The sequence below is a fragment of the Dryas octopetala genome, chromosome 4 (assembly GCF_963921425.1).
Source record: "Dryas octopetala chromosome 4, drDryOcto1.1, whole genome shotgun sequence".
NCBI lineage: Eukaryota > Viridiplantae > Streptophyta > Magnoliopsida > Rosales > Rosaceae > Dryas > Dryas octopetala.
This window is the reverse complement of record NC_141369.1, coordinates 8692275-8746861: the sequence shown is the minus strand read 5'-3', so window position 1 is coordinate 8746861 and position 54587 is coordinate 8692275. Positions and strand designations below refer to the sequence as shown.

The window sequence follows — 54587 nt, the reverse complement described above, 5'->3', positions numbered from 1 at the left end:
TCCTAAACCCCAAAACAAAGAGAGATTCAGAATAAAAAACCAAACATGACCCATCAAATTCCAGACTCATATATCCCATCCCCAACAACCAAAACACCAGACAAACAATAAAGCAAAGAAAAAAAAAAAGTAATATCAGTGAAGAAACATGTAGTTAATAGAGGTTATAGATGTACGTTGGGGGATATAAAGGTTGCGTTTCAAGTAATAAATGTAGAAGCACCAGAGGAAGCCGGAGACCAAGTAGATTAAGGTTCCACCAAGGAAGTTGCGCAGCCACGCCTGGAAGAAGTGGGGGAGTGGGTCCCACACTCTACTTGGCAAGAGGCTGCCCAGCACAATGCGGTTGTAGAAATTGGTCTCGTCCAAGAACAGCTTCAGGTACGAGGAGTCCTCCATCATCTGCAATGATGATTGTCCCGGCGATGATGGGTCGCCGGCGATTTCAAAGACAGACAAAGAGGGAGAGAGAGAGAGAGAGAGAGAGAGAGAGAGAGAGAGAGAGAGAGAGAGAGAGAGAGAGAGAGGGTGAGCTGGAGCTTGAGATTCCTATGTTATGTTTCAACCAGGGAAAAGATGCGTGGACAAGTAGAATTTATATTAAAGGCCAGCCACTTGATATGCTGAAGGGCCGGACCATCAAGGTTCATGTGTGTTCCTAACACCCTTTGGATTTTCACAACATGACTTCTAGGAGAACCGGTAAAATCCTACACCAATAGGAGGACTTGCTTTATTATTGTATAGACTATAGCGACTATATATACAGGGGCTTCCACCCTTCCATTAAGGGATTCTTCGCTTATTGTGGGATTCATGATGGGTCTACTTTAAATGGTAGTTTGCTAATTCAAATTGTTTATTTTTTAAGTCTCTGTCTAATTATCATTCTTAAGAAAAATAGGCAAATTATAAACTATTTAACAAGTGATTAAAAGATGACATTCAATTGTGACAAAATAAATAGATAAACATAGAATTTTTGACAGACTTTGAAACTATCATCATTTAATTATTTGTTAGCAGTTATCCGATTTATCTTTTTTTTTTTTTTTTTTTGCAATGAAAATTCCTAAAGGAAAATTAGAAAATTTGATGGTTTTGACCATTAAATTATGAGGTGGATGAGCATTATAAGAAATCAACTTTGCAAAAAATCAGCCAAATCAAAAACTGTTTAGCCAGTTTATTACAGTCAATATTATTTCAATTTTATCTAATGGACTGTATTTGTTTGATTAGTTTAATAACCAAACAAGTACTTATTTGGTTGATTTTTTACAGGAATGATCCTTGAGGAAGGACCTAAATAATGAACGGTTCTGATCACCTAACTGCATTGTCAGGTGATACACAGAGATGATGTTCTTACTTTCTTAAAATAATGACATCCTTACTTGAAGCTCCCTCTATATATATATATATATGTATATAGCTTTTCTCTCTGCAAGATGTCCATTCTTTAATTAAAGAACTGACACATATTTTATGGGTTTTTTTCACTTTTTGATCTTATTCTTGATGGGGTTTAATCCTTTTAAGGTATAAATCATGAATCAATACATACTCCTTGGTTTTAACTATCATGGTCATGAGTTCTCATTTATTGGTTAGATTTTAGGTTTTAACCTCGAACAATAATTATATACCCTAAAATATATAACTATATACCCTAAAATGTTGAACCTTGTAAAACAATTGCCAAAAAATGACAAAATATCATAAAAATACCCTTTTATGTTTTTAGTTAAAGAGCAGACGTCCTGCAGAGAGACTTTGTGTATGTGTGTGTGTATATATATACAGACTCCTTCTATTGAGGAATCTTCAAATAATTTTATTTATGGAGTTCCTCATGGGACCCACTCCATATAGTATTTCAATGTTCTTAACTATATGTTTTTTAGGTTTCTATTCAAAGATCATCATTGCAAAAAAATAGACAATTGGAAATCATTAAGCTATCTAATTTTAATAAAATAAATAGACGAATAAAATATTTTTAATAAACACTTAAAATGATAATCATTTAATCAAATGGGTAAATGGTTTCTGATTTAACTCCTTTAATGGAGAGATAAAATGTAGACGATTCCGATCATTAAAATATAATGTGGAGTGTGTCCCACAAGAAATTATTTATTTACCCTTAAACTAGGAGTCTTCAATAGAAGGGGCTTATATACAGGCCCCTTCAATTTGGGGATCTCTCAAATTTATTTAAGGAGTTTGTATACATAAATTCTCTATGCACAATGTTCGTTCTTGACCCGGATTTGTTTCCCCTACCTCATGTAAAGCTATAGGCATAATGATCCACCTCACTTGACCTAAGTGTACAACTCACGCTTCAAGAAAATATTTCTCTCTCTTTCTCTCTCTCTCTCTCTCTCTCTCTCATCTCTACTCGATCAGCTTCCATGCTATTTCAAACAAACCAAGTAACGCTTTATATAGAAATAGAAGAACAAGAAAAATCTAAAAAGTCACCACTGGCCTGCTTCACACAGTGCTCACAATTAAGCAATACTTTTTGTGCCAAACTACGCATTGCGCTGGAGATTGAAATTTGATTTTATTTATTCATGAGATTTATTGTTAGAACAACCATTGTTATTCAAGTTCAAGATAATCAGATTCTTATGCTTTTTTTCATCAAAGTTCATTGTTTGAGTTTTAACTCAATTACTTTTGAGCCTATTATCCGCACTTTTGATTTCACAAACACAGTAACAGAAACCTCCTTACGATCAGTGAAAGTCCTTGGGATATAAGGCAAGAAGAACCTAGATTGGGATTGTTCCTTCCCTGGTCATCCAGTTGTTTGATTTGGAAGTTGGTTTTACGACGCAAGACATTAATTGTAACAAACTCTACACTTGGCCTCTCGGCCATGTAGTGGCACACCCATTTATTTAATTAAGGAAGGACACAAATGTTGCTTAGGTCAACGGCTAAAGTTGGCCGTGATTTTTTAGGGTAACAAGCACCTTAAATTTTCCTTCTACTCATTTCAAGAGATAGAAGAACAATTTATAGCTAAAACGTCTCCACGTCCTTATTTATAGACTTCCCACCTCCAGATAACAGCTATCTACTCTAACTATGCCACAACTTGTCTCCAACTAATTGGTATCCACCTCATGATATAATAAAAAATATCATTCATGTTAATTATCAACAGCTCCTTTTACAATGATAACTCACATTCTCTATTTAACACTTCCTACTAAGAAATTCATGATTTACTCATGCAAAATATATCAAGCTAGGTGACAGATACTTGGTTGTCTCTATTCTTCTACTGCATCATTATTTTTCCAAAAGATATATGTTGATACATGGAACGACTGAGCAGAACTACCTGCCGTAGAAATGGAAATGACAAGACTTGGATGACGTTCGGGTCGTTGTTTGCTTGGACATGGGCTAAGGAAAAAGGCCCAAGAGATTAAAAACGTATCCATAGGTCTGAAGGGTCTAGTGTGAGACCCAAACACGAGCTCAAGACCCACATGACCAAGGCCCAATTGTGGGCTTGGCGACCAACAGGCCAATGTCGTGGAGGCTTGGTGACCAAAAGAGGCGAGGTTAGGTTAGCATTGGTTTCAACTCGAGTGGTAGCTAGGCACTCATGGGTACGAGCACTGGAAACCATAGAGACACAAGGCCTAAGTAGGCCTCGAGGCATAGAAAGTGTAAGGCTAAATATAGCTTAGCCTCGACACTGGTAAAATGCCTAGGCCCAAGGATCCAAGCCTAGGGCTTTGTAATAAGGGAGTCTCAGAGGCATACACCCGAGAGGGGAGACACTCTGGATGTGACCTGGTACCAGCCCAGGATCGTACTTGGGAACCCAGGTAAAAGGGTCCTAAAAGGTGAGGTCTGTGGGCGACTAGGTTGGAATAGATGGGCTTTTTAGTTAAAAGGCCCGAGCTCTGCGATAGTTGGCCTATAGTAGAAGATGTGTTCTACTTAGATAAGGAGTTATGACTTACCCTAGGCTAAGACTTACGCGGTAAGCTATCCAGAACCCTAGTTCGATAAGGACAAGGAGACCCTCGACCATAATCATTATAAATAAGGGACGTTAGCCCTCATGTAAAATATACAACTAATAGCTCTTTAGACTATTCTGAAATAAGGTATGATTACTGACTTGAGCATTGGAGGGTCTTTGGCCAGTTCCACATCGATGCCCCCTTATGCTTAGTGTTCGTCGCTTTGGCGTGCATGGTATAAGGAGAGTGACGTGTTGGCTTACGTGGACCTTGACGTGGAGGTCAGAGATTAAGGTTGACTACGTGATAAATTTTAGACTTTTTAGCAAGATACCCACCTAAAATTTGACTCAATTTGCATGTTATCACCTAAATTAAAAATTGAAGCAAGTTGCCTCCTGAATTAAATTTTGTTTGCAAGTTACCACCTCCATCCAAATTCTCATGGGTTTTTTGGTCTTTTCATAGAGAAGAACTTGGGTGGGGAAGCTTTTGCCACCTCACCGTGCTGAGTGGCAAAGCCCAACCAATTACAAGTGGCTGCATGTACAACCATTTTTTTATTTCTCTTTTCCTATTTTTACAAACTTTGAAAATTAATTAAAAATGGTTCCGGACTCAGAAAAATACACGGAAAATTCTTACGAACTCGTCTTGACTAATAGTAATTTACTATGGAGTCAAATTATCAATTTGCCCTCTGAGAGTTTCCAAAAAATTTAGAAAGTCCAAATTTATTTTTAAAAAATTAAAATACTCTGAATTCTTTAAAAATTCATAGGATAATCTCCCTAACTCCAAAAAATACAAGGTCTGCACCATTGGTCTTCTAAAAACTAACACTACCTTTCTCCAAAAAGTTGGTTTATAATTTATTTAGAGTAAATAGTAATTTATTGATAATTATCTTGTTAATTTGGAGATATTAGAATTTTTTTGAAGAATTTTGGAAGGCAATAAATGAATTTGAAGTTGTAGAAAAATAAAATTTATCGAAACGAGCTCAAAGTTAATTTTGGTGAGTTATTCGGATTTTTAGTGATTTTGGCGGGCCATCGAGGAACAATAAAAATTAGGAAAGGCCTAGTCTTGATTTTAGTTTTGTTGGAAAGGTCTCGGGTCAATGAGCTCATAGACGCAAAAAAAACGTATTTTGGAGTTATGGTTTGAGAGTTATAGACAAACGAAGGTTAATGGGTATTTTAGTCTTTTCACTAACTAAGATTTAGTATAAAAGAAACCCAACCAAATAATAATTGAGAAAGATAAGAAACGAATGGTTCATATTAAAGAATTGTTTTGCACGGTCAATAATTGTTTCCTTTTCTTAACAAAACAAAAAAAAAATTGTTTCCTTTTGCATTAGTCCATAAACGGGTCCATCTGTCATCAATAGCAAAGAACAGATGCTCTCAAGTTCAGACATCAAAAACCAAAGTCATCCTTCTTCTTCCCCTGGTCAATAGTAACTTCCCTTTCAACTGCACTCAATTTCATTTGCAAAGTAACAAGAAATCATGGCTTTGGAGTTTGTGGGTGGAGCTTCTCTCTCTCTCTCTTCTCTTCCAACTTTTAGCTGCCTCACCTCGCCCCCTGCTAGTGAGTGAGGGATGCGCCGGTGGTCTTGGGCCTTGGAAGGTGAAGTCTAGAGAGAGAATGTGAAGAGTGAAGATGTGAAGTGAAGTACAGTGAAGTCGTGGGGGGGGGGGGGTGGGAATTGTTGTGAAAATGCAGCAAGCATCGAAATTTCGCGAAAAGAAGACAGACATACACGTAAGAAGGCAGCGAAATTTCGCCCAAAATTTTGGCGAAATAATCGAATGATTACTGAGAAAATTATGGAATTGAGATAAAATTTCCCCCTCTTCTAAAAACGAAATTTTCTTCCTTTAGTAGTAATTGACAGCCATTGAAACTACAAGAGCAAAGTTTAACTTAGACTAAATTACAGGGAGTAAAATCATAATTTGGCCTTCTTTAATTATGTATATCCAGCTTTTTTCTCTGCATGTTTTTTAACTAAAGAATGGATGCATATATTTTATGGTTTTTTTTTTTTTTTTTTTTCATATTTTGATCTTATTTTTGGTAGAGTTTAATATTTTAGGGTATAAATTTTCAATCAAGACCTATTACTTGGTTGTAACTCTCATGATTTAAATTTCTATTTCTCAATATATTATATTTTAGGTTTTACTGCCTAAAACTCGAGAGTTAAATATAACCTTAAACAATAATTATCCTAAAATATAGAACACCCTAAAATGTTGAACCTTGTAAAAAAAGCCTAAAAATATTATAAAAATACCCATATCGGACGTCTTGCAAAGAGAATTTGTGTATACATATCTATATATATGTTCAAGACTAAAATGAAAAGAATTTACAAATAGATTTTAATTGATTGGAAGTACATGAAAATAAAAATTGAGGTCTTTTAAAATAGTTTTGAAAACTGATTTTTATTTTCATCTTTCATATTTATTCATGAAATAAAGAAATTTTTTTTTGAAAACTGTTTTTAAAGAAAATGCCAAATGCCACTTATTAATGTCATAGTTAGATTTTTCACTAGTTCTTTTACCAGTTATATATGATGGCACTAGGTTGCCCACCTGGTTATTAATTAATTCCAAGTTAACAAGCACACACACTAAGGCACACAAATTTTATTGGAACTAATTCCCAACCTTATAGACAATTATCATCAATCATATATAAAGAAAACTATGCTAACCTGGGGTACATGCAGGACTACAAAAAAGGTACCTCATGTCATCATGCGCGTCTTTAGTATGCTCTGCGCCCCAACAGTCTATTTACACAGGATTGGCAGATGACACCTAACTGCCAAGGGTCATGTTGGCACCAACCTAACGAATGCATGACACAATCAGAGACTTGGTAAATTTTTTTTATTTTATTATATTTTACTAACCTAAACTTTCGACCTATTCTCTAATTCTTCTTTGGAATGAGATTACATTCCGACCTGCCACCACGCGCTAAGATAAACCTGCGTGGAAATAAAATATGATGATGATGAGGACGTATTGCGCCCAAAGTCTAACTTCTAGATGCAGATGATTGCTACCCCAAAATATGGAACATGTCTTTTGGCCTACTGTTCTTCTTTATCTTTGTAGATCAAAGGACTTTCCCAATCAAGATCTGGGGGTGACTGAGTTGGCCTAAGACCTTCATATTATCATATTGTTCTTTTACACTTTATTGACCTGAAGTTTACACTTAATTTCATTTTACTATTTAAAAAACAAAATTATTGTGTAAGTTTACCACTGAATTAAAATTTGTTGTGCGTCGCACATGATCTTTTTTTTAAGGAATATTTTGATCTTTTTGGGTCTAAATTTTGCTCTTCATACCTACAAATGAGATTTTTTTTTTTTAACCAAAAAAAAAAAGCCAAAAAGAAAAAACACAGTAACAGCTTCCTCCTCCTTCCCTCCATGTTTGTACCAGATCTGCACTTCAGAGGTTCCATTTTCATGCTTAATTTTCTCTAATGGCCGGTTTTTGTTTTTGCTTTATGGGTCTTTGGTAGTTTGACTTGAATACTTGCAGATCTGGTGGTTAATTTATGGGGTTTTAATTGAGATTTTATGAGTTTGCTTCTGAAATATTAAAGATCTGAGATGCTAGTTGTAATAATGTGATTTTAATTAACAATTTTCTTTTTGCTTTTTCGGTGACTAACAAGTTAAAATGAAATGTTTGAATCTCATCCTAGCCTATTCGCTTGTAATCTATTGATTTGTGTCTGCTCTGCATGTTGGGTGGGTTGTTTAATCAATTACGACAATCAACAAGGAATATTGAGCCTGTGTACTGCTTTCGTCTATACAAGTAGATATTCTGAAGATATGTTTTAGATTGGGTATCAATTTTTGTGGAGTACATTTCTCATTAGTGACATATAATAAGATGACAATTCGGCAATAGGACCTAAACATGACAGCCCATTGTGCATGACATTTGCAGTATGCTGAGTTTCAAGTCTCGGCCATCGCTTCCCGCAATTGATTGCATTTCAATTCATGAGAGAAGTTTTGGTGGTCCCCACCATTGCTAAATTTGCACGTTTGGGACCCAAATTTGTTTTTGATTCGTCCTTTTCACTTGCAAACTTATATGAAACCTTTCCTTTATGTCGTTGAAATGGGTGTGTCTTTCTATACTTAATTAAAGCCAACCAAAGGTTAACCACATATTCTCTTTAAATCAAGTATATATATATATATATATTTTGATAAATGAAAGATGTTAATAAAAAAAAAGCAAAAAAGGCTCAAAATTAAGTACAACTTGCAAAACAGGACAACAAAGAAACTACCAAGAAGCCAGCAAAAACGAACAACAAAAAAAGGGAAATAGATAAGCCAGCTCTAAAGATAAACAACAAGAGCCAGACGGCAGAAAAGAAGTCAAGGGAGCCAGCCTGCTACTTCAGTGAAAATATCTACTTCGTTCATAGAGTTGTCACATTAGGATCTTTTGGTAGGGACTTAACAATAGTACTGAATACCTGCAATAATTATTATTCCAACTTTTTATAACCAACTCGATCAGGGTCATTTTATGAGATTTCAGAGGCTTGAGTGAAAATAAAAAATGAAACTCGATCTCTTTAACATAATCTCATAACCTTTTTAAAAATTTATGAAACTTGTGCAAAAATTAAGATAAAAGTCATTTAATTTTAATTATGTAAAGAATTTTTCAATTCTTAAGCTTAATAATAGACTTATGCTATGGTTTAACATCAAAAAATTTTCTACTTATTTCTAAATATAATGTATATTTTATAGGGAAAAAAAAATGTTTCAAGAGGATTCATCCAAGACTCTAGATCTCGAAACCAGAGAAAAATATGATATAACATTGGAATCATGAAAAGCTCATTAATTTCATAGAAAATTGATTTTATGGCATAGACGCTTACGACCTCCCCCTCAATGCATAAAGAATGGACATGTCATCTCTCTCTGGGGGTTGCCACCTCATGTGCCAAAGTAAAACGACGACACCTTATGAACTTCTTACTAGGGCAGCACACGGCAGGCTTGGGCAAGCAAGGGGTTAGAGTATGGGTCCCTATCCGCTTTTGCTCGCCGCTACTGACGGGGTCATAGTTGATTTCCTTTCCTTTAGCTACGATTGCTCGCCTTTATATGGCATGGCTTTGCTATCGCTCCTATGTAGTGCCCGGCCTGAAATTAGAATTAATTCAAGGTTATCTACTTCTATCCATGTGGGGTGCAAGAAGGGGGGGGGGGGGAGAAACGTTTGTATTCAACTGCAAAATTTATTTTCTACATTGTAGACTCTCGCAAGTGGTAGAATGCAAACTCTTGCCGACAATTAGACACATCTCATCTTTTGTGCATCGTATCGGAGGTTATGTTTCCTTTTTTTTTTTTTTTTTTTTTTTCAGACTTCTTCTCATTCTTCTTTGGCACCTACTGTTGTGTGATCAACCAACTCAGAAGGTTGCAAAGCCTTTAGAGTGTCAGAAAATAGGAAAAGGGCGTTACTCAAAGAACATCAAGAGCTCCTTGTGCGAGTTGTCACCCTCAGTGAAAAATTGTAATGCTTGTTTATTATTCTTTTTAAGGGAAAATTTTACATTTATGACATAAAATTTGGGGTAAATCACATTAGAGTACTTATATCTTGGACCGTGTCATTGGAGGACATAAATTTTTATTTTGTGTCTTTGCGGGATATTCTATAACCTCCGTTAGATAATTCGTCTAAAAGAAGAAATGAGACACGCACATGATCTCTTTTCAGGGGTAAAAATATCATTTTACTTTTTAGTCGGTTATATCTTTTTGGTCGGATTTTATTACAAAATATTAAAAATTTAAAACTAAAACAGAAAAAGAAGGAGAAGAAGAGGGAGATGCGCAGAAGCATCTCCATCTATGCCTCTGTGTGTGTCTCTCTCTCAAACTCCTTTTCTCTTTCTCTTTATCTGTATGTTTCTTTCGATCTCTCTTTAATTATCTCTCTCTCTCTTCCACTAACCTTGCTGGACCCCTAAGGGCAGCCAACGACCTAAACGACCTCCATATCAAAGGTTGTCAACCACCGATCTAGAGTCCGGCTAGGTCGTTGGGCTCCCTTCACGGCTTCGAGGGGTTAGTAAAGAGAGAGAGAAAGAGGGAGGAGGGTGGGGCTGGGCGGGGTAGAAGCACCTTTTGCGCATCCATCCTCCCTTTTCTTCTTCTTTTTTTCCCCTATTTTTTCTTTTAATTTTTTAATCTATTCTTATTCTTCTATCAAAATTAAAAAAATATATTCTTATTCTTCTAAAAAAAAATCGATTCTTATTCTTTTGATGGTAAAATGGGGTACAGAGGGAAAATTTTAGGGTGTGAATAGAATTTTCCTAAAATTTAATATGAATATACCAATTTGTCCTCATTAAATGGTCATTTGATTTTGACACGTGATATATTTTTAATGGATTATCTAACAGAGATAATAGACTATCCCACAATAACACAAAATGAAAATTTATGTCCTCCAGTGGCACGATTTAAAATATATGTCTTTCAATGCGATTTACCTTAAATTTTATGTCAGAAATGTAAAATTTTCCCCTTTTTTAATTAGAGAAGCCCATTTGGAATTCACATTTAATCTATATGAAGATCCAAAATTTAGCCCAAATAACACCGATATGAGTCATCCATTAGCATAAAGAAAAAAGAATTGAAAAGAAAAAGATGCAGAAGCATCCAAAATGAGCGATATCAAGAAAAACAAACTCTTCTGTGAAATTTAAAGATGATAAAGAATCGAACCAATCAAAACCACTATGGAAGAATAGACTAAGCTTAACACCGAGAGACGTAGAGTAATAAGGCCTCGTTTGGAATGCAGGATAGGACTACACGAGATAGGACTAGCTGTGTCCTATATATGGACAGGATAGGACAAGTCAGGACAGGCTAGTTCCATGGTGGACCACCTTTGAGCAGAAGACATAAATCCTTAGTTATTTGGACTATAGTCCCAAGTGCGAGTCCTGTCCAAAATTCTTAATAAGCCCACCAAACATAGGACAAGGGGTTACTGTCCAGGCCATTTAATTGCTTAATCATGTCCAGTCACGTCCTCCAAACGAGGCATGAGTCCATGAGATTTCAAGATAGGATGAGAGTCCAGAAAATCTGAGGCTCTGTTTGGTATTTTACTCAATTTTTTTTTTTAATTCGAGTTTTCAAAATCAATTTTTTATTTTTGAAAACTTGTTTGGTATGAAAATTGAAAAATAATTTTTAATTTTAAAAATAATGGTAGCTAAAGAAGAAGAAAGCGTAAAAAAAGAAAAGAAGAGAAAAACAATTTTTTATCGTTTAAAAAAAAAAAAAATTTCTTTAAATTGTTTTGAAAATGGTATGCCAAATATGTTTGTTGACTAGAAAACATTTTCTTATTTTTTGTTTTAAAGGTTTCTGAATAGATTACCAAACATGCCCTTAAAGTCTAGAGGTGGCTGATCTACATTGAATAGTAGAAACTATAGAGGCTAGAACAGAGGTCATACAAAGATTAGAATATTGATGATGAAAACTATATTGTTATCTAAATGTATTGGTAGAAAGGAAATGCTAAGGTTAACTACGGTCACCTTAAGAGGGGCCCTTTGAGGAATCTGTGTGGTTGCACCAGTTGCACGGTTGCATCCCACAAATCGGCCGTGTACTAATTGATGTGGCATATATCTGACATCACGGTTTCTATCTCTAAACAAAGAGTAAATTTCACTTCTATTTTATTTTATTTATTTTTCTATAGTTTAGGTTAAGTTTCACTTAGGTCCCTGTACTTTCAATTTTACAATTTTGTCACTCTAATCGTAAAAATCCCGAGACATAGGAAAATTCTTGCATCCACACACGAGTTATCTATATGTGGTATGCATGAAATTCTATACGAGCACTCCTATATGCCAATTTTATTTAAACGAGCGAGCAATATCTTATATGCTAATCCCAAGGTCAACAATATTCCTATATGTCAATTGTATATGCATACATATATGGAATTGGCATATAGGACTGCTAGTTTATACAAGATTGGCATATAGAATTTGCTCGTGTAAAATTCTTTGCAGATCACATGCAAATGTGAGAATTACTGCCGAGACGCGTCACTAAATAGAAAAAACTACTAAGGCTACAATTTAGTTTACGAAAGAAGACTCTTTTTGGCGTACATCAGAAAACCATTTTAAGGACAAATTGAAAAAAAAATAATGTCCAAAATAATTATAAACAACAATTATTAAAAAATTGTCCTAGTCTTGAAGTAATGGTGAAGCAAGGAAAAATGGCAACCAATATGTACCTAACTTAATTATAGGTGTCAAACGGGCTAGGCCACATCAACACCACACAAATAAATAGGCCGGGCAGGACCAAATTAATCTTTTGGCTCATCAAGCACTTGACGACACAAGCATGAACACAAAATGAGATCGAACAAGGCACGACTCATTTTAGCAATTCTTTTACTTTTTTAAAAAACTTTTCAAAAAGAAAATTCAATATTTCCACCCAATAAATGTCAATATTTAATTATAAGAAAGAAATAATAACAAAATATAATTTCTTAGCAAAAAAAAAAAAAGATAAAAAAAGGCCCGTGGGTCCTGCTGGCTTAAGGCACCATATGAGCATGAATGTGTCGCCAGTCACTACTCGCCAATCATGCTAGGTCTAGGCCTTAGCTATGTGGGCCGGCATGAGTACAACATGGTTATTAAATGGGCACGACACGAAGTACAAATGAGCCCAACTTTAATGGGTTAGACTGACATGACACCTCTAAAATTATCAAAACACAGGAAGATCGATTGAAGCATCAAAGAATCATTGTACAATTAAACTTTGGAACATTGTATTGTCACATTGTACCCTTACGGCCATGGTAAGTTACAAACCCTGCAGCATTCATCCCCTTCATTCCTACCTTCAAAACCACTATAAGAAAAGTCATTCTTGCCACAAAATGTACAAATATAGTTATTGGTACACTTTAGAATATGGTATCATCACATTGTACCCATATATACAACCATTGGTACAACACAATATTTCACATTGTACATCACATTCACATCATAGGTACCAACCTAGCTACAACATCTAAAAACTTCCACCAACTAACACACAATAATGAACCAAGTCATGCACCCCACAAAAACAAAAATAAAAAATAGATTAACAATGTCACCAATGTACGTAGTTTGTTCATAGACCTATTTTTATTCCAATAAGTAAGAAACTGACATATCATGTATCACGTGAGTTGGTATCTCAAACTTGGAATACAAGTTGGTGGGTTTCTTACTTTGTGTAAAGAAATGAGGTATAATGATGCAGAACAATTGATGGAGAAGTTTATGCAACAACTTGATTGTTGCAAACCCAAGAAATTTGGGAAATGATTTCTACTAGTCGAAGGGTTTGGCTCTAAAACTGGCACTAATGCATATCGTTTCAAAGGGAATCGCGAGACGAGTCAAACTCATCGCTATGTTATGATGTATGGGCTTTTTCGGCCTTCTGAGGTAGTTTAGGGCCTCAAAACTGCATTTTAGACTTTTAAGACTTTTTATTTAATTTTGTTTATATTTTATTTGGGTTTGTAATACCCGTGGGCCTTAATTATAAGGTTGTTTGTGCCCTAGGGTTTCTTTAAGCGTACTTAAGCAATTTTACAATTGCTAGACGAATTATGATGTTATTTTATTAAATTAACTATTGAGGTTTTCTCTTAACTTCTTGGTGGATTCCAGGGTTCTTGTTCCTTTAGGTTTATGCTTGTAAGCCTCAGTCGATTGTTCTGCATCATATAAAATTTTAAAATGAACAAAGACATGAATAATGACATATTGTCACATCAATTGGGATTTAAAAAGTTGAAATGCCTTAGTATGACTGATAATGAAATTAGGATAAATTACTCACTCATTAAGGACAAAAAATGCAAGTTTCTTGATAAGTAAAGAATTATTCAAAACCATTCTTATTGCACTAAACAATGAATTGATGGATCATTTATTATTTCCAATATTTTCATGAATCAAATTAATAAATGGAAAAATTGACAAGGAGGCAGCATAATTTCAATGTTTAACAAATTCTAGGGATCAAAACCTAGCAGCAAAGGAGCAACCCGTAACAATGACTCCAATGTGTTGGGCAAAAAATTTCTGGCAAACAGGAAACATATTGAAGTTGTGTTTCCATTGTATTTGCATTGTGCTCCGAACCGAATTCGATTCAAAAACTCATCTGTAATAACTCCAACCATATTTGCGAGGATGGGAACCACCCCTTGACCAATCGACCCGAGTAATGCTCCTATTTGAATTCAACTCAGAGTACAACATGCTCACAAGTGTTGGAATATAGTGCTCATCCACATAACAAGGAGGGTGGTAGTATTTTTTGAAAGATCGGATAGTATTTTTGATCAAAAACGATTTGGATGGCAAGCTCACGGTGAACTTTAAACCATTGAGACCCTTTTCGCCAATCTGTGATGCTTACTATTGGCCACATTTGATGGCTGTATCGCCCGCGGCCTGGCTTTCTTGGGTCATCAAATGAGCTTAGGAAGCTTAGATTTGTGCTCATGAGGTAGTCATAAGTTGTTGTAAAGTTAAATAAAGAAAAATGCATGATTCAGAGAGCAACACAAATCTTTGATTGGAGATTTCAAGGAGTGCATTCGCTAAGAGCCGTCTCTCGGCTTCTAACATTGTTGAAGTTCCCCAATAAACTGGCTGCAATTGCAAGAGTATCTAGTGAGGTACGAATCTAAAAAATCAATTATATGATGTCTAAGTCCTACTACAAAACCCTAAAATCTCTCTGTACAATTCAGTACAGTCCCATCCAATATAATTTAGTACAACTTATTATTCTCCAGTCCAATCTAATAAGAAACTAACCTGACTGTGAATTCTTCTACCATAGAAGACAGAAGTTTCAGGTAGTGACTTGTTGAAAGAAGGGTGTGCGTGCACGTAAATGGAGTATAGGCCTTCATGTCCTTTGAAAAATTTCTCCCACAAGGGAGCCAAAGGTAGAGGCCCCTTTGTTAAGAACATGAAAGCCACTTTTGGAGGATGCTTGTAATAAGGGAATTCTCCAATTTGATGAACCATTGATGCTCTCGAAAACAACTCCTCGTCACTCATATTGTGTACTGGAAATGGAAGCGGTGATATTAATGGTGGCGGTGGCAGTGGGGGCATCCATTTTGGTGATGGCGCCGGTGGCAGTGGTTGCGTTTGAGGTGGTGATGGTTTTAGTGGAATCTTAATGGAATTTAGGGATGCTTGAAAAGTGAAAGAGTAGCTCTGGAAATATAACGTAGTGATGATACCGAGTGAGAAACCTATAACAAAGAAGAGGAAATGAAGGACACGATTTAATTGTACATTATGGGTACGGAAAGGTTGCATGTTCATACTTCTACTAAGAATTTAAGTGATCAATCTAGCTACAATTTTGAAGCAATTAAGCTGTCTGCCCCATTTATTTATTTTTGCCGTGGAATTGTTTTTTGTTTTTTGGGAAAAGTGCCGTGGAAAATTAGAAGCTTAGAAGTTAGAAGCCATATATTCTTCAATTTAATACCACCCAGAAAACAAACAAAAACTAAAATAAAAGAAAAGACAATATCCGGATGCTTGTTTAATTATTAAGAGCTGGGGTAGGATCAAGTATTTGGATGCTTGTTTGTTCCCAAAGGTGGCATATATAGCCCCATAGGAAATAAAGTTTGCATATATAGTGATAGTGCGAATCATTAATTACTCTGTTGCCAATATGCCTCCAGACCTCCTGCCACACAGATACAAAATCTGGGATCCTTAGCGAAAACACAATAAAATAAATCTATGTGAAAGAGAAAGCTGGGGAAAAGATGGTAAATATAAAAGATATAAAGAACCAGACCCCAATATTGTCAAGAGAAGGGTGGGTTCAAACAGAACTAATGACTATATATATATATATATTTTTTTTTTTTTTCCTTACCCAAAATATGGTGGCCTGTAACAAACTATAATTAAGTAAAATGACTAGTTACAGGTACTGCTAAACTTTTGACACATATATTGGAAAAAGAAAATGCTAAAAGTCCAACTTTTGTATTTCACTTTATGTGTCATTACCTTACTAGATAGGGTACTTATTTTTATTTTTTAAGTTTTATTTTTTATTTTTTAATGTCTAATATATGAATATTATGTAAGTTGAAAAAAAAAAAAAATTGAAATCCCTAACACTACTGATTAGAAAAAGAATGAAATATTTTGATGAACCATTATGTTATTATCTTGCCCCACCCCCCCTCCTCCCCGGCCCCCCAACCTGCCGCTGGGAATTAAATTACTCACACAACTTGTTTGAACCAAAATAAAACTAGGCCCAAAGTCTAATTAATCGACCCAAATGGGGCTTATGATGGTCCAAGGCCCAAAATGGTTTTGCTTATGTAAAGATTGATTGTTGGGCCAAAATACTTATAATTTCTTAAATTCCAAGACCAATTGATGCCCCGTAGGATCACTTGATGAATGAAATTTACCAAAATGCCCACACTAGCTTTCCCAAAATATAGAAGTTAGTTAAACTTTCACGTAATTAGGTTAAATAATGCTAGGGATTTCAAATTTATATTATAAATTTGGATCCTAAATAATTTGTCATAGCATGTTTTAGTATTTTACTTAGAGTGAATCATGAATGAATCAATGAAATATTGACACATCATTTGAGATATATACAAATTTAGAATCCCTAGCACTACTTAATTGAATCTTTCTTTTTTATACCTCACCTAAACTCATTTTTTTTAATCCTAGGATTGTGGAGCCCAAAATCCCATATTCAAAACCTAATATATAGCTAAAAAACAAGGTGTCATTTGATTAATTTAAGGGTTCTTATAAAACAATACGTCTCTCATAATCCCTCATAATTAGTCTCTCATAATCGAAATCTATTTATCAAATATATTTTGTATGGATTCTTTATGAGACTTTTTTAACAACCTTATTAATAATTACATAGGTCATTCATAACAAGGTTATTCCTAACTCAACATGACAGGCTAGCAATTTTCTTTTAATCTATATATAGAAAGCAAATAGGGCAGCTAAGTGAAATTTTCAAAATACCAAAGATGCTCATGCTTAATGTAAATGTCAACATAAAGAAATATTATTAGTAGAGAGTAAAATGGTAAAATAAACAACATATTAAAAAAAGAAAAATTAGGACATGCATGTTTCTAAAATGAAGGAACCACAAACAACATATTAAAAAAAATATATTAAAAAGCCAATTGGAGTGTGCGTTAGCACGTGCCAATAGACTAGTTTTTAATTAATTATAGTAAAATTGGAAGCATTAATTCAATATAAAAATTCCAGCCCATTGTTTTCAAAACCGCTTTTGTAGAACATAGATGTGCTCCATTGTTTTCCTAAACATTACCGCTATTTAAGAACCTTCCTCTCCACCTATAAAATTGACTTGAGTTACTCATTTGGTGTGCACAAACCAGTGGTCATATCTCCTTGTTAGATTTTAGTTTTCTATAAAGAAAATGATGAAGGTTTCTACGGCCTTCGAAGGTCAAGATGAAGAGGGAGATGGTGCTAGTGGAGAGCTTGCCGTATTGTTCTTAATCAATCAGCGACTCAATGATTTACCAGATCGAGGTATATACCTCTTGTTCGATCCTATTTTTGATCTTCTCCAATTTAAAATTTTCACACACACAAGCATGTGTGTATATATATTGCCTTTTTTTACCCAAATACCACTTGGACTATAGGGGGTGTACTTCCGTACTACCCAAACTTTTTTTCTTGCTAATTTTCCACCTTAAGTATCAATATATGCTAATGTGGCACCTACAGTCAATTTTTCTATTAAATCATCAATTTTTTTCTCAAACTTCCTAGTTTTCCCTTAAGTATAATTAAGAAGAGAAAGGGAAGGAGAGGAATCAAGGCCGGCATCGTCAGGGATAGGTCGGCGTTGGGGGTGAAGGTGGGTTGGTTGAGTTTTTTTATTTTTTTAATTCTTTTTAAGTGTATTTTGATTTTAGTTTTGTTTTTTAGATATTTTATAATATGAATTGATAATATTACCCTTCAAGTTAATAGAAAAATTGATAGAAATGGATGGCAGGTGCCACATTGGCACATATTAATACTTCAGGTGTAATTGGCAAGAAAAAAAGTTTTTGTGGTATGAGAGCACACCCCCCATAGTCCAGGTGGTATTTGGGTAAAAAAGCCATATATATATGTATGGGAAACTTGTATATACTTAGGTTTTTTTTTTCTTATTATATGGCCGGGGAAAGGACTCGTATATGCATAAATAGATTATTATTTTATGTGTGCATGCATATTCTACTCTATACAAGTGTTTATTAAGGCTTAATGCATACACAAGAAACATCATTCATCATGTGCATATCCTAAATTTATATGTATGCTTTCCACGAAGCTCCTAAGTAAGTAGCAATCTCTGATATATACTTGGATAGGAAACAAGTCCAAAGACAGATCGACCAGGACCAACCTTGTGCTTCCCTTGGATGCTCAGAAGGTTTTTATGGATATTCAATCAAGAACGCAGTATGTCACTTGTTACAGTAGCCTTCTTTCTGTCTCTCTTAGGCTAATCAAACTCTGTGAGCTTATAAAGAATAATGACAATATGTACTTATGAAGCTATAATTATTATATAATATGGGTATGGATGTAACTATTATTTGAGATTGGAATTGTAAATATTTGAATTTCAATTGTACGATATGTGAAAAGTCGGGAATTGAGATAAAGGTGTCGTTCATATTTGGAAGGCTCTTGATCTTCTATAAATACTGATGTACTCCTCTAGAATTAATCAATCAAATGCTTGAAAGTTCTAAATGGTATCAGAGCAATTCAATCAATCTTTCAGGTAATCCCAAATTCCAAACCTTTTTGTTCAATTTTTTTTTCTTTTTATAGGTAAATACCACTGTTGTGCAATTTATTATTTGTGTCAACTTATTTTTTTGTGATTTATTGTTTTATGTGGGTTATTTATTGGATGATTTTGTATATGTCATATTAGGAATAAATTGAGTTATATTCAATATTTCTTGAGTGATTGTTTTGGAATGATAACATGAGATATTAAAATTTTAATATTGATGCTAAATAAGTTAATATTTATGATTCTTTCTTAAGTAAATTTTTATATATGAGTTAAATTTATTTTATAACAGTTTGGAAGACGAAGATGCACAAGACTTTCCTAGTGTGGAAAGGAGTTCTAAAGGGTTTTCCTTGTGTACAAGGGAATAAAATTAGTTAATAGGTGAATTACCTAATTCTATTAGGATTAGGAATCCATATTGTAAGTGGTAAGCCTATGCTCTATAAATAGGCTACTGCAAGTCTCATAAAAGAAGAATAGCTAGAGACTTCAAGGGAAGAAACTTAAAAGGAGACTCGGGTTAGAGACTTAAGGGTGAGTGACTTCAAGGGAGGGGTTTTTCAACAGGGAAAAACACAAGAGAGCTATTTGTGCAAGAGAGAAGAGAGCAACTACGAGTTGGGTAGTCTAGGGTTTCAATACGTTCTTGTAATCTTATTCTATACATAGTGCAGTTGTGATTCTCTAAGGGTCACACGGGGACGTAGGCAAAGTTCGCCGAACCTCGAGAACAAATCTTGGTGTTGTTTACTACTTTATTGTTGTTGTTATTGTGTGTGTTTGCTAATTGTCTAATCCTATAATACATCAAAGAAAAAGGTCGTGGGAAGGGTGTTAATCCACTACAATTGGTTTCAGAGCTAGGTTAGGCTTAAAAGGTTTCTGCGATGTCTAGAGGAAATCGAAGCATGAACTTAGGGGATGTAAGGCTTGCTTTGAAGCCATATGATGGCAAAGATGATTTTACAGATTGGCAGTGGATGATGAGGAACGTGCTTATATAGCAGGATCTAGATGATGCGCTACTTGGAGAGAGGCCGACAACCATGCAAGAAGCCGCGTGGAACAAAGCTCTCAAGAAGGCCAAGAGCTCAATAGAGATCCACATCACAAGATCTGTGAGGTCTCACATCACAGAGGCGATGACAGCAAAAGAAGCATGGAACAAGTTGGAGAGTGTTTATATGGGCAAGACGGTGTCCAATAAACTTTTCTTGAAGGATGAACTTTTCAAACTTCAACTAGAAGAAGGTGGAGATGTAACGGATCATGTATGCAAATTTTAGAATTGCATAGCTAATCCCGACAAGGTCGAAGAAGTTTACATAAATGATGATAAGGCTATCATCTTGCTGAGATCCCTGTCATCTTCTTTCAAGCACTTCCGAACAACTTTGATGTTTGGAAATGAGACTCTAAAGCTTGATGACGTGGTACAAATGCTTCAGTCATATGCAAAGTTAGATAATTTGACTGAAGGCAATCAGTCATCATAAGGCCTTTATGCTAAGGGCAAGGAGAAGAGTCGAGGGAATTAAGGAAATGAGGGGCAAATCTAGCAAAAAGGGAAAGTCCAATGATTCCGATGAAGAAGGTGGTCGCTTCGAGTGTGGTTTACTAGACAACTAGAAAAGGGATTCCTAGATATGGCTGGAGAAGAAGAAGAAAAGGGCTGAAAACTCAAGTAACGTCGTGGTCAACGATGAGGAGCTTTTGGTGGTATCTTTGGGTCCACATGCTTGGTGTTTGGACTCTGGATGCAGTTTTCATATGTGTGCAAATAAGGAGTGGTTTCATACATATGAGGAATCTACTGAGGGCAAAGTTTTGTTGGGGGATAACTCAGTGTGCAAGGTTCATGGCGTTGACACAGTTAAGGTGAAGATGCAAGATGGAAGTGTTAGGTTGCTTGGGAATGTGCGATATGTTCCTACATTAAAGAGAAATCTTATCTCTCTTAAAAGTCTAGAGAGGAATGGGTATGCATTCAAGTCTAGAGCAGGGAAGCTCCAAGTCTCAAAAGGATCAAGTGTGATTATGAGAGGAGTTTTGCAATCTAATAATCTCTACAAGCTTTCAAGGGTTACAATGATAAGTGGAGCAACTGCGTCTACCAAAGAGAGCTTGGATGTTGAGCTCAATAAGCATTGTGACAAGGGAAAGCAAGGGCATCATCTCACAAAGAAAGAGTCTCATCAAATAGGTTCTATGACAAAGGAAGAAGAAGCAACAAGCCATGATTGTTGCTTGGTTAGTTATTCATCAAAGACTGACTTCAAGGATGCAGTAAGGGAAGTCAAGAAAGATGAGAAAAGTTTGATTGTTAATAAGGAAGATGCAACCATAAAGACAACCAAGGTGGTTATGAAGATAAATCCAGTTTAAGAGAAGGCCAACTCTGAGCTGGTGGAGCATGACACAAGGGTTGAAGAGTTTGGGAAGCAACAACAATCAACCAAGGTATAAGAACATGTCAAGTAAAGGAGCACAAGGCTGTCCGGGCCCAAAAGTACCATCAAGCTAACTCACAAGTATTGGTGGGAAAAGGACAGAGGTTACTATGGTGTTAGTAAGGGAAATCCGGCTACATTCAAGGGGGCTTGTAAGAGCAAGGAATGGGAACGTCGGAGTTGTGCTAGGTTGTCTCTACAAAGGAACTTCGATTGGAAGTTAGTTCCTAAATCCAAGGAGAAAATTGGCTATGAATGGGTTTATGGAACAAAAGGCGGACAGAATCTTGATGCTGCAGTAAAGATTCAAAGGAACAAGCTCAGGTTGAGCTTGCTCAATCTTCAAAGTTAGTTGATTGAGGTGGAGCACCTTCTCACTTAAGGCATTGAGGCAATAAGTTTTTTGCCAATGTGAAGGGGTTCTTGGAGGTTTTTCGAGGTTACTTCAAGACTATAGGATATCTCGAACGTACAGCTTTCATGGCTTTGGTTCCGACTCGTCATGGTGGAGTTTGCTGTGTTTTTTGTCTCGATGGAAATTTTTGGAGGAAGCTACAGTTCTGGTTGAGAGCAATAGGGAGACTGGACAATGGGATAGTTTAGTGTTTTCCTAGTGGGGTATGGTTTTGGAAGACAAAGAGGACTTACACAAGACTTTCCTAGTATGGGAAGGAGTTCTAAAGGGTTTTCCTTGTGAACAAGGGAATAAAATTAGTTAATAGGTGAATTACCTAATTCTAATAGGATTAGGAATCCATATTGTAAGTGGTAAGTCTATGCTCTATAAATAGGCTACTGCAAGTCTCATAAAAGAAGAATAGCTAGAGACTTTAAGGGAAGAAACTCAAAGGGAGACTCGGGTTAAAGACTTAAGAGTGAGTGACTTCAAGGGAGAGGTTTTTCAAGAGGGAAAAACACAGGAAAGCTATTTGTGCAAGAGAGAAGAGAGCGGCTGTGAGTTGGGTAGTCTAGGATTTCAATAAGTTCTTGTAATCTTATTCTATACATAGTGTAGCTGTGATTCCTTAAGGGTCACATAAGGACGTAGGCAAAGTTCACTGAACCTCGAGAACAAATCTTGGTGTTCTTTACTGCTTTATTGTTGCTGTTATCATGTGTGTTTGCTAATTGTCTAATCCTAGAATACATCAAAGAAAAAGGTCATGGGAAGGGTGTTAATTCACTACAGCAACGTCCCAACTCCAGCCTGCCACCTCTCTTTCCGCTCTCTTTTCCCTTTCTTCTCTTCTGTCTTTCTCATTCTATGTCTTTCTCTCTCGTTTCTTTTTCCCTTCCTCGATCTCTCTTTCTTTGTCTTTTATTTTGAAGTGAATGGTTTGCTTCAAATATGTTGATGCTAAAAATCTCTGGGAAAGATGATTAATCAACCAGTAAATAAAATGAGCAATCTGACCTTTAGAATTGTGACGAATGTTACAGTTCTTGGAATGGTTGTGATTTTGAACGTCAAAAAGCTAACAAATGACCTTCACTAAATTTGGTATTTTGGGGAGGGAGGGTACCTGCAATGACACTTCAAAGCCTAAATGAGAATATGCTCAAGTAGTTGTCTTGTCAGTAGGTAATAGTTGCGTACCTTAGATCTTTTCCAATGTAGGTATTTATAGGATCAGATTACCCGATCCTCCGGGTACCATGATCACCACCTCTCCACTACTCATGCTGGCCATGCCTGGTGTGCGTGGGTCTAGTGTTAAAGATCATGGGTTTTTGGCCATTAACTCACATTCTGTCATTCAATTAAATGGCATACGTTTAATTAAATATGTCTGTTCATTCTAGGCCTTCAATTTATTCCCATCTCTTGGGCTCGGACTGGGTAGCAACTCCTTGTGTGGCCTGTTTCCTGGCCCAATACAATTCAAAATGTCTCCATTGGACTTGGGCCCAACAAAATCTGAAGTGGGCTTTTCAAATTAGTGCAGTTAGTAATTTCTTTTTTCCCTAATTAACAATCAAACCCATCATGCTTGTTTATCCAATCATCATTTTTGGGTTTGAACGACGACAGGTGGTCGGTGTTTGAGAAAAAGAGCAGTTTAGGAGTGCTCGTCGGCAGCGCATATAGCTCCTTCTCGACATTGAATGATGATGAAACCTTGGAGATTGGTTTCATCTAATCTTAATGGGACCGGTGGTGACGTCCAAGGGTGTTGGAAGGTGCATCATTGGGGTTTGAGGGTGGTGGTTGGATACATGGCAAGAAAAGGAATGGAGTTGCTGCAGTTGGATTCTTGTGTTTGATGAGTTTTTTATTTTTGTTTGTTCTGGAATTATTTGTAAGTCTTATCATAATAATATTTTGATGTATTATTAGCTGTCTAAGTTAACTATGATATCCTTGAATTATTTGTAAGTCTTATCATAATAATATTTTGATGTATTATTAGCTGTCTAAGTTAACTATGATAGCCTTGAATTATTTGTAAGTCTTATTATAACATTATGTTAATAAATTATTAATACTTGGGTATCCTTTGATTTTATTTAAAGACAAACAAGGTTAAAAATATATATTTTTAATTAATTTGAGTTAACTATGGTTAATGCATATGACACATGTCAAACATATAATGAGGTGGTGCTTTTTTTAATAATAAAAAATTAACCTGAAAAGACTAAAATACCCCTATTTTAACAGAAATATTGACGGACTTGGACGGAGGCTGTAAATTGCAAATTTTTTTAAATTAGGGTGACAACTTGATTCAATTTTTATTTCGGGTAGTGAAGTGCAAATGGGGTTATAATCCATGTGGATGACTTGTTAAAAAGCCTATTTTCATGTATAATTGAATTGCTTAAAATAATCAAAGAGGATGGATCCAATACTGATCAAAAACATGAAGCAAACAAACTATTAGACTCATGGCAGTCATTTGATTTTGCATTCAGTCTACATTTGATGAGAACTTTGTTGGGAACTTTCATTTTGCAACAATAGCAAAAGATGAGAGAGAATGGATGAGATTCTTTACTAAATCAAGCTGCTTTTTGTTGTGAAAAACATGATATTGATGTTCCTAATATGGATGATTATTTTTTTTTTTACCTCCAAGGAGATCACGACACAGAGCTCCCAAAATCACAAATTTGCATAACTATCGGGTGGAGTCATTTTATGCAGTCTAGATATGCAACTTCGAGAGCTTAATATATAGTCATTTCACGGAGACTAATTATTAATACTAAGTTTCTTATTTGTATGGCATGTCTGAGTCCACTTGATTCATTCTCTGCTTTCAACAAGCAAACATTGTGTAGAAGTTTAAGAATTGATCGACTTTATTCAATAATCAATTGGGTATTTATACAAGTATGTAACCATCTATCACACAAGGAATTAATCCTTGGTGTACAAGTGAAGGAAATACAATCCTAAAGTAACTTGGAAGTAAACGTGTAACTTACCTCGCAAGGCTAGGAGATTCCATGTCTAACACATTGATTTGCCTTGCTCAATTTTATCCAAAAGACTTTTTTGCAAATGGTTTATTGGCACTTGAGGATGAACTTGAGACTTACATATATGATATGCGATATAGTATTGAGTTTTCGGGAATGAAAGGAATCAGTGATCTTGAAAAAAAAAAATGTTTCGAACAAAACAAGACAAGGTATACTCATTAGTTTACTTGTTCGTGACACTAGCACTAATCTTACTGGTTGTGACTGCCACTGTAGAAAAAGCATTTTCTGCTATGAATATTTTGAAAAGTGATTTGCATGCGTAAATGAATGGGAGATATGTGGATGAATGATAGCTTGATTATATATATTGAGAAAGATATATGTGATGGTGTCGATGATGAAGTGATTATGAAAAGATTTCAAAACTATGAGAACTCGTCAAGGACAACTTTAGATGTATTTGAATTGTTTTTGAATAAATACTATAGAATTTTGTTCTGTTAGATTTTTTTTCTTAATTTATTGTCATATATAGTTACTCTAGGTTGACCCCCATAACAAAATTCCTGACTCTGCCACTGTGTCGTGCATGTGCCCTGCTCGTGTCGGCCTTAATCATTTGATATCTATTTAATGTATGAGGTGGGGATGTGGCTCAAGAAAATTTCCATGTACATTACTACCACAGAGACTATGTATTTGCTGGAGGGGAAAGTGAATGTACAAGTTGATGGGCATGAAAGATGTTTCAGAATTGGGGCTAGTGATTTGGTTGTGCTCCCTAAAGAAATGAAGCTCACTTGAGATTTCAATGACATTGTGGAAGCACTATAAAGTGGAAAAGTAATACTTCTTAATTTTCAAATGATGTTGGTTAAGCATGTAATGTATCAACGAACTAGTACTTTGATCAGTTTTACCTTGATGCACAATCTAATATCTTGGATATCCTTATATGTATGCTCAAAGGTTCGAATACATAGCTTGGACAAAAATAAACAATTTCTACAAAATCTAACACTAAATTGAAAAGATTTTATATATAATACATATTTTAAAACCACAAATCTAACTTTAAACATGAATTTCCATATTTAAATATTGAAAAAAACAATTCAACCAAAACTAAGCCAATTCACTAAAATCTTATGAAACTTATAAAACCTACAACTAAATAAAACCTAATTAGATTAACCCAATCAGATACACACTATTTCGTCCAAAATTACCAAAAACTCTAGGTCAAAACTCAAATTAATTAACAATAAAATTAAAATTATCAAATCAAATAAGCATAGTTGAATTAAGCAAGCTACCAACCTCACATTGAAGAAATGCAATATCAAATTGAGATAGAAAAGAAAACGATCATCAATCGAAAAAGACAAAGCAAATCGCAAGTTGTGAACTCCAACACAGATAATCAAACATGTAAATTCGCGTAGGAGAAGATCGATCAAGCTCTAACGCGAGTGGAGAGAGAGAGAGAGAGAGAGAGAGAGAGAGAGAGAGAGAGAGAGAGAGAGAATCCAAGAAGACATAATCGGAGAGAGAGGATCAAACAACCTAATCTATCTTAAATGGGTACAATGGGAAAGAAACATTAAAACATTGCGTATCAGTTATAACATGGGCCGACTTATCACTGTTTCAAATTAAGACGGACTATTTTAACATGGAAATAATTAGATATACTATTTTATCAGTGTAAACTCAAAAGTGGATGTATCAATCATGTACTCTTATTTCATGTTCACATATTTTCACTAGCTAGTTAATTAGCTTAACAAATTGTGTTCGGGTTGAGCCATTTTTCACACAACACGAACCCGACACAAAATGAACCAGCAAAAACACAACCCCTTGTAGATCTACTTACCCATCCATGCTGCTTGGACATAAGACCTTCAAAATATATATTAGATATATTTTGTATGGATCCTCTATAAGATTTCTTTAAACAACCTTAGTAATAATTACATAGATTATTGAGTAAGAAGGTTATTCTTTACTCTACATGACAGGCAGTTAGCTATTTTCTTTTAATTTTTTTAAATTAATTAATTTATACTAAAATTGGAAGCTTAAATTAATTCATTATATAAATTTCAGCCCATTGTTTTCAAAACTGTCTTGCAGAACCCAGATTTACGTCTATTGTTTTCCTAAACTACTATTCTAGAACATTTCCCTCTCCCTATAACATTGACTCAAGAAACTCAGTTGGCGTGCACAAACCAATGATCATCTCTCCTTGTTGGGTTTGGTTTTCGATATAGAAAATGATCAAGGTTTCGAAGGCCTCTGAATGCCAAGATGAAGAGGAAGATGGTGTTCGTGGAAAGACTTATGTACTATTCTGAATTAATTAGCGACTCAATATATGATTTACCAGAGGTATATATATACCTCTTGTTTGATCCTTTTTATGAACTTGTCTGAGTTAATTTTCACACACACACACACACACACACACATATTTATATATCTTAGTGTCATTTGTTAATTAATTTTCCCATATGTGTGTGCTATATTTGTATTTATTGGATAAATCTTCTTTTTCTTACTTCTTGTGTCGTAATTCAAGTTAATCGATCAAGTTGTCCAATGATTTGATTATGCCACATCCGTAAGAATTTAGATTCTATGATTTTTTTTTTTTTATTGTGATGTATGGTTAAAACCGCTTAGTTCATGGCCCGTATTTTGAAAAATTCTAGTGAACACATTATTTATATCAAAAGTTTCATAATTTTTTGTGTTGATCTAGGAGATGAAAGAATTAGAGCTCGAAAACTCACCAACAATACCGCAAGACAAATAACTAATTAAGTTGGTATCAAAATTCATTCTACTTATTAGATAGGTAAATTATGCTAATATATATTTGATGTACCTAGCTATTTTACTGTTAATTATTATACATACTATTTTATCATCGTAAAAAAGTGGATACATCAATCATTTATTAATTGTTAATTATTTCGTGTCGTGTTTATGTTCTCATTTTTTCACCATTCAGCTTAACGAGTTGTGTTCGAGTTGAGCCATTTTTCACACAACACAAACACGAAAACAACATGACAAGCTAACTATTTTTTTGTAATTTATTTATACTAAAATCGGAAGCTTAAATTCATTATTAATTTCAGCCCATTGTTTTTTAAATTACATTGTAGAACACAGATTCACGCTCATTGTTTTCCTAAACCGCAACTCTAGAACATTGTACTCTACCTATAAATTTGACTTAAGACACTCAGTTGGTGTGCACAAACCAGTTGTTATCTTTCCTTGAAGAGGAATATGGTGCTAGTGAAGAGCCTTATATATTGTTTTGAATTAATTATTGACTCAAAATTTACGAGAGGTATATACCTCCTGTTTGATCCTAGTCCTGAACTTCTTCAAGTTAATTTTCGTACACACACACACACACACACACACACACACACACACACACATATATATATTTATATATCTTAGTGTCATGTATTAATTTTCCCTTATGTGTGTGCTTTATTTGTATTTATTGGATAAATCTTCTTTTTCTTACTTCTTGTGTCCTAATTCGGTCTCTGTTTGTGAAACTAGAGCCTCTAAGCACGTCAACTATGAGATCAACCTAATTTGATTAGAAGTTAATTAACTGAGTTGGCCAATGATTTGATTATGCCACATCCGTAAGACTTTAGGTTTTATGAATTTTTAATTGTTTTGTGTCTATGGTTAAAACCACATTGTTTCAGTCTTTCATGGCATATTTTGAAAAATTCTAAAGAACGTACAAGATTCATATCAAAGGTTATTTAACATTTTTTGTTGATCTCGGAGAGCGAAGAATTCAAGCTCAAAAATTCACTAACACTGCATGTAGAGATAAATACCACAAGATCAATAATTATAGTTAGTATCAAAATTCATTCTACTTATTAGACATGTTATGCAATTAAATATCTGATCTACCTATTTCACTAATAATTCATCACACACACACATATATATATAACTTCTTTTTTCAAATTTTCAGGATGTAGCTAAGAGTACGTATATCACACGTCCATTGAATGCGAACACGACGAAAGTCATATAACATCTGCAAGGCCCAATTTCTCAAGCAGTGATTCCTCGTCAAAATGAAAACAGCCAGTCACTTCACTTTTAAATTGTTCTTAATGTCTACAAGTATATGTACATTCAAACATTAATGGATAAATCCTAAACATTAATTCCAAGCATCTTCATAACATCCCTTTTCGACCAACATCGACATTCTTCTTGGCTTATGTATTAAGTTAGGAAATAGGTTTGCGTTGTGATGAAGATTTATAAGCATTCAATATTTTTCCTAGTGTAGAAGGATAATTTAATTAGGGTTTTTTTTTTTTAAAGTCCATTTTTAAAAATTTACTATTCATCCGGCCCAACCGCTACAGTGAACTACTGTAGCAGCCCACTTTTAAAAAAAACCGTTACTACAGTAACGGCGTTACTGTAGCGCGCTACAGTATTTTTAAAATGCAATTTTTTTTCTTCATTTTAGTGCCATTTAGTACATAAATTATCCAAAAAAAAATCATAATTTAGGTATTTTTTATTTTATAAACATATTAAATAATAACCAACATAAAACACAAAAAATCAAGATGTCCATAATCTTTTGCATTTTATTAGTAAATATAATTGTTACTATCGAAAATAACAATCACCTATTGTTACTATCCGGTAGTAACAATTACCTATTGCTATTGCCCAACAGTAACAATCATCTATTGCTACTGCCAGACAATGGCAATCAAGTAACAATAACAATAAAAATAAATTAGAGAATATAATTTAAACCTAATACAATCTTTGCTATCGAAAAGTAACAATCACCTATTGCTACTGCCCAGCATAACAATCACATATTGCTATTGTCCGACAGTAACAATCACCTAACAATAGCAATAAAAATACATTAGAGGATATAATTTAAACCTAATACAATCCTTGATAAAGCATAAACAACCAAATGAATTATAAACCTATAACACAATGACAACAAAATAAAACAAAATCACAATAACTTGAAACTTCCAGATCTAACTAGAAACTTGTTATACGAAATAATTGATTGAATATGGTGGTGAAGTGAAACAGCCCAAAAGTGTAGGCTAAAAGGTAATTTATTTTGCCTGTTGAAACTTAGTTATTATACTCTTGCAACCAGCTTTGGATCTTGACTCTGTCATGCAAGCAAGTGATTCTGCAACAAACAATCTTCTCAGACTGCAAGAGACAATTGAAAGGAAAACATTTCATTATGAGAAAGTAAAGAAACTACTAAGAATATCAAGAGCGATCAAGTTATACCTCTTTGTAACCTATTGAAAGTCGTTTTGCATAATCATTGGCCACATGCTGCTTCTTTGTGCCACTAACTACATCAATTATCCCAAAAAATTCAAAGCATGTGTGCACAGTGCATGCAAAAATTATATACATGATACATCAAATAAGTTGCCACTGTCAAACAATAACAATAACATATTGTTACTGACTTGAGGCTTTTGCTTCCTCAACTCCACAATCTGAAAGTTTCTTTCTTAATATTTTTTTATTCATCATTTTCTCCTAAACCAAACTAAATAGGTAAACCAACCTAACACATTTCCATTCAGATTTCTCAAACTTAATGAGATTTCATACCATATTGCAGGAACATAAAAATCATAGTAAAAGTTTGTTACTGTTAAACAGTAACAATAACAATAACAAGTTCTTATTGACAAACAGTAACAACTAGAGCCTCACTTACATTTTCAATTTTAAGTAAATAATTGACAGAAAATCTTACATATTCAACTACTTAGTATGAAAAAATCAAAATAAGTGAGATTTCATACCCTAAGAACATAAAAATCATAGTAAAAGGTTAATACTGTCAAGCAATAGCAATAACAGGTTATTACTGATAAATAGTAACAACTAGAGCCTTACTTACATTTTCAATTCTAAGTCAAAAATTGACAACAAGCCTTACACCTTCAACTATTCAACATAAAAAAAATCAAAATAATTGAGATTAATTTCATAATCTACAAGAACATATATAAAAATCACAATAAAATGTTGTTACTATCAAACAGTAACAATAACAAGTTGTTACTGCCAAATAGTAACAACCAAAGCTTCACTTACCTTTTCAATTATAAGTCAAGCATTGACAACAATAGTTTCATAGCCAATTTTGCAGAATAATTTGGTACCTTTTCATCTTTAGAGAAGAAACATCTATAATAAGAAGTGTGGTAACTAGCACATATTAGATATATGCTCAGTTCAGAAATGATTGTGTTATTAACATATTTAAGAAAAAAGAAAAAGGAGCTCATAATACATTCTTTACCATAGTCACTGCAAACATATCAATTGGTCTCTCTACGTAAATGTATGAAAAATCCTAAAAGTATGAAAATATATATAATATTTTGAAAGTTAGTCAACTATATATCAGGAAAACACACTTCATAGAGTACATAGATACACAACAATGACAAAGTACATGGAACAAAGATGATGTTCTAAAGGGTGAATGCAAAGCCGATCTTCAATTAGCCAACTACAATATGGAAATGAAAGCTACTCCTGCACCAAAAACTTCATTTCCCAAAGTCACACAACCTAGAGGGTCTTCACCGAAAATGCTCATGTTCTTCCTGTAATGGGTGTGATAGGCATTTTATGTAGAACCAACGATCACAGTACAATCAAAATTTCAAACCCTAAAAATTTCAAAATCATAATTCTTCAAAATTGACAAGCAAGACCATGGGGAAAAGAAAGCTCTTGATTAGAAGAGTAGGAAAATACCATAATCGAGTAGAGTCATCGTCGAGTTCACCTGAAAATTGGTCGGAAAGCTTCTACTTCTTGACGTCGATCTGCTGCCGTCGCTGGGTGGTTGGACGATTGAAGGCCATGGGAAGGAAGAGGAGAGAGAGGCGAGCATGGAGACGTGGGTCTCGCCGCCATCCATGGCCGGACGACGATGCATCGAGGAGAGAGAGAGTGACGGTGAAGAGAGACAAGAGAGAGAACGGTGCTGAGTTTGAAATAAGAGAAATGAGAGAAGGAGTGGGGGAGTGACGGAGAAAGAAACGGAGGAAGGAAAAAAGGACCGGGTTGGTATAAATTGGGCTTCCTTCAAATACCAAAAAAAGACCTGGGTCTTAAAAGTAGTGAAAGCCTAAAATTGGGCTTTATAATCATTTACTTATTTAATTATACGCTTGTCAATTTTGAAGGAAATACATGAAAAATTTATTGGCATTGACCTAAAATGGACTCGCATCCTACAATCCTAGCCATGGAAGAGGTTCTGGCTTGTGACTTGGTTTCCGATTAACAAGGCCCACTGGGCCATTGGCCACTAAATTCTCATCCAAGCCCAATACATTTCAAAGAGTCAAATGGCCCAGCATCTGGAGGTTGTATGTTGGGCAGCCATTTAATTAATTAAAGAGCTCTTATAAAACTGTCTCTCACAATCTCTCATAATATCAGCCAGACTCTTATTATGTGTACTTGAACAATACATGATCTAAGCTCGTGCCTACAGCTTAAAGGTATGTGTTGTCAAAATGTAGGCAATCGTACGTGGTGTCTAAAGTCAAAGGATCAATTACGTACATTATTGAGACATGAATTCTTGTTTGACAAATAGGTGTGTAATTTTACAGTAAATATAAGAATTACACCTATTTTCCACAAATAGATAAATAATGAACTTGCTATTATCTAGGAACATGGTTCATGAATCAAAGAAATGTAACAACTGACAAGGGGACACCCGGCCATAATTTGAATGTTGAACAAATTCTAGCTAGGGATCATAACCTAGCAGCAAAGGAGCAACTCGGAGCAAAGGCTCGACTGTGTTGGGCAAAAATTTTCTGGCAAACAGGAAACATATTGAAGTTGTATTGCCATTGTAGTTGCATTCTGATCCAAACCGAACATTATTCAAAAACTCATCTGTAATGTCACCCCATCCAAATTTTCCAGGATGAGGACCACCCCTTGACCAATCCACCCAAGTAATGCTCCTATTTGAGTTCAACTCACCATACAACATGTGCACAAGTGTTGGAATATAATGCTCATCTGTATAACAAGGAGGGTGACAGAATTGTTGAAAGATTGGGTAGTATTTGCAATCAGAAACAATGTGGAGGGCAAGCTCCCTGTGCACTTCAAACCATTGAGACCCTTTTCGCCAATCTGTGATGTTTATTATTGGCCACATTTCTGGGTTATATCGTCCACGCCCTACCTTTCTTGGGTCATCATATAAGCTTAGGAAGCTTAGATTTGAGCCCATGAGGTGCTCATAAGTGGTTGTAAAGTTAAACAAAGGAATGCATGATTCAGAGAGCAACACAAATCTTTGATTTGAGAAGTCAAGAAGTGCATTCGCTAAGAGGCGTCTCTCGGCATCTAACATTGATGAAGTTCCCCAATAAACTGGCTGCAATCAAATGGAGCATTGGTTAACCAAGGTAGAAAAGACACTAATGGTCTATGTAGTTTAGTTGCCCCTAAACTAGCACTTTCGTCCACATATTTTTTTTTTTTGTCATTTTCGTCCCTGTAGTTTGATTTCGTTGGGTTCAAATTGTCAACTAAGTTCATCTTAGTCCATTTTTGTGGTAAAACAATGAATATAAAAGGACAAAAATGATAATAAATTAAATGAAGCTGTAAAAGAAAAAAATTATAACAATTAATATAACAATTTTAGTCCAACAAATTAAATGCGATATAATGTTAAAAGACTTCAATTTTAGCAAGTTTGGAAGGAACTAACCTGGCTATGAATTCTTCTACCATAGAAGACAGAAGTTTCAGGCACTGATTCATAGAAATCAGGGTGTGCATGCACGTAAATGGAGTATAGGCCATAATGTCCCTCAAAAAATTTCTCCCACAAGGGAGCCAAAGGTAGAGGCCCCTTTGTCAAGAACATGAAAGCCACTTTTGGAACATGCTTATAAGGGTATTCTTCAATTTGAGGAACCATTGATGCTCTCCAAAACAACTCCTCGTCACTCATATTGTGTGCTTGGAGTTTTTGTTCTTTAAGTGAAACACTAGTATAATTAGACGTTCCATTTGTTGAGAAAGATAATACTAGAAATGGAAGCGGTGATAGTGGTGGCGGCGGTGGTGGGGCAAGCCGATTTGGCTGCAGCAGTGGCAGTGATTGGTTTTGAGGTGGTGACGGTTTTAGTGGATTATTAATGAAATTTAGGGAGCCTTGAAAAGTAGTGAATGAGTAGCTCTGGAAATATAAAGTAGCTATGACACCGAGTGACATACCTATAACAAAGAAGAGGAAATGAAGGACATGATTGAATTGTAGATTATGGGTACGGTCCATTGTCATTGAGAGAGGGAGAGAGAGAGAGAGAGAGAGAGAGAGAGAGGCTAGAGAAGTTTTCTAGGTTATATTGCTAATGCCAGTGTTGAAAGCTCTTCCAATTGGACTTTAATTTGTAGGGAAGGTTGCATGTTCATTTCGGAGTGGACTTTCTCCTTATTCGTCAGTCTTTCATAGTTTATTGCATACAACTTGAAAGTGAAGCGTTTGAACATTGGAGGAACAGCAGGTGGCCGGCTGTAAGATAATGGCCCATTAGGAGTTTGCCTCAATAGGAATTTAAGTGGTCGTAAAAAACAAAAAAAAAAACTTTTTGAAACAAAGTGTTTAATTTTAAAGGTAGGCCAAAATGTCCTTCTAGTAATTTATCTCAATTGTGGCTGTGATAATTACAAATTTTTAATTAAATCATAAATTATAATTTATTTCATTTGTTATTTGTTAGTTTTTGAATTTAGTTTAAGCCTTAAGCTAGTTTAGTAATTAGTTTCTAATTAAGCTTTTGAGCTTCAATCTTCGAGCTTGACTCTAAAACCTTAAAATCTTTATAAGCTCTCACTCTCTAATGTGATTCAGTGATTGCATGACAGTAAGACTACTGTGTTTGTAGGAGACGGGCAATCACAAGAATATACTAAACGAAAGAAAAACACAGAGGATCAATTCTTAGACTATCCGATCGATCGGTAGACCAGCAAATTGATCGACCTACTTGCATTGTTAGCTATCACGTCCTCTTACCCATAAGATATCAAAGCAGTGTGCCGTAGATTAATTCAATATTAATCTTGTATTTGAATGGTCAAAGTAGGGCTGGATGGGAGTGGCCAACTAGTGGGTTTGGTCTTGGTCCAAGTCCAACGTACAATTTGATAGAATTAGAGCATCCAACCCAAAACCAATTGGCAATGGGTGGAGAGGCCCAAGACTTATAAGCACATATATTAAGCCTTAGTTTTCCGATGTGGGACATTGCTCCACATTACTCTCAACACAATTCACCATAAAATAATGGAGAATTGCCAGACTCACTAAACAATGAGAAACACAGCACCCAGAAGCACTGCTAAATTTAGGCAGTAAAGTAGCCTCTTTTCTACTCCTTTTGAATGGCCTCCGGTTTTTATGTTCTCCTAGACTCTTCTCCGTTCTATAACTTAAACATACACTAAACCTTGTTTAATATTCAGTTAATTATAGCTATATATCTCTTTGTTTTGACTTTCATGCATGCATGGTTCCATGAATTATTATTAAAGAAAAGAAGAATAATATTTACTAGATAGCTCATTTAGTGATATTCTTCCCTATACATTAATTTTTGGAAGAAGTCTCAAGTTCAACTCTTATGAATATCTGTTTGTGATATTTCTCATCTTCTAGTTTTATCAAGGGTACGTGGATCCTCTCGTAAATATTGTAACCTTACATATATCCAATGGTTTGTGGAGAAAAAAAAAAAAAATTATTCTCGAGAGTTTGATTTTTCTCCATCTAAGTTAAATTTTATAGCTTTTTAGTAAGTATTGTTACACTCGTCAAAAATTTTCTTCGTCAAATTACGTTTACTAAATGATGTAACATTGTTTTAGTGTTTCATGTAGTCAAATTTGGGCTTACTCTGAATCTCAGTTATTTTTAATAAGTAAAATAGTAATATGTGTATTGACACATCATTTATAATTAAGAAATTAATAAGTTTAGTGACTCTAGCATTATTGAACTTTAATTCATGCAATACCAAGCAATGAAAGTTAATCAATGGGAAACTGTTGCAACTTAAACTTTAATTATCTAATTAATTAGGTATTTAATTGTGCTTGCTTGCATAATCTAAAATTTCAACGGATACTTAAAAGAAACAACAACAACAAGGGAAGAAGTTGCTTTGTTACCAATCTGTTACAGTTGGACAAACTAAGAATAAACTCAAGGTCAGAACTATATTTAAACCGTCCAAAATTCAATATTTATCATTTGTTTAATTTTATTTGAACATTCATAGACTTCCTAAAGGATCAGACCAAAAAAAAAAAAAAAGAAGAAAGACTTCCTAAAGGCTGGTTTTAATCACTTCATCAGCATTAACCTTTTTCTCTTTTTTTATAAAGACAAGTCAACAGAAGGTCGACGTTACAAGTTATTCTGGCATTAAAATATCTCTTCCAAGGTAGAAGTTATGTACTACATACTATAGATCTTCTGCATTACTTAATCCCATGTTTGTGATTCTTGTTTAGTTGTTAATGTCAGTTTTATCATCCCCTTTTTGACGCATAAATAATGACGCGTTTTCTATAAAGAAAATGATCAATTAAATTGTTATCCTTCGATAAATTTTAATTTTTATTAAACCCGAGTGTTAGACTAGTCGACTAGATTTAGATTTTGGTCCTTTGACTAGCTAGGTATATATATTTGTAAGTATACATTAATTTTCATTAGTACTTTTTCAACTTCAAGTTGAATCAAGTAAGCTGTAAACTCCACCTAATTAGGACAAACAGTTTACCTGCAAAATTAGCAAAATAACAAGTCATTATTACTTAGGTCTATTGATTTTAACTAATAAATTTTAATAACTTTTTAGTTTAGATACCAAAATTAAATAGCATTTTAGATTAGGTACTAGTTGAAAAGTCAAACAAAATAATAAAGGAAAAGGTATTAAAATTTACAAATATTACATCACATGCCACTACAATTAAAAAATAATAATATTACATCACAAATATTACATTAATTTATACTATTTTGTATTAAAAAAAAAAATCAATCCAATCACAACTTAATTATAACTGCATGTCTTGGTAAATTGAAAGAGACAACTCACACCACTATACTATGTATTATTTTAAGTAAAAATATTGTTTTGACCTCTATTTATATTATATTGTAGTATAATTTCTCTAAAAATAATTCAATTAAATTACAATTTAACTGTGACTATCTCACAACTTAGATGTGACTGTCGTTCAGTCACAACTAAATTTGAAGTTGTGAGTGTCGTACAGTCACAACTAAATGTGAAGTTGAGACTACATTAGCAAATTTTCAAGATAATATAAAAGCCTCAAGGGTAATTTTGTCAAAACCTTATAAATTTTAACTAACACCCATCATATGTAGACCAAAGGACAAAAATGTCAAATAGAAAAGGCTCAAATCAAAGGGGTCAACATATTTGTGACATAATCTAAAAAACTACATTTAAATTTAGTAGTTCAATTGAAATATTATATGGTCTTCATGCTATACCAAAAAATTATTGAGATTTGGTATTTAATCCTAATTTTCTATTATTACTTAGGCTTATTTGTGTTTTTACCACTCATAGTTTCAAACGATTCTCACTTTACCATACAGATGTTTATGTGTCTCACTTTACCACCTAAACACTATTCTCAATGTCCTAGTAAACTTTTTTTCGTCCATTTTGTCACCCAAGTCATCAAAATGCTAACATGGCATAAGTATTTTGGATTTTTCACCCAATTTTGACCACATAGACACTCACCCAACCACATGGCATGGGCAAATTCAACTTTTAATCTACGTGGCATGGTCGAAATTGGGTGAAAAGTTTAAAATATTCATACCACGTCACACTTTTGACGGTTTTGGTGACGGAATGGACGGAAAAAAGGTTCACTGGGATACTGAGAATAGTTGAATAGTAAAGTGAGATAAATAAATATCTGAGTGATAAAAGTGGAAATCGATTGAAATTATGAATAGTATAAACATAATTAAGCCTATTAATGAGTTATGCATAGAACTCTCAAATGATGAAAAATAACAAAATTTTGTATGAGAAGTACGCAAGTGTAGTTTAGGGTCCATCAGTCGATAGTAGTGCCCATGATGAATACCAGTACGCACATAAGGACAAAAGTTAAGCTAGTAACCTGTCGTGACATCAAATAGTAATATTAGCCATATATTAATACGCATATTAGCCATATGTTAATCATATAAAGAGGTCCTTATCAGAACATTTGCAGGGGCACCAAGAATAATAGAATATTAATATTGCAAATCATTTTTTGGGGCACGTAGATGTGTACCAAGCTCATTCTCTTCTTTATATAAACTGTGGAGCAATCTACCATTTCAGTGTACCTGCTCTTTAATTCATTTACTCTAGCTATCATATCCTAGCTGCTTCTCTAGCTACCATGGAATTCATTAACCTGCAGCTGTGCAAATGCATTTGTTTGGGGTTGATGTTGGTATGCATGTTGCGGGCTTGGTCTTCTGAAGCCACTTCTCGCAGTCTTCAAGATGCATCAATGTATGGGAGATACGAACAATGGATGACTCATTATGGACGCGTATACAACGACATTAATGACAAGGAGAAGCGTTTCAAGATATTTAAGGAAAATATTGCATTTATAGAATCTTCGAATAGCAATGCAAACAAACCTTACAAATTAAGCATCAATCAATTTGCAGACCTCACCAATGAAGAATTCACATCAACAAGAAATAGATTCAAAGGGCATGAATGTTCCACAAAGACCACTTCTTTCAAATATGAAAATGTGACCGCAATGCCAACTACTGTAGATTGGAGGAAGAAAGGAGCTGTAACGCCCATCAAGGACCAAGGCCAATGTGGTAAGCGTATAATCATTTGTTAGAGGTGGAATTAACACTATTCTCATTTTAGAATTTAAATGGTTTCTAATTACTACTATGAATTGGGATCAAAATGTAGGATGTTGTTGGGCATTTTCCGCCGTGGCAGCCATGGAAGGAATTACTCAACTTACAACTGGTAAGCTAATCTCTTTGTCTGAGCAAGAGCTGGTTGACTGTGACACCAGCGGCGTACACCAAGGCTGCGAGGGAGGCTTGATGGACGATGCATTTCAGTTTATCAATCAAAATCACGGGCTTAGTACAGAGGCTAATTACCCCTACACCGGCGTTGATGGCACATGCAACACCAAAAAGGAAGCCAGCCATGCAGCCACCATAACTGGCCACGAAGATGTACCTGCAAACAGTGAAAGTGCCCTTCTTAAGGCTGTTGCTAAGCAACCTGTTTCTGTTGCTATTGATGCTGGAGGTTCCGATTTCCAATTCTATTCAAGTGGTGTGTTTACTGGAACCTGTGGAACAAGCCTCGACCATGGTGTTACTGCTGTTGGTTATGGGGTCAGTGATGATGGGACAAAGTATTGGTTGGTGAAGAACTCATGGGGTGCAGAATGGGGTGAACAAGGGTACATAAGAATGCAAAGAGATGTCGATGCAAAGGAAGGTCTCTGTGGGATTGCTATGGAAGCCTCTTACCCCACTGCATAATTTACCATCAAATTAAAATCAATGCCTACTACATATATACCTTGCAGGTATTACAATATTATATCCATATACATACATGTATGGACGTACTTATATGTGTAATACTTAAAGAGATTGTGTACTATACCAAAAAAAAAGAGATTGTGTCTATAAGAACAGCAAGTTTAATTATAAAAATGAAAAATTTCTCCAATAAATTCCTGTCTTTTAGCTGAAGTATCCAACTGTTTAAGAAGAAGAAACATCAGGGTTTAAATCTCTACGTACCCAAGAAGAAGGGGCGTGAAGAAACCAACATGAACATTTGAAAAATACTATGTCCATGATTAAAGACAAACACATTTGCAAAAAAGAAATCAATATTTACCTTGTTGACAGGAGTTTCAAATTAAACGGTTCCACACACATTCAACAACATATACATGCATGTCCACCAAAACATAAAAAGCCCCCAAACAAAATCACCATCAAATATGCAAGAAATAACATATTCAACATCAAAATGAAAACCCAAAAGGAAAAAAAGCTAGGCTCAGTTTAAATATCATAATTACCAATTGCACAAAATCTGACATTTATTGGTTCAAACATGGATTCGTTGTAAATACACTAGTAGGAACACAATATTACAAAATCAATAACTTAGATAATTAAACAATTAAAAAAAATGAGAATGCATGGATCATCATACGTTGGCTGAAGCACCATAGTTCGTTATCCTTAATATTGAATTCATCCCCTCAGGTTGTGGAACTGATGCAACAGGGTGACGGTATCTAGTCTCGAAGATTCAGAAGCCCACACTCAAATAAGGGTGCACTCCCAATATTTAGTCGAATCGAACCTTTCTAAGGAACTTAAGACATACCAGAATTTGTATGGGAGATTATGTGCAAGGTCAGTAAAAATAGGAATATGGATAGGAATATATGTAGCTGGATGTCAGTACCCAACTCTACTATTGCAGGGGTTATATATATGACATAACAAAGTTACCATTGTATCTGATGTATGGGATCATATAAAGTCATAAAGCTTTGCAAACAGCTAATGGATTGAATGGCAAATAAATCTGAATGTATTATAGAAATTGAATGATATGTATTGCAAGGAAGCACTGGCATGATTTGCAATTATAGCTAAAGAAGCAACAACTACCACTAATGAGAGAGATTAAAATTTGAATCAAAAGAAACTTTAAGAAATTAAAAGTCCAGCATTCTTATCATTTACCATTTCAGGGGCAGAATGAGAATGCAAACAAAATATTATGCTCAATAACTGAGTCATCAAACTATACAAGGATATTAATCCTAAATGGCAACATAATCAGTGGCCTATATGAAAAAAAATGGAGTGGACTAAACCCAACAATGGGTATACTTTTTGGGCCTATATCAAACTATCTATAAAAATAAAATATATTTGTATGTGCACAATCATTTTTCTCCAATAAAAAGAAAAACACCTTTTACATTCTTTTGGAGGAACATATATGTGCACCCAAAGGTAGCATGTCTTTGAGGGATGATTGGGAATACATGAGGTTCTTTTATTATTGATCTTTACATTGAACCCTTAAGCCTGCAGTTTTAGAAAAGAAGATATAATGAGAATTAACAGGGAATGATGTAGTATGTACTTCGACATGCATACCTCCCTTTGTATCTCTTTGGTTAGTATTTTCATGCCTGAACCCAAGTAGCTAGCAAGGCTCAGACTCACACGTCCCTGATGATGACCATTTTAGGAGTTGTGTTGTTTGCATAATTCTATACTTGAACCTTCTTATCAAGATGATAAATTACAAAATGATAAAAGTAGAATCAAATGAAAAAAGCTTAACTAGATATGCATAGAACTTGGTTTATGCACATCCAATGTACACACAGGAACTTAAGTAGCAAATATAATGTTATTGCCTTAGACAGATCCCGATCCATATATAAATGGACATTTGGAGCAAACCGATATGCAAACATTGAAGATACAAGTACGAAAGTATACACTCACCACATCCTTTCTAAAATTCATAGTACGCCTCCATGAACATACATAATATACAAAAAGAGGAAGCAACTTTAGGAACATAATAACCAGTTTAGTTATAGCCTTATAGGTACCGTCATTTCCACTTAACAACCATTTACAACATGTGGGAGAAGGAATTTTGAAGTAGGAACCTCATTTTTAGAGAAGTATAGCTTTCGACTACACTATGTACTCTGGCCAACCCTCCTTAGATCTTAAGATAGACAGTGGTAAAAATTATTAACCCCGAAAACAATATTTCAATCTTATAAAAAAAATTTAAAAACATTACAATAAATACTACACCAATGACATGGAGTGCAATGTGGCTTTGCACCAAAAGTGTATGAAATGAAATGGACAGATTAGTATAACTGTATAAGTAATAAACATAAACATATAATATCAGCAACCACAACATGGAGTTAATTTTTGTAAAATTAAGAGCAGGAACAACATTTTTCTTGCAAGGACAACATATATTCCTAAGACAATAAAAAAGACAAGATCTATTAATCTAACTATCTGTTTCAACTTTCCAGAACAATAACACCACATAAATGCCACCAAATAAATTTACAAGCAGCACATACAATTCTCTTCAAATATTCATAATTAATGTTAATCCTCAACAGATATAACCCATTTAAGTTGTTCTCAAACACTAGTTGAGACAGAAGTGATGATGATTGAGACAAAGTCTAGCAATGTTAGATTTTATTTTTTATATATAAGATGGCAATGTTAGAAATTACAACATCAAGTTCTCCTGCTCAATTTTTTTCTGAAAAAAATAAAGGAAATTTGATCATTTCTCGTTTGCTACCTTATAATGTACAAGAGGAACTGAAATAAAGTATTTGATGGAAAAGGTGAACAATTATCTCGAAAAGGTGGATGCTCTTTGAACAGGTAAGCCAATCAAACATAATCACCTAAGTTAAGCACTTTGAAGCCACACTTCTCAAGCATTATGGAAGCCACCACTCAGGGAAACCATATTTCAACTGCATGGCAATATTTACATGTTTGCTTTCCTTTCCCACCTTTCCTTTGTGTCCAGCCTAGCAACATAGTAACATAAGATTATAATCAATAATGAAACAATACAATGAAAGCTACGTTAATCATGAGCCAAACAGATCATCTCAAAGCTATCTTCCTATGTTCAGTCATACATATGATATAAAATACATGGGGCACAATCCACACGGAGTGCACAAACATGGACACGTGTGCGCACATACACACGCACACAGTGGGGAATAAGTTGGTGACTTCACATCCATGAAACTAGCTTTTCTAATGTATACATGAGTGCAGTGTTGTACGGATGTGCCACAAAAGTCCCACAATATCTAGTGTCTACGCATGCATGCATACAGTTTAAATATATTTGCATATTCCTAAGTAGACATATCATACCCCCAGTGTAACTTCTGGGGCTTCTTTGGTGCATCATGATAGGCTGCTATGTCCTCTTTCTGTACAAAGGAACTGCTTTCTTTCTTGTGGCTCTCATCGTTAAAGACAGTTGAATTTTCAATTGTTACAATTGAATCTTGATAAGCAGAGTCACTAAGGTATTTTCTTTGAGATTTTCCAGTGCCACCTGTGATTCCCTTAAAGATTAGACAGAAAATAAAGGCCTCTGAAAGGGGGAAAACAAACACAACCAAGGAAACCAAGGAACCTTTTGGTTTCTTTTCAATCTTTGATTTTGATTTTATCTGTAAACGCCTCCTGTGCAGCTCCTATAATGTTCAAGAGATTAAGCATTTAGTAATGAAAGCGTTGAACAGCCTAGGAAAGTTCATTAAGAAAAAAGAAACCCTAAACCACAGAATTTATATCCAAACATCTCCCAAAGGAAAGCATGTGTAGCAATATGCATTTCTGCATTCCTAAGAAATGAACCAGCATTTGAATTCTAAACAAACGCAGTTGCATGGTCTTGGACAGACTAAAAGAGTCCTAATTTAGAACATCATAGTAGAGCAAGGCTGTCCAATTTTATTTGAACTACTAATTATACCCTTCTTGCGTTGTATGTTGCCTCCAGCATCAATGTTGAACAAGAGACACTTTCCTAGTTTCTACCTTCAATGCCCCAACGGCCAAAGGCATTTTGAAATTCCATCCAATACCTCAGGTGGCTATTAGAAAGAAAAATTTCCGGTAACCTTGGAGAGTAGATATTCATAAGTATAAATTTACTTTTAGCTGAAACATAAATACAATACAAAGAAATATTGTGGTGAAATAGCATTCTTGCTGCTTCCTAAACTGAGAAGTTGTAACTGGGTCCTGTCTAAGTTTTCCACCCTTGTTCAGAGGTGTCTGTATTTAATGGTGCTTATAACATATTCAAAATAGATCAACAATAGTCCTATGAAAACTACAAGGACCCAATTACACTAATTGTTCACAAGTTTAAGGATGGATCCAAAATTTCAAAAAAATAAAAAACGCACAAACAAATCAACAACCAAGTGAAAGACCCAAATACCAAAAATTGGCAGTTAAAGCTTCCGGATAAAAACCATTCAAACCAGTTTACCGAATTATACTAATTTTCCTCATACAAGTTAATGATCATATACAAAGTCACTAACATAAGAAGTGCCTCAATTCATCAAATGGGTCTCTATTTTTCCGTATAAAGGTTCGGTAGCATAAGAGTACCTGAAACTTGGAGAGCTGGTTTTGGGTGATGCCTTTAGGCTTGTAATAGGGCTGTAAAGAGGGTGTTGATGCAATTGCTGCTTCCTTTCTCTCCTCTTCTTTGTCTACTTCCTTGCCCATCTCCTGTTTTTTTCCACTTTTTTATTTTTTTTCTTTCCCCCTTTCTGCAAAATTCCTCCATTTATTTATTATAGCCATACTTCAAATTTTGGGGAAAAAAGAAAAATGGGAAGCTTCTATTGATACCCTTATATGCTAACTATACCCCTCTTATGAAATATTTTGCTGAACTTCCTATTTTGTCCTCAAATAAAATTAAAAATTAAAAAACAAATAAAAGTTAGAAAATTAAGATTAAATACTAATTCTATGTATGTGCATGCCTTTTTGTGTTTGTATCATATAATTAAGTGTAGAAGTAGAAATATGCATGTTAATTTGAATGTATGAGAGAGAGAGAGAGAGAGAGAGAGAGAGAAACTCTTGTACATAAGTTATTGGAGTGTGAGGTGAGAAAGAGGTGTAAGGTCAAACATTTGGAGGTGTGAGAATAAATTTTGAGGTTCGGGTATAGGGAAATGTAAGGCATCATGTTACAATATTTAATGTTATTGACCGTTCTATATCATTATAAATTAATTTTAAATTAAATACTCTAATTTTTATAATTGGCTGCAGTTGTAAAATGTCTTATTTCTCTACATTTTGTAATATCTGATCCATTAAAATAATTTAATGACTCTCAATTCGCTACATCAGCTAGCATAAATTTTTGGTTTCAGAATTGAGAGAGTAGCTTACCTAGCCCTGTATCCTATCTACACCCAATAATTTTTCTAGGAATTGGGATCCAAAATCTTCTCTTTCATTATATTTCTCAAGGAGACATTAAATAATTCTCCACCTTTTTACCCATCTAAGCTACTGTTTCCTTTTTATCACTCTTTCTCACAAATCTAACAATTTCTACCTCCTAAGTCCTAAGTGGCCAAAAAAAAAAAAAAAAAAACAATTTCTACCTCCTCTCTCATGACAGAGATCTCTCTATTCACAAAGACTGGGGCTCTATCTCCCCCCTAAAGTCCTATGATCATTTCAACAAATTTGGAAAAAAAATAATTTACTATATATATGCTACATATGCTTGAGTTTATTTATTCACTGGCCCAGAGCTAATAATAGTCAATTATGACAACAGATCATTCCAACGATTTAATAACGCAGCAAATCTAGTCACAGGTCCAAAATCCCCCTCTTAATTTCTGTCTACCAATACTTTGATTGATCCTTAACCAATATAATAGAAAGAAAATGGTGCATTCTCTTACTAACCAAACACCCAAAGAGACATGTTCTTTTGCTGACCATTTAACCTGAGTACCGAAGTATCCATTCTTAAAGATACATGGGATGTATTGACTTCTCAGACCTCCTCTGCGGGGTCGTATTGTTTTTAGGCAATCTTTTACAGTTTCGGCACACATATTTTGTCCGTTGGATCGCGATCAAGAGTTTTTGACTTGCACATCAAGAAGATTATGATCAAGGGAAACTTTGAGAAAAAGATCAAATCCAAAGATTATGATCTATGGCAACACCTGTATAAAAAGAGTCACGCTCAACACACAGAAATTTCGTAAAAGAGGTGGGATGAATAGGCTAGACTGAAAGAAATCCTTGACTTTAATTCCACCCACCACCAAAGTGCCAAAATTCATTGTAGATTCTAGCATATATAATCCACATAGCCCTTATGACCTGAAGGAGTAGTGTGCAACAGCTATGGAAATTCCCTATAGACACCATTTTATCCGGTTACAATCAAGGTTCAAGCTCCAAACACAAGAACACGAGCGGTGAACTAGGCAGCATCCCATGACAAGGAGTGGTGATGCCTATGCTAAGGCCAAAATTCAAAGCTGCTGTGGGATTTCTGCATTCACTTTTTGAATCATATCATAATCAAGTTGCAGCATTCAGAGCACCCTCTATTTCCTCCAATGATCGCCCTTTCGTTTCAACAACATTACCCGCTATGTACAAGACAGCAAGAAGACAGACGCCAGCAAATCCCAGATACACTGAGCTGATCCCAAACTTGGTTACAAAGCTCAAGAAATAGAGGCCTACGAAGAAGTTTGAAATCTGATAAAACAGAATAAACATTCAGTTCATAAATGAGATAAGGGAGGTCAATAGATGGAGGATTACAATATAGGCATAGTCAACATAACATCATCAAAGTAAAAACACATCTTTTCTTTGGAGAGCAAAGTAAAAACAAAATCATGTAAGCATAAAATCCTTCGCTTCATTCATTTTTATTCAAGACAAAAAACAAAGTAATAGGGTTACATGGTTAAACAGGCATACCAGATATGTATATACACCTACCTGTATATGTACATAGAGATAGATGTGAATATATGCATATCCAAATGCAGGTGTAGACAATAATACAAAACCATTGGCCTAAGAAAAATGATTATCTCTTTTGCAGTCAAGTTCTTTTTATTTTAATCAATTAATTATCTAACAAATTTGTCTTCTTTCCTCCATCTTAAAAAAAAAAAAAAAATAGAAATAAGAGGCATGCTAAAGTAATTACTGGAAGACTTTAATCCTTCTGACATATTGATTGGTTGGGTCAGGTATTACTTATTACCGACAGTGGTTAAACCAAAACAAAAAAATAAATAAAATAAAAATATAAGCCTTTTCTATAATCACTTACCCAGTGCATGCCCAATGACAAAGCAACTGCTTTTGCTCTGATTCTTGAAGCAAATATCTCTGGAAGAAGAAGAGCAGGCACAGGGCCAGCACCAAGTGAAAAGGACAATACGTAGCTGTTAAACAAAATGAAAACCATTTTTAGATAGGAAATTAGCCTTTAAAAGGGGAAGAAGTGTGGTTCTGTTTTATCAAGGAAATATCTAACTTACAGAACAGTCCCAACAACGGCAAGGGTGCCAGAATATGGAGCCAGGACCTTCCAAGTAAAGGACAGAGAGAGTAGCAACATTGAAGCAGCCTTACCAAACCAAGAGAGAGAAAGTTATTGGTAAATATGATAAAGAGAGAAACAAAACAGAAAATCATTTTCCCATAATTTCAGTTAAAGCATCAACACAGCCAAAGCTATTTTCAACATATGGACAATGAACAGTTTCTATCACAAAATCCCTCGCAAGAAGCCATATAACGTCAATGTACAGGACATAAAGAACAAACAAAGTGACACTTTAACATGAGTTTTTTCAAGAAAATGAAATTTTCAAGCCTCATGACCTGTGACAAAGTAATTTATCTATGCAGGTAGTGTAAGTAATGTGATGAGTTTTTCAAGTATAATGTGATGTATCTTTTTACAACAGAAGTGTGAACAAAATAAAATCATATATCTGGACACTACTTATTAATAGGAAAATCTATTCTTCACAATGTGAAATACAAGATAATTTCCAGTGGAAGATGCCAAAAATGCAAGCTATGTACTTGATACTACATATTTGATTACAATGAATATCAGTACAATATTTTACATTACACACATTTATAAATAATTTCTTACTGATATGGACCACTAATAGGTGAATGATTGTTTGAATGTATGGTCCAGATTCACAGTCTGGAAATAAATATCCCAACCAATCTTTCCAGAGAAGATTACCCCACATATATAAATATATATATATATATAGGTAATGTTCTTTTGCTAGAAAGCCTCACAACATTACAATGTTTTGTTTCCAGGCTGTGAATCTGAACATCACGTTTAGTCAAGAGTCAACCTAATCAATGATCCAAATTCATTGTCTGGGAAGGGAAAATTAACACACACATATATAGAGACATACACATGTGCACACAAAGCTTCTTAGATGGGATCTCGTTGGGTCTAACAATATACCAGTTTTCTTTATATTTCTTACACTTTGGATTCCATGTTACAACATGGTTAGTTACCTTAGGGTGTAAAATAGCTTTAGTGTATGGCGCAATGGTAAAGTGGTAAACCATAAAACCAAAGCCCTTAATGGGATTTTTCAAAAATAAAATAAAATTGCTGACATTCAAATAGCAAGGCACACTGTTCGAACTGTGCGGGATCCCGCAAAGAGAGATGACGTCTAAGAAGCGAGCTCTATATATGTATGTGTATAAGTATATAGTCTTGATCACATGGCCGTCGAAGACCATGAAAATCCTTGGTTGCCAAACATTGGCTAAAAATCCAATGGATGAGATTCAAACTTGCATCAAATCCAAATGAAGTATTTTACTTTTTCAATTAATGTGAGCGATTGTGTGTTTATTTACTTCAAACAAAGAAATAGATATATAATGAAAATAATAATACCATTCCACCGAAGCTTGTGAGTAGAAGACTTTTCCTTCCTTGTTTGTCCATCAATGAGGATGCAACAGTTGTGCCTGTAATGAGATCATTCCTGGTTTTAGAATCCACAAAATGAGAAAAACAAAAAAAAACACACATTTTCCAAAATTCTGTGGGAAAGATAGCAAGAGACTGACCAAGGACATTTGCTGCTCCAACAAGAGCACTGGCTGCAACGTCAGATGTAATGCCAGCACTGCGGAAGACAGAAGTAGAATAATATACCACAGCATTTATCCCAGCCAACTGTTGGAACAAGAAAAGTGCAGCACCAACACTAACAACTGCACAAAGACATATGTCAGCGGAGAGAAATGAACAAATAACTTTGCAAACATGAAAAATATGATTTCCATATTAGGTAAACCTTTCGAGTAGCGGCTACTAAACAGATCAAACCAGCCTGCTTCAGGCTCAGTAGAGCCTTGACTTGCTGATCTTAAACCAAGCATAACCTCAGTAATGCTTTCTTTTCCAAATAGTGTTTTTGTGGCCTTTTCAGCTTCAGGAATCTTTCCTTGCTGCAAAAGGATTTAGCTTAGCACTTCCACTAAAAATGATTATGAAACAATCATATCCTATGAAGAGCTGAAAAGAATGAAATACAAATTGCAGATATAATCTTTGCTGATATTTGATTGAACAGTCTTGAAAACCTGAAAGAGCCATCTAGGACTTTCTGGTGAAACTGACATTCCTAATGCCAATAGAACAGAGGGTACTACTGCAATACCAAACATTGTCCTCCACCTGATAAAATAAATATATAGATAAAATGAGAGAAAAGTTCATATTTAAAAAAGACCAAAGCTAGGAAAGACTTGTATACTATGTCTCTCCATATATGAACAGTAATATCAAAGTTCTTAAACATGGTTTGATCTATTCAATTCTCATCAATAGTAAACCAAATGAAAAATTCATTCAAGTATTTACTAAAATTTCATAAGCACATTCTCTTCCAGGAAGAATAATCCCTAGAGAATGATAAAAACATTACATTGGAGATGAATAGAAAATATTACAATACACGATTTTGCTCACTGGAGTAAAGTAACTAAGATTGCTCACTAGATTAGATCAATCTAGGTAGGAGGTTAATTTCCCTTTTTTTTAATAGGAAGCAAATTTTATTAACATTAAATAGGATGTGGATATTTTATGGGATAAAGTTCATTTTTGGGTATCAGTATGGGCTTCGGTTTCTTCAGACTTTCAGAAATTTCCTTTCTATGCAATTTTCTTTTTCTGACTGGGCTAGTATTATTTAGGGGGATTAGTACTGTTTGTAATGTTTATTCATTATAAATTTTCTCTCTCTCACACACACACAAAATGATTCACAAGGAAAAGAAAAGGTGAGGATAAAATACCATAAGGGATTTGCTGCTAAAGGTAATCCAGCCACCAATGCTCCAAGAATCCCAATACATATAAAAAGCTGGTTTACAGATCCAAGCGCACCACGAATTTCAGTTGGAGAGATCTGCCCATTAGAGAATAGTGTTGGTTGACAGTGCATTCAAAACGTCAAATGTCAACAAATTCAGAATGTCAATGTATAAACATAAATAGTACCTCAGATATATAAAGTGGGACGATAGCAGATGAGATGCCAATTCCAATGCCAGAAAGTAATCGGCCAACTATCATTGCCTGCACACTCTGGGCTGTTGCACTGAAATATTAAAGAAAACTATTAAGTATTGGTTTCTAACATGTATATCAAAGATCACAACCTCATACTCAATGGAAAAAGAGAGACCATAAAAATGCTCCAACTGCTAGTGGAATCGCATCTAATTGAAAAGTCCTAGTTCGGCCAAACTTGTCAGCCAATGATCCACCAGTAAATGATCCAACTGTGGCACCAGCTAGAAGCGCACTAACAACCCACCCTGCAAAAGATGTTATATTGTGGAATCAATGAACTATACAATCTTGAGAGAAAATAGCATAATAAAACAATCTTAAATTTAAGGCGCACATTACATATGTCATATTTAACTAAATATAGGGAGCCATTGAAATAACCTAAAATACAGCATTTTGTTATAAAATGATGACAGTGCTAGACAATATATTCCCTCCTTAATTTGGCAATGTAGGCCTCCAGAAATAGGCAAATGGTGAACATTTGCTTCACGACACACTACATGAATCATAACCATATAAGAAGAGAAAGAAACAGGAAAACAAAAGAAAACTGTTTCTATGATTTAAGCTATTTTTCACAGATTTAATCATCCAAATAAGTGGACTTGCCTTGTAATACAGCATTTTCAGCAATACCAAGATCCTTCGATAGGTACTCAAGAGCACCATTTACCACCCTACAGAAAATAGAGACAGATACCAGAGTAAGCCTTGCACAGAATTAAGTTATACACTGAACTATTGTAGAAAGAGAAATCTTTGCAAGATGCCATGACTTGCACACATATCCCGTGACCAATTTGAAAAATTATTTCTTATTTAGCATGTCTTTTCTTAGTCAAATTAAGATTGAATTAAGAAGTCCAGAATAAATAGAAGATCATGTCTTTTCTTAGTCAAATTAAACCGTACCCCAGATGATAACCAAACAAAATGGCTCCAAGACAAGCAACACCAACATATGGCAATACTGTTCCAGAAGACTTTGCCTGAGGCTTGGGGGGAACAAGATTCTCCAAATCCCCATCTGCATCTTAATAAAATACATTATTGGTAAGAAACACAAATAAATCAAAATCCAAAATACAATGCTCCAGTTAGGTATTGGAATCCAGTTATTAAATCCCACAGAAACTGATGCATTTCAGAGATAATACTATAGAGCCTCCTGGTAGTAATTATTAACCTGCAAGTGCAAGTGGATCTGTTTTTTGAAAACTAAATGTAAGGCCATGCAACACCATCCATGAAGCAGCCAGATTGACGCAGTATATGCAGTTAAATACAGTCGGAGTTTAATGATTATGCAAACGAATTTTTCTTGGAGCAAGCATAAGCAATAGAACTTCGGACTTAGAACTGAGTTTTATGAAAGAAAAAATTTGTAAGATAAATTTCAAGTAAATATATTAAACCCAAGAGCCAAATTTGCCATAAAATAGCCAAGAGGAAACCATTATAGAGACAGTGACATGTTATCAAACAAACAATAAAATGAGGCTGCCGTATCAGTAAACCAAGAAAGTTCGATAAAGAACTAAGCAGCTCTTAATAACAAATAGACAACAATACTCCTATCAAAAAATAGAAAACAATACAAATTAGCAGATTTTGATTAAAAAGAAAAAAAGAAGAAAATAGAATTCACCAAAATATTATCAAAAGCTAACAAATAAGCAAAAATGAACAAGTGCGATTAAGACAGTGATCAACTAACCAGAAGCCTGAGCCTGGACTGATCTGGCTTTCAAAGAGGACATGGAAATCCCATCAAATCCCCTTGCAAGCTTGGCTCCCATGGCCGCAGAACTGAGGCTCAATCCACCACAGCAAGTGCTCCTATCTGTTGTGCACAGATTTCTCGACCATGTACTTGTTCTATTTCTCAATTCACCAAAACCCAATACCCTCCTTTGGTTTTGGACCCCAAAGCCTAAGTTCCCTTTTGGTAAACCATAGGTTGACGCTTGCATATTTACCTGCTGATCAATACCCCCATTAACAAAAAAAATAAAAGTCAAAGATAATAAATACCCATTTAAAATTAAGCAGTCTAGCATGGAAAAAACCAATCAGATATGAAATATAGCTTAATTCAATGCAGAAAATAGTCAAATTAGAGTATGGCATTAAAGAGCAAGTAGAGCAGATCATGGATAAAATCCTTTAAAAAAAAATAAGATCGGTAAATTGACTTGTAACAATGCCATTATATGAATTTTGTGAAACAAACTTTATAACTCTAGAAATTAGTTACCAAAGTGAAGTTGAGACTTGAGAGTATCACAAACAAAACCCAGAAGCCGATCGACCACTCTGTTGTGCTCTGCTTTGGAATCGGCTTTTAGTGACTGAGAGTATTGGGAAGTCCGCTGAAAATGAGTTGAAAAAGGAGGCACTGTTTGCGTAGAAAGCAGTTTGTCACCAACACAACAACAACTACATAGTGGGTGGAGAATCCTACCCCGTTACTACTTACTCTATAATCTATTAATCTATATTCCCAATTCCGATTTTTTCCCTCACATTTGATTGACAGGATATTCCATTAATAATTTGAAATTACATTTTTGTAAATTATTTGAGAGTAATAGTTAGAAAAGGAAATGGGTTGAATTTTTATTTTTGGACGTTATGATAATTACGCGGGATTCTGGATTAGATTTGGTTGCGTTGGAGATTTCGCAGGTTGCACGTGACGTGGGGACACGGGCATTGCTTGTGTCACTCATTGTGTGGCCTCTCTCCATTGTACAACTCTTTTTTTATTTTAATTTTTTTTTTTTTGTAGAGTAGTGCTATTTTCAAATCTTCCTGTCGGTAAACTTATAAGGATAAATCATAAATGTCAAACTTCACTACTTTTTTTTTTTTTTAAGATTTATGGGGCGGGGTTCAAACTTGAGTGGAGAGAGGCAAATTCTATGATCTTTCTACCTGAGCTGTCCACCAACTGTTTCACACTTCACTCTTATATTTTTTATTGTCGTGGTTTAAAATATTTTTTAGTCTTATTCAAAAATCAGAATTTTCTCAAAGTACGTATGAATCACATGGAAGGTAGAATCCTCCTTTTAGGTCCATCAATTGATAATTTCACACATGTGGATTATGATTCTATTCTCCACGTGACCTGCACACACACTTTATTTTACATATTTGATAAAATATTAATTTTTTAACAAAATTGAAAATATTTTAAACCACAATGGTAATATTAAAAAAATTAAAACTTCTAGAATAAGATGGAAATATAATGTTCTATCTAAGTGGAGCCACCATTGGATAATGTTTTAAAATTAAAAATTGATGGTGTTTTTGCTCCCATGTCTGGTGTTAGAGGTGTTGAGTTCTTCTTCATGATAATCATGGGGTTATTGAGGTGAGTAGAGCCCTTCCCTTTCGGTCGGTATCTCCACCCCACAATATTCATAAACTTTGGCAGTTCTTTTTGAATTGTAGTCATGTTTGGATGATGGATTCATGTCCATTAATGTGCTTCAGTCGGATGCTTTGGCAGTCATCGTCTACAAATACATGATGATGGTTTAGCTCTAAACGGACACCTGTTAAGAGTTTATTTTTCCATTTTGATAACTTTTCTTTCAGGTATATGTCTTGTTTTTGCAACACCGTGGCTCATACAATTGCTCATTATGTTATGTCTATTAGTCATTCTTAGATTGGGATGGTATTGTTCCTTCTTGGCTCGAGCCCAACCTCCTTGCTAATCATGTATCTTCTTAGCATTCTTTAATAAATTTGCCCTTTATTGAAAAAAAAAAATATATATATAAAGCAAATTTAATAAATAAAAGAGCAAATTACATTTTAATATCCTAACTATACCTCATTTTTCAATTTAATACCTCAGTTTTAAAAAGTTGCATTATCATACCTTAACTTTCATTTCATTTTGTGTCAATTTCATACCTCTGTTATATTTTCTGTTAAAAATGCTGTTATTTATTGACGTGACATACGCAGACCTCACCTCTAGGCATACGTAGACCCCACCAATAATAGCCACATGAATTTTTAAAATATTTTATTTTATTTTTAATTACTTTTTAAAAGATTTTTTTTGAATTTTTAATTAATTTATTTCCTTTTCAAATGTTTTATTGGTTT

General features: G+C 34.6%; 5 protein-coding genes, 1 long non-coding RNA gene and 1 pseudogene across 8 annotated transcripts in view; 1 reads left to right on the top strand and 6 right to left on the bottom strand.

Moving 5' to 3' along the window:
- Positions 1-554, bottom strand: part of LOC147286535 (delta(7)-sterol-C5(6)-desaturase-like) — a 4719-nt gene extending 4165 nt beyond the window's left edge. The window contains exon 1 of the mRNA XM_086241860.1: positions 177-554. Within this exon, the coding sequence (XP_086097986.1) occupies positions 177-402 (226 nt within the window). The 5' untranslated portion in view covers positions 403-554. The remainder of the gene's footprint in view (positions 1-176) is intronic.
- A 13629-nt stretch (positions 555-14183) lies between these two features.
- LOC147286534 (glycosyltransferase BC10-like) lies at positions 14184-15246 on the bottom strand (annotated as a pseudogene).
- Positions 15247-29589: 14343 nt separating this feature from the next.
- LOC147286533 (uncharacterized) lies at positions 29590-32069 on the bottom strand. The gene is made up of 2 exons (XR_015122003.1): positions 30298-32069; positions 29590-30213 (listed from the first exon to the last, which is right to left on the bottom strand). It is a non-coding gene; the product is annotated as an uncharacterized LOC147286533 (long non-coding RNA).
- A 740-nt stretch (positions 32070-32809) lies between these two features.
- On the bottom strand, positions 32810-34366 carry LOC147286532 (glycosyltransferase BC10-like). The gene is made up of 2 exons (XM_086239186.1): positions 33794-34366; positions 32810-33454 (listed from the first exon to the last, which is right to left on the bottom strand). The coding sequence occupies exons 1-2, from the start codon at positions 34364-34366 to the stop codon at positions 32810-32812; spliced, it is 1218 nt and encodes a 405-aa protein (XP_086095312.1).
- A 4178-nt stretch (positions 34367-38544) lies between these two features.
- LOC147286531 (senescence-specific cysteine protease SAG39-like) lies at positions 38545-40064 on the top strand. The gene is made up of 2 exons (XM_086239187.1): positions 38545-38989; positions 39090-40064. Exons 1-2 carry the CDS (start codon positions 38545-38547, stop codon positions 39680-39682), a joined length of 1038 nt encoding a protein of 345 aa, XP_086095313.1. The 3' UTR covers positions 39683-40064.
- Positions 40065-42415: 2351 nt separating this feature from the next.
- Positions 42416-44581, bottom strand: LOC147286530 (uncharacterized). Its single transcript, XM_086239188.1, has 4 exons — positions 44399-44581; positions 43407-43467; positions 43139-43325; positions 42416-42777 (listed from the first exon to the last, which is right to left on the bottom strand). Exons 1-4 carry the CDS (start codon positions 44516-44518, stop codon positions 42735-42737), a joined length of 411 nt encoding a protein of 136 aa, XP_086095314.1. The 5' UTR covers positions 44519-44581; the 3' UTR covers positions 42416-42734.
- Positions 44582-45499: 918 nt separating this feature from the next.
- PGLCT (plastidic GLC translocator) lies at positions 45500-53036 on the bottom strand. Of its 3 annotated transcripts, none has more exons than XM_086240353.1 (14): positions 52714-53036; positions 52174-52435; positions 51369-51483; positions 51066-51133; positions 50566-50698; positions 50379-50478; positions 50174-50286; positions 49457-49550; positions 49168-49321; positions 48938-49084; positions 48762-48835; positions 47344-47432; positions 47133-47247; positions 45500-46543 (listed from the first exon to the last, which is right to left on the bottom strand). In XM_086240353.1, the coding sequence occupies exons 2-14, from the start codon at positions 52427-52429 to the stop codon at positions 46361-46363; spliced, it is 1641 nt and encodes a 546-aa protein (XP_086096479.1). In that variant the 5' UTR covers positions 52430-52435; positions 52714-53036; the 3' UTR covers positions 45500-46360. The 3 variants fall into 3 exon arrangements, with proteins under 3 accessions (XP_086096479.1, XP_086096478.1, XP_086096477.1); XM_086240352.1 differs by having other exon boundaries at positions 51369-51489; positions 52174-52438; positions 52714-53035; XM_086240351.1 differs by having other exon boundaries at positions 51369-51489; positions 52714-53034.
- Positions 53037-54587: the final 1551 nt, after the last annotated feature.

Coding starts and splice junctions, on each gene's coding strand:
- LOC147286532 (XM_086239186.1), bottom strand. CDS start 34,366: ATGGACCGTACCCATAATCTACAATTCAATCATGTCCTTCATTTCCTC. Junction 33,455..33,793: donor GTAGAAGAATTCATAGCCAG/GTTAGTTCCTTC, acceptor ATTTGATTGCAG/CCAGTTTATTGGGGAACTTC.
- LOC147286531 (XM_086239187.1), top strand. CDS start 38,545: ATGGAATTCATTAACCTGCAGCTGTGCAAATGCATTTGTTTGGGGTTG. Junction 38,990..39,089: donor CAAGGACCAAGGCCAATGTG/GTAAGCGTATAA, acceptor ATCAAAATGTAG/GATGTTGTTGGGCATTTTCC.
- LOC147286530 (XM_086239188.1), bottom strand. CDS start 44,518: ATGGGCAAGGAAGTAGACAAAGAAGAGGAGAGAAAGGAAGCAGCAATT. Junction 43,326..43,406: donor GATTGAAAAGAAACCAAAAG/GTTCCTTGGTTT, acceptor AGGGAATCACAG/GTGGCACTGGAAAATCTCAA. Junction 42,778..43,138: donor CCCCAGAAGTTACACTGGGG/GTATGATATGTC, acceptor CTATGTTGCTAG/GCTGGACACAAAGGAAAGGT.
- PGLCT (XM_086240352.1), bottom strand. CDS start 52,429: ATGCAAGCGTCAACCTATGGTTTACCAAAAGGGAACTTAGGCTTTGGG. Junction 50,699..51,065: donor TGAAAATGCTGTATTACAAG/GCAAGTCCACTT, acceptor CATCTTTTGCAG/GGTGGGTTGTTAGTGCGCTT. Junction 49,085..49,167: donor TAGTAGCCGCTACTCGAAAG/GTTTACCTAATA, acceptor GTCTTTGTGCAG/TTGTTAGTGTTGGTGCTGCA.